Source organism: Alosa sapidissima, chromosome 17 (genome assembly GCF_018492685.1).
Source record: "Alosa sapidissima isolate fAloSap1 chromosome 17, fAloSap1.pri, whole genome shotgun sequence".
NCBI classification, from domain to species: domain Eukaryota; kingdom Metazoa; phylum Chordata; class Actinopteri; order Clupeiformes; family Clupeidae; genus Alosa; species Alosa sapidissima.
In genome coordinates this window covers 2,816,282-2,888,370 of record NC_055973.1, presented here as the reverse complement: position 1 = coordinate 2,888,370, position 72,089 = coordinate 2,816,282, and the positions used below count along the sequence as shown (strand labels likewise).

At 40.8% G+C, this 72,089-nt stretch overlaps 3 protein-coding genes and 1 long non-coding RNA gene across 12 annotated transcripts; 2 read left to right on the top strand and 2 right to left on the bottom strand.

Annotated features, from left to right (window-relative positions):
* The first annotated feature begins 12,808 nt into the window (after positions 1–12,808).
* Positions 12,809–31,783, top strand: elovl2 (ELOVL fatty acid elongase 2). Its single transcript, XM_042068090.1, has 8 exons — positions 12,809–12,948; positions 23,120–23,183; positions 25,206–25,393; positions 28,643–28,720; positions 29,098–29,269; positions 29,552–29,676; positions 30,284–30,418; positions 31,022–31,783. Exons 1-8 carry the CDS (start codon positions 12,946–12,948, stop codon positions 31,139–31,141), a joined length of 885 nt encoding a protein of 294 aa, XP_041924024.1. The 5' UTR covers positions 12,809–12,945; the 3' UTR covers positions 31,142–31,783.
* On the bottom strand, positions 15,710–17,332 carry LOC121688462. Its single transcript, XR_006024581.1, has 3 exons — positions 17,251–17,332; positions 16,436–16,495; positions 15,710–15,860 (listed from the first exon to the last, which is right to left on the bottom strand). It is a non-coding gene; the product is annotated as an uncharacterized LOC121688462 (long non-coding RNA).
* A 353-nt stretch (positions 31,784–32,136) lies between the features above and the next one.
* Positions 32,137–63,967, bottom strand: sycp2l (synaptonemal complex protein 2-like). 9 transcript variants are annotated; one of them, XM_042068021.1, is made up of 35 exons: positions 63,786–63,967; positions 63,501–63,677; positions 63,038–63,091; positions 61,846–61,965; positions 61,327–61,707; positions 61,059–61,083; positions 60,859–60,944; positions 60,295–60,383; positions 59,226–59,260; positions 58,987–59,129; positions 58,840–58,892; positions 58,671–58,716; positions 58,503–58,595; positions 58,109–58,169; positions 57,836–57,990; positions 57,431–57,491; positions 57,292–57,325; positions 54,740–54,767; positions 54,603–54,631; positions 54,406–54,466; positions 53,967–54,071; positions 53,628–53,677; positions 53,231–53,282; positions 52,869–53,004; positions 48,985–49,031; positions 47,579–47,678; positions 47,411–47,478; positions 47,231–47,291; positions 47,023–47,112; positions 45,886–45,989; positions 45,024–45,118; positions 44,471–44,570; positions 35,318–35,376; positions 33,506–33,563; positions 32,137–32,221 (listed from the first exon to the last, which is right to left on the bottom strand). In XM_042068021.1, the coding sequence occupies exons 5-35, from the start codon at positions 61,510–61,512 to the stop codon at positions 32,192–32,194; spliced, it is 2,340 nt and encodes a 779-aa protein (XP_041923955.1). In that variant the 5' UTR covers positions 61,513–61,707; positions 61,846–61,965; positions 63,038–63,091; positions 63,501–63,677; positions 63,786–63,967; the 3' UTR covers positions 32,137–32,191. The 9 variants fall into 9 exon arrangements, with proteins under 9 accessions (XP_041923955.1, XP_041923956.1, XP_041923957.1 ...); XM_042068022.1 differs by lacking the exon at positions 63,038–63,091 and having other exon boundaries at positions 61,327–61,428; positions 61,591–61,707; positions 63,501–63,967; XM_042068023.1 differs by lacking the exon at positions 63,038–63,091 and having other exon boundaries at positions 61,327–61,428; positions 61,591–61,707; positions 63,520–63,967.
* Positions 63,968–63,984: 17 nt separating this feature from the next.
* Positions 63,985–69,098, top strand: gcm2 (glial cells missing transcription factor 2). The gene is made up of 5 exons (XM_042068043.1): positions 63,985–64,354; positions 64,675–64,927; positions 65,978–66,090; positions 66,662–66,787; positions 67,661–69,098. The coding sequence occupies exons 1-5, from the start codon at positions 64,256–64,258 to the stop codon at positions 68,552–68,554; spliced, it is 1,485 nt and encodes a 494-aa protein (XP_041923977.1). The 5' UTR covers positions 63,985–64,255; the 3' UTR covers positions 68,555–69,098.
* The last annotated feature ends 2,991 nt before the right edge of the window (positions 69,099–72,089 follow it).

Genomic DNA, 72,089 nt, shown 5'->3' with positions numbered 1-72,089 from the left:
CTGGGTCCTTGTTTCGGTCGGTCATTCTGTCAGGGTTGCAGTATGGAGAGCTGGACCGAGGCGCAGGGCAAGTTGAGAACGAGGCACACTTAAACTTGAAACCAGGAATCTTTAATGCAAATGCACACTACAACCACAAAACAACATCATTGACCGACAGGGGACTGAGGGAGACAGAGGGTTTAAATATACAGGGGTTAAACAAGGCTAACAAGGCACAAGTGGACAAGAACCAAGAGACAGGTGAACACAGGGCTGGAAATTATAATTAAACTAGCAGACTAATAATGAGGAACAGGTGAGGGGCGGAGACACAGGGAACTGAGACATGGCAAGACAAACAAAGGAGCACATGGCTGACAGGAACTAAAACACAGGGACAGGAAGTAAACACAGGAGCACATGGCACAGGAGGTAAACAAAGGAGGGACAGGGAACACAGGATCGTTAACGGCCACTGAGCATATTTTGTCCCGTGGCTGCGAGCGCATCTAATGTTGGTAAACGGAAAACCGTCTATAACCCTTTTAATTCTTGTAGTTGTAATGGTTTGTAATTCTTATGATTCTGACGTAAATCGCTATAAAATTGCATTGAGCTGACGTCAGACAAGCCAAGGCAGTCCTAGCGTTCATGGGCTTCGGAAAAACCTTTCTCTGAGTGAAAACATCATCATTCTGCGTCATTCACGTCACTTGTGACTGCCTTGGCTTGTCTGACGTCAGCTCCATGCTATTTTATAGCGATTTAACGCCGGAATCATAAGAATGTTACAACCCATACACCAAAAGACACACAGTAAGATCAGAGTTCAAAAATGCTGAATTTTTTTCTCAGCGTGCAAATAGGGAACAACTCTACAGAGTTTAGTAGCCCTAAAAATCTATTTTTGTCCTCAGGCCCAACTTTCAAGAACCCAACTTGACAACAATTTGTTGTTATCTTGTCCTTGAGTATGCGCTTGGAGAAAGCTCCCCCTCTCACCACTCCTTGGTTACACAATGGACAGTGAAAAAAAAAACTAGTTGACAGAATGTTCAATATCAATATCGATCAATATCGCCACTGACTAAAGTTCAACCGCAAGTCAAGCAATCTTCTCTTATCATGAACTGGAGCTGTCAAATTTGTAATAACTTTGTATTGTACAGGTTGTCACAATCGCACGCCAATGCTACCAGAGCCAACATATCATAAAATAACTGGGGAACAAACCCTACAGTGAACTTGGAGCTTCAGTTACATGCTCCAAACTGATAGGAGGAGGTGTGTTACATCATGTACTGACTGAGCATGTTGTTGCCAGACAGCTCTGCTATGCCTGAAAAGCTGACTAAATGTTTGACTAAATCCCATTACCCATCCTCTATAAAGGACCTGGTTAACTGACTACCAAATTATGTTACTACATTTGAAGGGTGTAAAGGCATATGTGTTCCACAAAGAAAAACGTCAATTTAGTGTTTAAATCTATCTGCAATCTTCAATAAATGAATCATAGAGTCATTAAGATAGCTGCCTGTATGTTTAGACACTAAATGTCGTGAGAGGAAGAGAGGTGATTGGGACTCCCTTCTTTTTACACTGGATGAACTCGGACCACTGAACTTGGAAGTCCACAAAATAGTTTGCCTCTTTAAACCCATTAACAAGCATTCACTCCTTGTCACCTTCCGAATTTTGTTCTGCACATTAAAGTGGTGCTTAGATGACCTCTCTGCTCTATCTGAAATGCTCTCATTTTCGAGGCTATGCAATTATTTACTCAACCAAAGCTCTTTAATGCTGTTAGTAGGCCTAACTTTTTTTTTCCCTCACCAGTCAACTGCAACCATGGGCGTACAGTAGATTTGTGTGGGGACTTAACCCTCCTATTGTGTTCATTTTATGTTTACTAGTTTTGTGTTCCCAGTCAAAAATGTATATTTATATTTATAAATATTATTTATAAATGTATAACTTGTTATAAATCCATAATAACACACATATTATCATGTAATGTTGTGATAGACCTTTGTATCAACTTGTGTTCTATTGGATATAACTAGTTTTGTACTTCCATGCTATTTATGGCCTGCAGGCCTCACTGACCTGGGCTCATGCAAGTCAGAAAGGGGAAGATTCTATTGGGGAAAGGTTCCAGTGGGGGCTGGCATAGAAGCAAAGGGAGTGGGGGTGTGTTTGTGTATTAATGTACAGAAGCACATATACAGTCCATCTGATCAATAAGTATTTGCCTGGACTCAATTTTATACATTGACCATTTTCTCACCCATTCATTTCTAATGGCCGGTCATTTTTGACCGGAAATACACATGGGTGTTCTAAAGTTAAATAAAACACTCAAATTGTTATAAAATCACTGACCTCTTCCTGAGCTGATATAATTCCAAAGGGGACAGATAGGCTACTACACTTAAAACTTAAAAAGAATAAACAAACCTTCCCTAACTTTGAATCTGCGATCTGCGAATCTGCTATTAAAAACTATTTGCGTACCTCCATGTCATAGGAGAGATGGGCTCGCCCTATTCTATTAATTGAAAAAGACGTTACCTGCAAGATGGCCTATGATTTGCTGAGTTTGTGGCAAAGAAAGCAAGAAAGCTTTCTGAGTCAGGATAGATATGGTGAGTCAATGTTATTTATTTGTCCAATGTTACAGACCAGTATCCGTATAGGCCTAGTGCACATCTTAGTTTAAATGTCGTGTGTGTTTCTGCTCATTGACAAAGTGTTTTCCCTATATGTGTGTCTATCTATTTAACCAACAGCAGGAAATAACAGAATATCCAAACGTTTTCAGTAGGCTAGCCTACCATTGTTGCAGAAATCACTTATAAATTGGTATCCCTTCGATTTCTGTTTATTTTCGCATATTCCAACATAAGGAAGCAGCATTAGACTCCCGTCAAAATCGTCATGAGGACATTCCTCCCAAATGGCCCTATCACGTCTTTGAACTGACGTCATGAGGGCGTGTTTTAGCTTGGGCAGCTCGTGGAAGGCAACTGCAAGATCTGTCTGCAGGCTAAGACTCCCGCGATATTTTAAGGTCATGTGACATGGTGTCACGGTGGTAAGTCCCTCCCCGGCTGACAGAAGTCGGACAGAATTTCTAAGTATGCATTGCGTCCATCCCAGTATGCATTGTGTTCAACCCAGCATGCATCACATCAAGTCAGATGTGCACAGATCTGCCTCAAGTCGATCACGCCTAATGTCTAATAAGGGGAGAACTGCCACTCTCGGAAAACGTCCAGTTTCTGAACTGGTTGCAGTTCCTTCTGTGGTTCCACATGAGGGCGCTCGTCCACGAGTGCAGAACGCATGGAGGTCTATGGAGCTGTACCCCTCAAAATCCACTTCTCTCGGGATATAATTATGACCGCCGCGCAGCGAAGCGGCGGTCATATAGGTTTAGTCAGATTTTTTTTTTTTTTTTTTTTTCTTTTTCGCATGCCCAAATTTCCGTCAATGATTCCCGGGACACTGAAAGACCGGGGTACACGAAACTTGGTGGGCATGTAACCCCACATGGATAGCATGGAACCATCGTTTTTTGTTTTGATCTGTAGCCCCCCCGCTGGACTGGACCCCCCAAAAGGAGGGTAGGGCAAACACAGTTTTCTGTGAATATCTCGAAAACTGTAGGGTTTAGGAGGACCATTTTTTTTTTGTATGTTGATCTCAAGGGGCCATGTCAACCCATTCCATAACCACTCATTTCATGTATAGCGCCACCTAGTTAAACACAAAAAAGTAAAAATGAGGTGTTGTAATTGAAGGTATCTGTGACCTAACATAGTCAAAACTGCACGAAATTGGAATTGTAGGATCATTATGACACCCTCTGTATGCACGCCAAGTTTTGTGGAATTCCGTTCATGGGGGGCCACACAATAAATTAATTTATGTTACTATACACCAACTGGCCTGTAGGTGGCCGGAGACAGTTTTCTGTGAATATCTCGATAACCGTAGGGCCTAGGAGGTCCACCTTTTTTATGTATGTTGGTCTTAAGGGGGCATGTCAACCCATCCCATTACCACTTATTTCATGTATAGCGCCACCTAGTTAAAAATTAAAAAGCAAAAAATTAGGTGTTTTCATCACAATATCTCTGGCTGACAAGGTCAAAACTGCACGAAATTAAAAGTGTAGGATCATTATGACACCCTCCGAATGCATGCCAAGTTTTGTGTACTTTCGTTCATGGGGGGCCTTACAATAAAATAATTTATGTGTACATTTAGTGACGTACACCAACAAGGATTCCCGGGACACTGAAAGACCGGGGTACACAAAACTTGGTGGGCATGTACCCCCACATGGATAGCATGGAACCGTCATTCTTCGTTTTGATCTGTAGACCCCCCGCTGGACTGGACCCCCCGAAAGGAGGGTAGGGCAGACACAGTTCTCTGTGAATATCTTGAGAACTGTAGGGCCTAGGATGACCAATTTTTTCCGTATGTTTGCCTCCAGGGGTCATGTTAACCCATTCCATGTGCACACATGTGCATAAACAGATACACACGCACACACATACATTTACAGTAATCATACGTATGACACATACTCACACAGTAGACATATGTACGCATGCATGCACATGCACAAACACACATACGCAGGCAAACACACAAGCACGCACATACACACACACACACACACCCACACCCACACACATAAACATACATTTGTACACGCACACATGCACACAATTCAAGAATTTTTCCCGTCATCTACTCCCTGAATTTTTGGTCATTGATACCCGGGACACCGAACCACCGGGGTACATGAAATTTGGTGGGTATGTAGCCCCACTAGACTTTACGGAAAAATTTAATTTCGTCCCCGGGGTTCAGTAGGATTAAAAGAAAGCCAAAATAAATATTCATCATCATCATCATGGCTGCATTTTCAGTATTGGCGAGAAGTAGTCGTTTGTCCACTAGATGGCGCATCGTTGCAGTGAGACGTAATTTTGTTGGACGTTAAAAGTGGGTTGGAAAAAAACAATGGACGCTTCATACAAGGACTGTAATTTACCGCAGCGAACATCTAATAAGGATAGGACGATGTTCACATGAAGTGTAATTCCCATTTCTTCTTGAAGCCGAAATAAATCTCAGGATGTTTATCGGACATGCTTGGTTTTTACTGCAGGTACGTTAATCTTGTAATATCAATAAGGACCTAGGTAATGTTACCGTTAGCGTTGGTTGAGTGATGGAGGCATTTGATTTATTGCATTTGTAGAAAACTATAAATGCGGTTATACCAAGCAAATGTATAGCAGCACTGTTTGTATCTTTCGACTGTCATTAATTGCACGTGCTACAAAATCATTCTGTGCAATGGAAGATTTACCAACGTTACACCGGTCTGATACAGTTTTGCCTATACATGCGTGAGACTGAGACGCCTGTTTATTTTGTTTTAAGTGCGTGCAGGGTGTGAGAGGGGAATCGATGTGCTTTGATTCCAGCTTGGTAGTTGTAGTCTGTGAAATTAAAAAGCACGTGTGTGTGAAGTATCCAAACAATGACACCTTCATTTCATTATGGCTGCTTTAGCAACACACCTTAAGCTACTGTGTAGTGGGTCCCATTTAGAAGTGGCTACTTCATTCGCGCTTTCCTTGACTCATGGAGCTGCTTGAATGTTATTACAATTTTTCGCCACGATATGACAGTTTAAGTCCGCTTGATACTGTAAGGCGTAAGCCATTGGTTTCCAAAGGAGATTTTATTTGTGTCGCCAGCATAGCCTATTGGCAATTTATGTTGTAAATAGGCCTACCTTATAATCCTACCTGTAGTTTAGGGAAGCTAGCTTTCTATTAGGATCTAGTTTGTTATTTACCGTTTTGTCATAACTCCCTGATGCATTTTTGCATTTAGAATAACCAGAGCGTGTATATCTCAATCGGAAAATTAAACAATATCGGGTGCCTATGGACTAGGCTGGGTGAACCCAGCCTGATCTGCCCGCTATTTATTTTTTGATTTCTTAAAAGATTGAGCTTGGTCTGATGAAAGCCAGACTAGCCATGGACCTCAGTTAAACAATGCAAGGGAACATGAATCAGCCTATATTTTCACTAACAATAACGGACAAAAGCTCTTCAACTTTGGCCCGTTAAAGTGTGTATGAACAGTCTAGCGACGCATTTCATCAAGGCCCATTTGGACATGTCAGTTATTTGCACCACTGGTTAGATGTAAAACAGCATTTCGTTTCAGACTAGGCTACTGTTACTTAATTTGTGCATTAACAATAACGTTTCAGACTAGGCCTACTGTTACTTAATTTGTGCATTGACAATAAAGTATTACATGAACTAAAGATGACTAAAATCTTATGTAGAAGAAGAAACATTCACAAAAAATCCATCCATCCAAAAATGACCTTTGTTTTTGATAGCTGCTGAAAACGGCATGGAACTGACAGAGATGTTTTTGTTTAAAAATAAATAAATAAATAAATAAATAAATAACATTATGCTGATACCTTTTGCTTTTCCCAAATACAATGTAGCCTACAGGTGTAAGTGACCTTTCATCAATCCAGTTGCAATGGATGAACTGTGATGAACTGCCCTACTTGTGATTGTTTAGAGATTTTAAAGGTTTTATAACAATGCTACATCTTCTTTGGCTATTCTACAATCTATTCACCTTTTCAGCACCAGTAGGCTACTTTCTGTGCAGCCGCACACACACACTCAGGCATGCCAAACAAGCATACACAAAAGTTTCAAGAGTGGGGGATGGAGTAAAATATGGAGACAAATTGAAGTGTGATTTATTTTCGCGGAACGGCTGTACAGGACTGAGCGGCGGTCATATTTTGTACCGCTATGCGGTACATCTAGTTTTTTTTCAAGTAATTTGAATATTGTACTCGAAAGGGGAGGCAAAGAAAATACACTTGGTTGAGTATTATATTTTTTAAAGTCACTTAATTGTTCTAAAACAGACATGTCAAAGTCAAGGATCCGGCCCGCGAATGAATTATCTACGGCCCCCGGGATGATATTTGATTAGTATTAGACTAATACTAATCAAATTACATTACATTTAGCAGACACTTCTTGACCAAAGTGACTTACATATGTCAGCTATATTACAAGGGATCACATTGTCCCCAGAGCAACTTGGGGTTAAGTGCCTTGCTCAAGGGCACAACGGTGGAAGCCGGGAATTGAACCAACAACTTTCAGGCTACTGCACGCTAGCCCAGCTCCTTAACCACTACACTACCACTGCCCCAAATAGGCTGCTGTTTTGCACGCACCAATACTCCATTCCCCACAATGCAACGGTAGCCCGCACGAACTCACTGCGGCGCCGCAAGTGGGCCTCGGCTTCATTATTATGACCGCCGCGCAGCGAAGCGGCGGTCATATAGGTTTAGTCAGAATTTTTTTTTTTTTTTTTTTTTTTTTCTTTTTCGCATGCCCAAATTTCCGTCAATGATTCCCGGGACACTGAAAGACCGGGGTACACGAAACTTGGTGGGCAAACTTTTTCGAATGCCCAAATTTCCGTCAATGATTCCCGGGACACTGAAAGACCGGGGTACACGAAACTTGGTGGACATGTAACCCCACATGGATAGCATGGAACCATCGTTTTTCGTTTTGATCTGTAGCCCCCCCGCTGGACTGGACCCCCCGAAAGGAGGGTAGGGCAGACACAGTTTTCTGTGAATATCTCGAAAACCGTAGGGTTTAGGAGGACCATTTTTTTTTTGTGTGTTGATCTCAAGGGGCCATGTCAACCCATTCCATAACCACTCATTTCATGTATAGCGCCACCTAGTTAAACACAAAAAAGTAAAAATGAAGTGTTGTAATTGAAGGTATCTGTGACCTAACATAGTCCAAACTGCACGAAATTGGAAGTGTAGGATCATTATGACACCCTCTGTATGCACGCCAAGTTTTGTGGAATTCCGTTCATGGGGGGCCACACAATAAATTCATTTATGTTACTATACACCAACTGGCCTGTAGGTGGCCGGAGACAGTTTTCTGTGAATATCTCGAGAACCGTAGGGCCTAGGAGGTCCACCTTTTTTATGTATGTTGGTCTTAAGGTGGCATGTCAACCCATCCCATTACCACTTATTACATGTATAGCGCCACCTAGTTAAAAATTAAAAAGCAAAAAATTAGGTGTTTTCATCACAATATCTCTGGCTGACAAGGTCAAAACTGCACGAAATTAAAAGTGTAGGATCATTATGACACCCTCCGAATGCATGCCAAGTTTTGTGTACTTTTGTTCATGGGGGGGCCTTACAATAAAATAATTTATGTGTACATTTAGTGACGTACACCAACAAGGATTCCCGGGACACTGAAAGACCGGGGTACACAAAACTTGGTGGGCATGTACCCCCACATGGATAGCATGGAACCGTCATTTTTCGTTTTGATCTGTAGCCCCCCCGCTGGACTGGACCCCCCGAAAGGAGGGTAGGGCAGACACAGTTTTTATTATTCTGCTTTAATCGCCCCTATCTTCAGTTAAGATGTTCAGAACTGCACCAAATTTTATGTGTATGATTGACCTGGCATTCTCTGGGGGTATGCCAAGTTTCGAAGTATTTCATCCATGGGGGGGTCTAAAAAAATTAGGTTATGTGTACATTTAGTGACTGTACACTCATTGGCCTGTAAATGGTGGTGCACACATATACACATGCACACACACAGGCACCCACATACTATCGGTATTAGAACGGCCGATACATAATTACAAATTCAGTAGGATTAAAAGAAAGCCAAAATATTCATCATCATCAACATGGCTGCATTTTCAGTATTGGCGATAAGTAGTCGTTTGTCCACTAGATGGCGCATCGTTGCAGTGAGACGTAATTTTGTTGGAAGTTAAAAGTGGGTTGGAATGGAAAACAATGGACACTTACTACAAGGACTGTAATTTACCGCAGCGAACATCTAATAAGGATAGGATGATGTTCACATGAAGTGTAATTCCCATTTCTTCTTGAAGCCGAAATAAATCTGAGGATGTTTATCGGACATGCTTGGTTTTTACTGCAGGTACGTTAATCTTGTAATATCAATAAGGACCTAGGTAATGTTACCGTTAGCGTTAGTTGAGTGATGGAGGCCCATTTGATTGATTGCATTTGTAGAAAACTATAAATGCGGTTATACCAAGCAAATTGATAGCAGCACTGTTTGTATCTTTCGACTGTCATTTATTGCACGTGCTACAAAATCATTCTGTGCAATGGAAGATTTACCAACGTTACACCGGTCTGATACAGTTTTGCCTAAACATGCGTGAGACTGAGACGCCTGTTTATTTTGTTTTAAGTGCGTGCAGGGTGTGAGAGGGGAATCGATGTGCTTTGATTCCAGCTTGGTAGTTGTAGTCTGTGAAATTAAAAAGCACGTGTGTGTGAAGTATCCAAACAATAACACCTTCATTTCATTATGGCTGCTTTAGCAACACACCTTAAGCTACTGTGTAGTGGGTCCCATTTAGAAGTGGCTACTTCATTCGCGCTTTCCTTGACTCATGGAGCTGCGTGAATGTTATTACAACTTTTCGCCACGAAATGGCAGTTTAAGTCCGCTTGATACTGTAAGGCGTGAGCCATTGGTTTCCAAAGGAGATTTTATTTGTGTCGCCAGCATAGCCTATTGACAATTTATGTTGTAAATAGGCCTACCTTATAATCCTACCTGTAGCTTAGGGAAGCTAACAGCTTTCTATTAGGATCTAGTTTGTTAGCTACCGTTTTGTCATAACTCCCTGATTCATTTTTGCATTTAGAATAGCCAGAGCGTGTATATCTCAATCGGAAAATTGAACCCAGCCTGATCTGCCCGCTATTTATTTTTTGATTTCTTAAAAGATTGAGCTTGGTCTGATGAAAGCCAGACTAGCCATGGACCTCAGTTACACAATGCAAGGGAACATGAATCAGCCTATATTTTCACGAACAATAACGGACAAAAGCTCTTCAACTTTGGCCCGTTAAAATGTGTATGAACAGTCTAGCGACGCATTTCATCAAGGCCCATTTGGACATGTCATTTGCACCACTGGTTAGATGTAAAACAGCATTTCGTTTCAGACTACTGTTACTTAATTTGTGCATTAACAATAACGTTTCAGACTACTGTTACTTAATTTGTGCATTGACAATAAAGTATTACATTAACTAAAGATGACTAAAAATCTTATGTAGAAGAAGAAACATTCACAAAAAATCCATCCATCCAAAAATGACCTTTGTTTTTGATAGCTGTTGAAAACGGCATGGAACTGACAGAGATGTTTTTGTTTATAAATACATAAAAAATAAATAAATAAATAACATTATGCTGATACCTTTTGCTTTTCCCAAATACAATGTAGCCTACAGGTTTAAGTGACCTTTCATCAATCCAGTTGCAATGGATGAACTGTGATGAACTGCCCTACTTGTGATTGTTTAGAGATTTTAGGTTTTATAACAATGCTACATCTTCTTTGGCTATTCTACAATCTATTCACCTTTTCAGCACCAGTAGGCTACTTTCTGTGCAGCCGCACACACACACTCAGGCATGCCAAACAAGCATACACAAAAGTTTCAAGAGTGGGGGATGGAGTAAAATATGGAGACAAATTGAAGTGTGATTTATTTTCGCGGAACGGATGTACAGGACTGAGCGGCGGTCATATTTTGTACCGCTATACGGTACATCTAGTTTATCAGTATTCAGTCAGGGCAGATGTCAACTTTCAGCTACCCCCCTCCCCAGTGTTGTGCCTGAACGCGTTCATTGAACGAAAGTTCATGAACTCGTTCATATTTTGAGCGAACCTGAACTGAACGTACTGTATTGCCTGATGAAAGTTACTGTGAACTCGTTCATTCTGGTGTCTGTCAACGGCACGCTCTTTCAGTTTAACTTCGTTGGATAGGGTGCCAGATTTCTACAGAGCCTTCCACACGAAAACCCGGCTAAAATACACCGTAAAAAGGCCTTAATATGGCAGCATGCAGGTCACCATTTGTCAAAGTATGGGCCGCGGTCCGCAATGTGGACAATGGTCTGCATAGTGAAATTATTCCCGGGCCATCGTCTGATAATTTGCTGCGCAATTAATCATAGAGCCGCGCGCGGACAGAAAAAGAAAACAAACATTTCTGCAATTAGGAAATACTTGTTTGGTGTCATCAAACATAGAGGCATAGAATTAAGTCGTGGTATGAGCGTTTATTCAATGCATGCGTGTGCACGTTGGTAGCAAAGCTAAGCTTCAACCTATTGGAAGGCTATTTAATTATGAAACGACATTTAATAGAACGACGTGGATTTATGCAACTTCCATAAAAAACAGAGCACAGGCTATATAAAACACTGTTTAGCATTAAGTATTAAAGTCAGCGAAAAGCTATTAATTAGTCTTAGTTAAAGACAGTTAAAGATCTCCAGATCAGTGATTTACGCATGATCTGATCCGCCATTTACCATTCACAAAAGCTGGTATTGTGTTTCCTGAATCCTTACATTCAGGCATTCAAATGTAATTAAATAGCATATATATATATATATATATATATATATATATATATATATGTATGTATGTGTATGTATGTATGATGCTTTTATGAGGGAAACATCCCAAAACAACGGCACCCATATAATTGCTGTTGTCTGTTGTTTTGAGAAGTATTTCTCATGCAAGCATCATGCAACAATGCAAAAACAATGAAACTATTGTAGGCCTAATTATATTTTACATTAGTAAAGCAGTACTCTGATGTGCATGTTTTCACAAACTTTTGACTGATTTGAAGTGCATTTATAGCAATATAGTATAGCCTAAAAATAATAATAATTGTGATATCATTATGATAATTTGATGGGGGGTGGGAGGAGCGGGTGGGTTCATGTAGGTGGGCCCTCTGACCCCAAAGTATGCCTTGACTGGGCCTCAGGTCAAAGACGTTTGAGAAAGGCTGATGTAGACGACAAAGCAGCAAGGAGGCATGTATCATCGTTTAAAAAAGTTTTATGACAAGGTCGGTGAGGATGGGAAAAATCGTACATTTCTGTGCAAACTTTGCCCGCACTTCAGTCACAGTCATTATTCATTTAATCATTAAATAAAATACAGTACACATATTGGTTCAATAGCTTACGTGCAGTCATTTTAATGTTTTAATAAATATTAAACAAGTCCGGCCCTCGGCTTGTAGCAAATTTGTTTTTTTGGCCCTCTAATGTATTTGACTTTGACATCCCTGTTCTAAAAAGTCTTTCAAACGTGTCAATCACGTCATTCATTAGCACAATGCTAGCGTGTTATGGGCAACAACGACCCAACCTGTAAGAAATCAAAAGGACATAAGTACTCGTTCATTCAACTTTTGACCTATAACCCATGTTGAAGTTATACAAACTACAATCAAATCTGAGATTTGTCAACGACAATCAGGTGAAAGAGACAAATTTAGCCGTCTAGCTCCATTGACTCCCATTCATTCTGCACTCATGGCGATCGCCCCCAGTGGAACTCAGGTGGAACTGCAACCAACATTCGGTACAATGGGACTTAATACGGAGTGGCCAGGCTGTCCGTTGACGGGCTCTGGGTTTCTCCGAATCCATGAACGCTAGGTCATGAACGCTAGGTGCACCGCCCTATCGGATGGTCTGAGAGACCCCTCTTATTGGCCACGCAACCTGTCGTGTTCTTACGTCCCACAGCATCGCTTCATCAGCCTTCTCGCCGATCCGATGGCTATGTGATGGTTGAGAGTATATATCGAGCTTTTGGGCGGATACTCAAAGAAACAAACAAGGTGGACAAACTGAAGAGGTCCCCGTCTACTACTCTCTGGATCGTCTGTCTCTCTGCATCTCACGGCGATATAAAAACAAGCTGGTGGTAAAAATGGTAAGCGGGCTGGTCTTCTCACATTCTAACTGTCCCAGGATTTAAAAGGTAGCCTACATGTCTGAATCACACAGAATGTATCTGTATTAGTGCTCTCAAGTGTGAACATTCTACTGGCAATAAAAATAGCCATTCCGTAATTACATTTGTGGAGTGCTCAGAGCCTCCTTTGATTCCCGTCATATGCTCTAGTTTCTGATTTAAGGCCCGTACACACCAGATACCATACGAAATAACAGTGCGAAAATGCGAAAAAATTCGTGTGCGAAATTTTCGCACTCAAAGTGTACACAGCAGGTCCGATGCGATTATTTTAATATTTCGCATTCTATTTCGCACTCACGTCACGCAGGTTCACACAGCGACTTTCAGTAAGCAGGGAGAACTATAAGATTCATCAAGATTTGAAACAGATTATAGCCTTGATCATTCATGGAACCGTGTAGGCCTATTGGCTTGAGAGGTGCTGGGGAAATTAAAGCTTACAGCCATCCTTCCCATCCCTTGTCTATTCTACTTGTGCTATTGTGATAATTGTGCAGTCGAACCACTGACGGAACACATAAGGTGGTTGGCCTCATTAGTGCACCCTACACCCACCCCACTACACAACACACACGCAACCAGATTCTAACGCTAGGCGGGAAGGGACGTGATTAACGTTAGCAGTAGTTTCAGGAGGATATACGCTTTTATAGAGTTAAGCATTCTTCCTTGAGAAAAACTCAGAGTCCGGGTAAATAGACGGACACAGAGAGGTCAGCAGGGAATGACGAGCTGATTTTGGGCTAACGTTGCGCTCTGCCCCACATTGAGCCAGCCCCGATCTGCAAGCTGCAGCCAGGGGTGCCCGCATATTGGACTCATTCATTCTTTTTGGTTGAGTGTAAAATGGGACGGTGGTAAAAAGTGGGGAAAGATGCCTGTACACACCGAGTCCGGTTTTTTGGACGAAATATTCGCACGAAATTACGCAGCCTATTAAACATATGCATTCGTATTAGTCTGTACACACCGAGGACGAAATTCGTTGTGATTAAAAACATTTTCGCAACGGTCTCATTTCATGTGAAAAAGAGCTGTTGACCAATCAAATAATGATTTTGCAGGGTTCCATTGATGTCACAATAGAACGACGAGCAGAAAAAAAGCTGATAGATTGGGTGATCCCACTGTTCACGATGACTAGTCTCCTTAATATGCCTATATGCCAAAGTTACAAAGAGTTTACGTTACAGTAGACTCTCAGGTGTTCAAGAGTAGGCTACTCCTGACGAACTTCTTACGTAGTGCGAACAGACAGCTTTCCCCACTTCTTACCACCGTCCCATTTTACACTCAACCAAAAAGAATGAAATCTCACTACAGCAGTGAAAGTAGGGCTTCTCACTGCACATATTTGCAATGAAAATTTAATACAACATGCATTCATGGAAATGGAAGTTTTAAGAATAGGTCATGATAGGCTATGCTGCTGACAACACCATTATGTCCAGGGTTCCCAGGTAAAAAAAAACTATTAAAAGTATACTTTTTGAAAGTGTACTAAGTACAGTTTGTAGTTTTATTCGTCAAATCCAAGTGTAATTAAGTGTATTGAATTGTGCATTAAGTTCAACTTAATACCAACTTGACTATACTTTGAGTGTAATTAGTGTGCAAAGGAACAACTTCTTTCAAACTTTAAGTGTTTTTAAGTACATTATACAAAAAGAGATTTTATGAGCATTCGGAACACAGTCGCAGTACAATTTTGTAACATCCCAAGTGTATTGGAAATGTACTTTTCATTACAGTATAACTAATAATAGTGTAGTAGTGTATTTTGAATACACTCTTATCATCCTCATTTCTATTCATTTGGCATGCTTCTGTAATATTTTAAATTAACTTCAAATGTACTTCCTGACTTCAATAAGTGCCTTGAAAGTTTGCAGTTATGTTAATAAAAGTATAGTCTTAAGATACTTTAAGCATTATAAAGGCATGCAACTTAAGTATAATATTAGTGTGATTTAAAATTTTACTCTCCTACTTATTCTGTTACATGACAAATTACACTTTGATTATGAGAAAAACATTTTATTGACATGAATGAAAACAAAACATAATATTCATCCATAACAAAAGTAAAAAAAAAATTCTGAAAGTTATGGATCTCTTGAGCATATCTTTTCAAGTTGGATGTGGTAATGCGATAAAACATGCATTTGGGCGTATTATATTATTTCACATGCATAGATTTTTTGAGTGGCTGTTTGGAGCGCTGGTCAGATTCCTCCTCACTCGCAGCATTTTCTTCCATGCTTGGGGAGCAGTTTCCTCTGAGTGCGCACACACAGAGAGAATTTGCGCGCACGCATTTAATATATACGTGTGTGAAATAATATATAATATAATACACCCGAATGCATGTTTTATCGCGCAAGTGCTTTTTGCCACTATTGTGTCGCGATACTCTACAGCCTCATTGGTAGACCATCAATTCAAAATGCAGATTTCATGAAAAACAAAAGTTGTTTTACCCTCCTAGGTGAGAGAATTTGCCCTCTAAGCTTGAAATTGTTTACTGGACACCCAGCCTACAAGCCAACAACTTAACAGTCTAACATGGCTAAATTTGTAATGCATGATCATTTATTGCCTATTTGTTTGCAAAGTCTTCTGGCCCAGAAAGAAAACCCTGGTGGTTACGGATAATGGCTGAGGAGGAAAGGTACAGCTGGTAGAGTTGTGCAGTGAGTGAACTTCCCTTCCCAACACTGAGATGTGGTGGCAAAAGCTGTGGTAGCTAGCTTCCTTACTAGCACACCATCTTCCAGTCCAAGATGCATAAAGTTTTCGGTGGCAACCCGGGGCTGGACAGCAGTCAAATGCATTGACCTTGGTATTAGAGAATTTGTCTCTGTTGTCTGTGAACAGAAAGAAGATGGACAACATTTTACAAGATAAACAATATTTTACACAGAAATCCATTGGCAATGATGAGATTATCTGTACCTATTTGACATTTACTTTTTATGGGTCAAATTGGTATTGACACCATCTGTTTGCCATCCTGGTATGGGTAGACCTGGCCAGGTAGTCTTTCCTTAAAGCGTTGTGCACCTTGGCACTGATATGAGTGCAACCACCCTGTTTTCTGCATTTGATTACCTTAGATTCCTTTGTTTCCAATACAACCCTATTATCGTTTTCGGGTCAAATGGCATTTTAAATGGGGAGTCGTAGGGGCACTAACCTACTATTTTGATGCATGAATCAAAATCATGTATCAAAATAGTTCTGCCCCTACGACTCCCATTCAAAATGGCATTTGACCCAGAAACAACAATACAGTCAAGCTTAATGGTGGCGCTTCTGACTTAATTATGCTTTCAAACAAAAGTTTGACTCAGGTACATTCACAAAAAGACCCTAGGTTGCATTTTGGCTTGAGTTATGCTTTAAGAGTAATGGGGCAAGGTCCTGGATGAAGAATATTTACCTTTACTGCTGATTATTTGAGGCGTTCAGACATCTCGGTTTCAAAACTGTCCAGGAACACCTGTAAAACATAGTTAGGCTACAGATTAAAACTAGGTAAATTACAAACACTACCATGAAATGCTTGTCACTAACTTGAATGCTCTGTCAAACACGAATAATTAAAAAAATCTAAATCTATCGCATAAACCAAGGCATAATATCAATCATGTAGCCTAAGCTTCATAGCACTAACTTAGTAGAACACCAGGTTTAATTCCCCCTCTAATATCAATGGTGGAAAAAAAACGTTCTACTTCATAAAATGCATGTAATTTGTCCTGTAGACTCATTTTAAAAGATATCTCCACGATTAAAGAAAAAAACAGCTACAATGTCATTAGCATGCCTAATGAATGTGAAGTGTGACTAGCCTAGCACCATCCTCCTTTCTGTGAGGTAGCCTACACCACACATAATATTAAAGAACATTGGCGAACTTTAGGCAAACGTTATGTGTACGTTAAATGTAAAGAACACACTTTCTTCCATCATAGTTTGTCTAACGTTAGTGCTAGCCAACGCTTGTCAATAATCCCACAAACACAAAGCAGGCTAATGTAGTTTTCTTCTTGATAGGGATCTGGGTCGACGTGTATGGCGTTAACGTTAGCTAAATTAGCTAACGTGATCTGGCATTGCTAGCTTGTACTAGCAAGGATAAAAACAAACTCTTGAAAGATTGCTAAGCCATCAATTTAACTTCTCCAAAGACTACAGAAGGTCATAAAGAGTAAGCTACATCAGAATCATTTAACAATATGCTTTGCGACTCACCTGATAACGAATAACTTGGCACTTTAGATCCAACTGGCTTCAGCCCTTGTTATCTCATATGACGAGTCCTTCTGGCTCTGTATTCACGCATACAAATTTTTCGCATTTTCGCACTGTTATTTCGTATCGTATCTGGTGTGGACGGGCCTTAATACTGTAACGTCGGCGCTAGGGTTGCCAACTTTCTGATATGAAAATAAGGAACGGGGTTAGTGGGGGGGGGGGGGGGTTCGATAATACACTTCAGTACACCGGCATCCACTTCAGTTAGTGGGGGGGGGGGGGGGGGGTTGAAATGATGTATGTATTATTGTACTAAATAGTGCATCATTTTACAAAATTGTGAGCTATTATTTACTAAAATGCGCACATAATGTACTACATTCTATAGCCACTAGCCTACTCATTTTCTATCTGGTGCAAAACAAGAATCATTTCGATGCAAAAACACTTGATAAAGAAATAACTGTTTGTAGCCTATTATACTCAAACCAAATAACTCTGAAAACTGCTGGTGGATATGCTGTCATAGAAAAAAATATATTGAACATAGCAAGCTGCTCCAAAAGCTCTGAATTTGGTGAAGCCTTATTTTATTTCTGGCTTTTTTCTGTCTCTGCAGCAAGTAGGCTAGCCTATTTGTTTATCTTGCACAGATGCACTGTAAAATTCATGACAAGACATGTCATCTCACGCTACGCTATCAGCGTAATATACGTGACTCGCAGTGGCTCAAATGAAAAGTGCATTCTCTGTTGGGATAGTGATGACAGACAAACTGAGAGGTTTGTTATTTCATACAAATCGTGTATTTTTCGTTCATAGTTTAAATTATAATACTGATCTGTCATGGATTTGCACGAGTTGATTCTCAATAATACGGAACAAAATGCGTTCCGTATCAGTTCAATACGGAACACATATTTTTCCTTGCAAATACGGGACGATTCCGTATTTTACGGAACGGTTGGCAACCCTAGTCGGCGCACAAGACATTGTTAGCGTTCTCCCACGCAGGGCATGCTGGGATACGGGAGCGAACATTTGGGGGTTTATGTCTGTATTTCTCTTAAGTTATGAGTGTAATGTTAGCGTCTTTATTGTAACATGTTTCCCTTTTAGTTCTCCCTCGTGTGTGATCCTTTTTGTGTGGGGGGCTGCGTCCTCCCCTGTATGTGTAGTGTGTGTGTACTTGACCTGCTCCGTGTGTATTGTGTTCTGTGTCTGTGTCCCTGCTCTCGTTCTCAGCTAATAAACCTTTTGATTGGACAACTGTGTGTGTCGCTATCAAATCGTTACATTGGTGTCAGAAGTGACTTTCGAACATGGCCTCCGCTCAGCGAGAGAAGCTGGGAGCGGGAGACCTCACCACTGGGTGGAGGCCCACGCAAGAGGATCCGGAGAGAGCCCTTGTAAGGGCTGCTAAAAAGCTCGGGTCCTTCTATCGCTACTGCCGACGGAGGAGAGGTGCTGTCGTCTGGACTTGCCTGCTGCCATGGGAGGAGATCTTGCCGGAAGAGGGGCCTGAAGAAGCGTTCGCGGAGAAGACGACGCTGGCCTGGGCAGTGACTCTGCGCCGGGCGGTTCGAGGCTGGAGCTGGCGGTGGGCGCAACGCGTGAGCAGAGCCGAGGGAGAGTGGCGAGGAAGAGGTTCCTGGACGACGGACGGTTGGCAGAGGCGCTGGGGGCAGCGAACTCACAACGGTGGGGCAGCATCGACGGAAAGGCTCTCTGAACTTTAAAACGTTTGGGTGCGTGTGAGAGGCACCGTGCTGTGTGGGCGCCCGTTCTACTTGGCCTGTTGGCCGGCGCCTTTAAAAAAAAAAAAGAAAAAAAAAAGTTTGTTGTGTGGAGTTCGATAGCATGGCCATCTCGGGGGTCGTCCCTCGCTGAGGCCGCGAGGGAGTGGAACGGGCCAGGAGCAAAGCAGGTCGGCTCTGCGAGGAGGCAACACGAGGAGGGACGCCGAAGACGGTAGCTGCAGGAGAGCTCAGCGTGGTCCGGTTGCTGCGGAGTCGGTGCCTCAGAGGAGGAGTGCCGCGGTGACACGCCGCGAAAAAGTGCAGCCTGAGGGCGGCTGCTGAGAGGGAGCTGGTGACGAGCGTGCACCCCACGTGAGTTGGCGGTACTGTCACACTGAACTGAGTGGCGGGCGACGCGCGCCAACGTTAGCATGTGGCTACCTCGTGGTCATTGCCGAGAACGGCAATGGCTTGTTGGGGGAGCTATGTAACGTCGGCGCACAAGACATTGTTAGCGTTCTCCCATGCAGGGCATGCTGGGATACGGGAGCGAACATTTGGGGGTTTATGTCTGTATTTCTCCTAAGTTATGAGTGTAATGTTAGCGTCTTTATTGTAACATGTTTCCCTTTTAGTTCTCCCTCGTGTGTGATCCTTTTTGTGTGGGGGGCTGCGTCCTCCCCTGTATGTGTAGTGTGTGTGTGTATTTGACCTGCTCCGTGTGTATTGTGTTCTGTGTCTGTGTCCCTGCTCTCATTCTCAGCTAATAAACCTTTTGATTGGACAACTGTGTGTGTTGCTATCAAATCGTTACAATACGAATGCATGTGTTTAATAGGCTGCGTAATTTCGTGCGAATATTTCGTCCGAAAAAAATCGGACTCGGTGTGTACGGGCCTAAAAGTAGGCTATTGGGTTGCCATGGGATAGAGTGAGACTATTCAGGAAAGCTTCTTTTACGCTGTCATTTTCACTATTTTGTAGTGACTCAGATCCATGTTATGGCAACTGCATGGTGATCTTTATAATATGGTTTAATTCAATTTACAGACATATTACGTTTGCGATGCAAGAGTTCTGAAGTGTCTGTTTTGCAGACATCTTCCACGCTCCTGTGGAGGATATGATGGTTCATTTTACACTAAACAACACCAGTGTTGGCAGGAGAAGCTCATCAATGTCAATGTCTTCAATGTCTTATCATTTGGTTGTAAAATCAGCCCCACAATAGCAGTCTGACTTGACTTTTTACTAAGCGCTGAAGGAAAAAAGCAACCTCTTCAAGCTCTTCCAGAATAAGTCATAGGTCTACTGAGAATTCAAGAATCCCACCCTTTCTTCATTCGGACACTGTCAGAGTGCCTGCTGATAACACTGGGGATTGTGTGGAGTGCAGAGTAGAGTGCAGAAATTTGATGCCCAAGGGTAACAACCCCAGGGGCCTTACCCCCCCCCCCCCCCCCCCCCACACACACACACACACACACAGATGGAGAACATGGGACTGAAATTTCAGCATCACGCCTTGGTCTCTGCTCCGGTGTCTCAGGTCACCCTCCGGACTGTTGACACTGTACACCACCACGGGCCCGATCGGATCGATGGTCACTGAAGTTCTTGGAAGTGAGCGGGGCACAGAGAGTCTCGAAAAAGGCCGACCTCAGCGAAAACGTCTTTTACCCCTCCCGAGTCCCGCCCGTGAAGGGAGGATAGGAAATTTGTGTTTTTTCTTCTTCTTCATGTGGCATCACTGGATATGGTTAATCCTCCACACAGGGGGGGGGGGGTAACAAATATTGAATCCCATCCAGATATTGGTCATTTATCCCAACACAATTGTATCTCTACATCAGGGATGTCAAAGTCAAATACATTAGAGGGCCAAAAAAACAAATTTGCTACAAGCCGAGGGCCGGACTGGTTTAATATTTATTAAAACATTAAAATGACTGCACGTAACCTATTGAACCAAGACGTGTACTGTATTTTATTTAATGATTAAATGAATAATGACTGTGACTGAAGTGCGGGCAAAGTTTGCACAGAAATGTACGATTTTTCCCATCCTCACCGACCTTGTCATAAAACTTTTTTAAACGATCATACGATGCCTCCTTGCTGCTTTGTCGTCTACATCAGCCTTTCTCAAACTTCTTTGACCTGAGGCCCAGTCAAGGCATACTTTGGGGTCAGAGGGCCCACCTACATGAACCCACCCCCTCCTCCCACCCCCCATTAAATTATCATAAAGATATCACAATTATTATTATTTTTAGGCTATACTATATTGCTATAAATGCACTTCAAATCAGTCAAAAGTTTGTGAAAACATGCACATCAGAGTACTGCTTTACTAATGTAAAATATAATTAGGCCTACAATAGTTTCATTGTTTTTGCATTGTTGCATGATGCTTGCATGAGAAATACTTCTCAAAACAACAGACAACAGCAATTATATGGGTGCCGTTGTTTTGGGATGTTTCCCTCATAAAAATCATACACTGATAGAATATATATATATATATATATATATATATATATATATATATATGCTATTTAATTACATTTAATTTGAATGTTTGAATGCCTGAATGTAAGGATTCAGGAAACACAATACCAGCTTTTGTGAATGGTAAATCACTGATCTGGAGATCTTTAACTATCTTTAACTAAGACTAATTAATAGCTTTTCGCTGACTTTAATACTTAATGCCAAACAGTGTTTTATATAGCCTGTGCTCTGTTTTTTATAGAAGTTGCATAAATCCACGTCGTTCTATTAAATGTCGTTTCATAATTAAATAGCCTTCTAATAGGTTGAAGCTTAGCTTTGCTACCAACGTGCACACGCATGCATTGAATAAACGCTCATACCACGACTTAATTCTATGCCTCTATGTTTGATGACACCAAACAAGTATTTCCTAATTGCAGAAATGTTTGTTTTCTTTTTCTGTCCGCGCGCGGCTCTTTGATCAATTGCGCAGCAAATTATCAGACGATGGCCCGGGAATCATTTCACTATGCAGACCATTGTCCACATTGCGGACCGCGGCCCATAGTTTGACAAAATTTGTCAATTTAATGGTGACCTGCGTGCTGCCATATTAAGGCATTTTTACGGTGTGTTTAGCCGGGTTTTCGCGTGGAAGGCTCTGTAGAAATCTGGCACCCTATCCAACGAAGTTAAACTGAAAGAGCGTGCCGTTCACAGACACCAGAATGAACGAGTTCACAGTAACTTTCATCAGGCAATACAGTACGTTCACTTCACGTTCGCTCAAAATATGAACGAGTTCATGAACTTTCGTTCAATGAACGCGTTCAGGCACAACACTGGGGAGGGGGGTAGCTGAAAGTTGACATCTGCCCTGACTGAATACTGATAAATAATGAAGCCGAGGCCCACTTGCGGCGCCGCAGTGAGTTCGTGCGGGCTACCGTTGCATTGTGGGGAATGGAGTATTGGTGCGTGCAAAACAGCAGCCTATTTGATTAGTATTAGTCTAATACTAATCAAATATCATCCCGGGGCCGTAGATAATTCATTCGCGGGCCGATCCTTGACTTTGACATGTCTGCTCTACATGAAGCATCAGAATCTAGATATCTAGCGGATATGAGTCGGATCATTTGCTCTGTGGGTAACCTGATGATATTGGTCACCATGGATTGGGCTGTAGATCAATATTGAACTGAAGGTCAGTGAAGCGTAGTGCTCAGCCCCTACAGCCATTGTATACATATATACAACAACACGCCATGCAGTATGTCAATGATGCCCTCCTCCGGAGCGGAACTCAAACTGAAATGCAGCTCTTGAAAAAAACCCGTCCCAGCTTGAAAAGGGAGGCCTTTCTGATCAGGGTGACCCATCTGCACTAGACATAACTAAGTGGCGTATAACATAGTCCGTGTATATTTGTGCATGGTGGTGGTAGTACAGTACATCATGCCATACAGAACATGAGAGCCAAGATGGCTGGGTGTTTCCATGGAATTGAACTCATACCCTTCACCAGCACCTAAGTCTCACATGCTGTGTGTGTGTGTGTGTGTGTGTTTCATCTGCATATTCACACCCTATTCAAATGTCCTGTTTTTTTTCTTTCTTGTGTTTTTCAGAGTTACTTCAGCACGCTAGACAGACAGCTAAATTCAGCTGTGGACAGCCTGTTTGGAGAGAGAGGTAAGTCCCACAGCTGTGGCACGACTCTCTCATTACTGTGTCACACCTGACCTGACTGTGTGACAAGATAAAGGAGTTAGTAAAGAATTGGTTGTGAAAAGCACTGATTGAACAATGGCCCATCTAAGCATCTTAGTTGTAGCTCATCTCTCAGTACAATCAAAACCAGGTCAGAGACTTTAATCCCCTTTACCTAATATAAATAATACAAATCCGTCCTCCACCACGTCAACTTTAGACAGACATGGAGAAGCCTCCGGGGGAATCTGAAAACGTGAAACAAGAAAAAGAATGTTGCAATAATGGCATGAAACATTGATTCCTATACGATGAATTAGCTTTAAATTTCTTTCAGTTTTACTTTCATACTATACTGGTACTTGGGTTAGGAACAGACAACTTTAACTTCAATCTGATTCACACACACAGTCTGGTAACTCAGGTGAAAAAGGCAGTCGGGATACTGGAGAGCCTGAGTGACTGTGACCAGCCTCACCAGAGTCAAAGGGTGAATAAACGTCTGTCATACTCAGCTGGACGCAGGGTCCATTTTGATGCTGAGAGAAACTCTTGGATCAGCCACAGATTTCACTGCCATTCTCTGCTCTGACCTCGGAAAGCCTTTTGCTGTCTAAGAGCTGTCTTGCCAAAACTTTCCTCTGTCACAGTGCACCCACAAGAATATCAATGCACTACCACCGTGGCCTGAAACCGCAGGACATCAGTCTTCCCCAGCTCAGGCCTCCAAATGCCTCTAAAACAGGAGTCTCAAACTCAAATTTCCTACGGCCACCAAATGCCTCTAAAACAGGGTTCTCGAACTCAAATAGCCTATGGTTCCTAAGGCATTTCCGGTGGCACAGAAAACAACATCTAGCTAATGGTAACTTAGGGACAACAACACCACCACTTCACCATCTTTTCCTGCTCGTGGTTCTACTGAAAGACCTGTCTCTGAAGTTACTGTATGCTGCTTTTCTCTCCTTCTCATAGGCTACTCATCAAGTCAAGTCAAGTCGGCTTTATTGTCAATTTCTTTACATGCACTGGTCATACAAAGAATTGAAATTTCGTTTCTTACTTTCCCATGCAGACATAGACATACTTTAGACATAGACATAGCCATAGACAATAAAAAATAAAAATATACAGACATACCACACACAGACATTAAAGGAGAATTCCGAAATAATTCAGTAGAAATGCATGGATTCCAGTTGCTGCTACTGGAAGAAACTGGAATCCATGCATTTCCACTGAATTATTTTTGGAATCTGATCCCTTATCATACCTGTTCATTCTTACTTGTTGCTCGACTTATCGTGACTAAATTCAAGATGGCTGCAAACGTTAAACTTCGTGAAGATACTGTCTGTATAAATCGTCTTGTAAGTAAACTACCAGTGCTTTTTCAAAGTTCTCAATGTCTCGTTTTAAATGTCAGGGCCCTAGGAAGTCTACCAATGAAGTGTGGAGATACATTGAGCCTCGTAAATGGGTGTAAAACAGTGATTTATTTGCATGGCTAGCCCGATGCCGAAGCACCACTACTGAAAAAGTTGTTGGTAGCATCGGCTAACTAGCGCCAGATTTTGGAGTGCAGGGGACAAGTCGAGATGGGCTATGAGACATACGTTCACACTCGGTATCATGTTTCAATACACTTTAGGTCAATATCACACCGGAATTCTCCTTTAAAGTGTGAGACTGAAATATAGAACATATATCAAAATATAGAAATATAGAACATATATAAAAAAAATAGAGGTAGTTGTGTTGTATCATTTACATGTTTGGTGGTAATGGCACTTTATTTATTTATTTATTTATTTTTCTTGCTCAAAAGAGAGGTTGTTGCCTCATTATTGAATGAAGGAAGGATGAGTCACATTGTCTACTTTTCTTGAAACTGGCTAGGCTTCTGGTCAACACTTCCTTTTTGCGTAATCGTGCACACAGAAGTATAACGCTGACACCTGACCATTACTATGTGTCTGTAAGTACCAAACACTTTTGTTTCAGATCCCAGAGTGCGAGGATGGCTCCTACTGGACTCCTATCTGCCCACAGTCCTGTTCACGCTCCTCTATCTGCTCATAGTGCTGCTAGGCCCCCTCTACATGAGGCACAGACCAGCCTACTCCCTCAAAAGGGTCTTAGTGGCCTACAACTTCTTAGTCACAATGTTGTCCTTCTACATGTTAGTTGAGGTAAGCCTGTTGAAGCTTTGTGCTCTGTGTATGTGTCTCTCTATGTGTATGTGTATGTGTATGTGTATGTGTGTGTACGTGTGTGTGTGTGTGTGTGTGTGTGTGTGTGTGTGTGTGTGTGCATTGGATAATATATAGGCTACGTGGACTGTGAAATAAAAAAAGCAAGAGATTGCTTCATACAATTGTCATGCCATAAAAACAGAACTGAATGTGATGGTGGGGTCAAGGACAATCTGATGAGGCTATTTGCCTTGTGCCTTGTGTGTGTGTGTGTGTGTGTGTGTATCTCTTCTCCATGCAATTTCACACTGTAGGGAAGGCTTGTGTGTTTGCCTGTTTGTATTGAGACTAGTTCATTGGAGTGTTAGTGAACACTGCATGTGCCTACTGTATCTTCTTGTCTTTATCATGACACCATTGCCACTGCACCTGGCAAAGTATTGGCTAGTATGTACAGTAGGCTGCATGGACTGTAAAACCAAAACACAAGAGATACTGTAGATTGCTTCATAGACTGCCATGCCATAAAAACAGAACTGAATGTTATGGTAGGGTCAAGACAATGTAACCACTGACCAGGTTACTTACCTTGAAAGAATGTTTGTGTTATGTATGCGTGTGCATGTGTGTGTGTGTGTGTGTAATCTCTTCTCTGAGTAATAGGCTTGTGTGTTTGAGACTAGTTCATTTGCGGGTCATCCCCAGCAGTGTAAAAGGTGTAGGAAAGAGAACACTGCTTGTACCTATTGTGTCTTTATTATGACACCATTGCCACTGCACCTGGCCAAACTGCCATAAGTAGAGGCACGTCAGCAAAAGAAGTAAAAAGAAAAAACACACCTGAATAAAATATCTCGGAACAAAACACAGGCGCTCTAGAGGGCTGTTAAAGCGTGTTTAATATTTTATTAACTTTTCAGAGTTCTTGCGGGTTGAATGAAGGAGTACTAGAGCTTAGTAGTGATATGTGTGTGTGTGTGTGTGTGTGTGTGTGTGTGCTTGGACACTGCAGTCTACCACAGAGAGAAAGATAGAGAAGTTGAAGCGTGACAGTCAGATAGAACTCTCTCTGTCTCACGCTAGATGGAGAAAGAGACTTGTAGAGAGTGGTAGAGAGTCACTATGAGCTTCCACTCCCTAACCCTCATACTATTCCCTCTTTATTCCCCATCTGCTTCTCTCTGGGTGTCTGTCAGTGTTCATCTCTCTCTGTCCATCTGTCCATATCACTCCATCTTATCTTCTTCTCTCCCTCTTTCTCACTCCCCCGTGTGTCACTCCGTCGGTTCCCTCGGCAACTCTCACTTACCCTCTCTCCTCCTTTCCTGTTACACTTTTTGTCAGGAGCGAACTGGCCGCATAAAGCAGCCCGGCCTGGGACATTCCTGTCAAGTGGCCCCCAATTGATAAGCCAATTTTGACTTGGACATCCTGGAACAATCATGAGTTGAACTACATGAGCGCTTCCCTGCATGTCACAGATGTACGTTTGCATGGCCTTGCTTCACTGATATAGGTATATATAGTGCATCGTAGTGAGTTATAGCATAGAATAGCCAAAAGACTAAAATCGGTCATCTTTCCTTTCCTTTAATGTTTTTGCATGATTGAGTTAGTTAGCTGCATCTCCCCTGTGCTAGACTGCTTGTGTAATTCACTCTACCACCATCCAGTCTAGCATTAAGTAAATTATACCCCATCATCAGCAGTGAAGTATTACTGTTATGTAATGGAGATTGTGTTAAACCCTCACACAACTATAAAGGATGTAATTCAATCGTAGGGATTCGGCACTGCCAAGGAGAGATCCTAATGGCAATGGCCCATGTCTTTTCCATATTACACAGGGTCGGCCAGACATGCAGGAGCATGGAGTGTTAGTTGGGCAGACATGTCGCGAGGGTCTTGGGTGTTCCACTAGGTGGAAAAAGGGGACAGTCACGTAGGTTCAGTCCCTCTTCATGAGAGATTATGTCATTCAACCCTCACCCCACTCAGCACTCAATCCAATTAGACCCACCTGATCTGATGATGATTGCTGCGCATTTCTCTCTCGCTCTCTTTCTCTCTCTCTCTCTCTCTGTGTGTGTGTGTGTGTGTGCTTCAGAGAGAGAGAGAGAGTGAGTATGGGAGAGTTAAGAGTCAAACACACAGTGGGTGTATCTGTGTGTGGTAGACAGACAGAGAGAAATGTGTGTGTGTGTGTGTGTGTGTGTGTGAGGAAGAGAGATAGAGAGATGAAACAAGATGAGATGAGGAACAGGATATTTGCAGAGTCGTAGATAGATATGTAGATGCCTGCCATAGAGGAGAGTCAATCCATCAGTAAAACACTTGTACACCCATACACACAGACACACAGACACACACACACACACACACACACAATCATGCACACACACACTTTGGCTAAAAATGCGTCTGCCAAAATGTAATGTAATGATATTACACTGTGTCGCTTTTGATCAGGAAGGATGACCCTTTTAGTTGTTTTTTAACTGGGTACCGTGTATGCACTAAATGGTGTTATTGATTGAAGAGTGAGCTATGCTGCAGGGCAACCACATAACCAGTTCCATGTGTTCTGATTGAATGATTAAAGTTCTCAAGAAACTCTCAAGATGGTGTGAGAGGTAGTGTATTGTGTGTGTGAGAAACCAACTCATCTGCCACTGGATCATCTTTCTAAATCTCATTTTTTTGATCACCACAACTCTGGGAAAATGACAGTCAGCACCAGTCAGAGGCTACATTCATTGTTTTGCATTTTTATGATGTCATCACATCACCAAAAGTATTGGTTTTACCAAACATATTTGCCATTATTTTTAAACAACAAAAATACACACCTAAAATATCATGACACAAAATACAAAGCCATTTTCTTCAACCCAACCCAATACAATGCAAATGACAAAATACTATTTTGCATTTGAAATACATATTTCAAATACATGTATTATAAATACTGTCCATCCATGTATATATACATACACACATATATATTTGTATGAATGTAGTAATGTTTCAATACAAATTTGAGTTTTTTCTGTCATGCCAGTTGTCTTTGAATTAAAGAAAACAAAAAGAGAATGAATAATGTGTAAGAGTCTGCCTGTGGCCTGTGTGTACAAGTGTGTGTGAGTCAGCAACACTGAGAAAGACTGTGCGTAAGTGAGAAGGACACCTTCATTAGCGGCAGGGGATCAGGGAAGCCCATCGATTGACCTGTCTCCTGGTCCTCAGCTCATCTCAGCGACCTGGGCGGCTGGCTATCGACTCCAGTGCCAGGGTCTGAGCGAAGTAGGAGATGCAGACGTCAGGGTGAGCTCCAGGGCAACACACCCTTCGTCTTTCATCACCAGCTTTACACATGTCTTCACACACTGACCAACATGTTGACTGAGTACACTGACCGATTACCGGTATTTCTTAGTTTCCTTTGAAATTCTATGTCATGTGCATTTCAATATTCATGTTTTTAACCCTTCGAAATGTAGGAGTGGAGTAGACAATGTTGTGCTTCTAGTTTCATTGGTCAGTTTTCATGTGATCTTCAACCTGAAATCAGTGTAGCAGAGGGAAGCTGACTGGCTTTCTTTGCTCCGTTGTTGAACTAGTTTCAGACACATCATGATATTGTAAACGGTTGAAAACTGCTTGACAACTAAAGTCCATTGACCGTGCCTCGTCTCTAACAGGTGGCCAGAGTGCTTTGGTGGTACTACTTCTCGAAGCTCATCGAGTTTATGGACACCATCTTTTTCGTGCTGAGGAAGAAGAACAGTCAGATCACCTTCCTGCATGTGTACCACCATGCCTCCATGTTCAACATCTGGTGGTGTGTACTCAACTGGATCCCCTGTGGGCAGAGTAAGCAAGCATTTTACTGTAAAAGCAAACGGCTGTTGTCGATTAGATGCTCCACATATTTTGTGGTTGTATGACATTCACAGTTTGTATGTGACAAACATCTTTAACATTCTCACTTTAAGATACTTTCAATTTCAATGTTCATATCAAACGGGATTTAAACATTCATGTTTTGCACTGCACAATGCGAATGTCAACAAACACCCATGAATAAGTTAAACCAAAACTATAATGCTTCCACATGAACAGTATCAACACTTACTGTGTCTAATCTGTCTGAAGGTTTCTTTGGGCCAACCTTGAACAGTTTCATCCACGTGATGATGTACTCGTACTACGGCCTGTCCACTTTCCCCTCCATGCACAAATACCTGTGGTGGAAACGCTACCTGACGCAGGCCCAGCTGGTCAGTACGCCATTTGGTCTCAGTCTTTACAGTTGCTCTGGCTTTGTGTTGTGAGATGTTGTAATCTTTTATTTCCATCGTTTGTCCCACCATTGTTTGTTGGGGCAGCCGTGGCCCACTGGTTAGCACTCAGGACTTGTAACCGGAGGGTTGCCGGTTCGAGCCCCGACCAGTGGGCCGCGGCTGAAGTGCCCTTGAGCAAGGCACCTAACCCCTCACTGCTCCCCGAGCGCCGCCGTTGAAGCAGGCAGCTCACTGCGCCGGGATTAGTGTGTGCTTCACCTCACTGTGTGCCATTTGTGTTTCACTAATTCACCGATTGGGTTAAATGCAGAGACCAAATTTCCCTCACGGGATCAAAAAAGTATATATACTTATACCAGTAGGTTATGTTCACCACTGTTCTTTTATATGTTGTTTCATTTATTCATTGTATGATTGTTTCATTGAACACATTGCTAATGCAGTTGTTTTCTTTTGATCACACTTCTAAGGCCACACTGAACGTGCGGTTTGTGTTTTGTTGTGTAGCTTGTGTTTAGTAATCTTGCCCATTTATATTCTAATGTCACTGAGTAAGCATGTGTCTGTCTGATTCCCATTTCAGATTCAGTTCTTCCTGACCATCAGTCACACACTGAGTGCGGTCATCGTGCCATGTGGCTTCCCCATTGGCTGCTTACTCTTCCAGACGAGCTACATGTTCACTCTTGTTATTCTCTTCATCAACTTCTACATCCAGGTAAAGGATCATTTCAACCATTAGGCTAAAAAAAATATTCATATTATAGAATATATCACATTGCAATTATGCCATAAGAGTGTAACATATGACATTCTGTAAATTCTTACATTGTAAATATAATCCTGAAGTATTAAATTTTAATATGTACAAAATACAACATGCTACACAGGTTTCTTCAATATGATGTGCAGTACCTTGCTAATGTCATTATAATGTCAAAAGAACATTGCAATAGAACATGATGAAATAAGCTGAAGGCATTTGTCATGGCTCTGAGGAGCTGTGAGGATTCCAGTTGCCTTGACCACAGCCACACGACACTCCTTTCACTTGCATTGCATAATACAATGGCCACAAGTGGTACGATGACATATTACAAAAGAGAACCATCCCAGCACTATGGTTGGTTGTTAAAAAGACATAAGCTACAAGGGTGACTTAGTGGTTCATGTCCTGAGTCAGAATGTAGTGCCATGTAGTCTTGTAACCAGTAGGCCACTTACTCACTTAGCCACATTGGTCAGGGGGAAGAGGAGAGTGCTCTGTCCCTTATTCAGCAGTCCCGTGGGGTTCATTTTCAAATGAGCTGTTTTATTCCAGACATACAGGAAAAGGACACCCAGGGATGCGGGAAATCGGACTGATGCTGACGTCAGCTCTCATCTAAATGGCCATTTTGCCTACGTCAATGGGACCACGACAAAGCAAAAGGTCAAGTGACCTGCCTCGGGGCCAGATGATTGTATCAAACCTAAATATGCTGAGAAAGTAGAACAAAAGCAGGGATTATCATTTTTTGATTGTTTGTTTTTGCCATTTTGATCTTGATTTCTGCCATTTTGATCTTGATTTCTTTCTTTCTTTTATAACTTTTAATTCTTTCAAGGTTTTTATTAATTAAAGTGACTCATATTGAATGCATGGGAAGGTGCTTTCCCTTCCTTCAGGACAGAAGTTGGAGATAAATCCCATTGACATTGTGAGACATTTAATGGCAGAATATTACTACTATATCCACTGCTGTACATCTTGTTAGTGTAGACACTTAGTCATGGAGGAAGCAGAAATACTATTTTTTATGAATAAAGTGATACTACTGATTACATACAAGGAATATTAGCCAAGCCATGTATTAACTCCTCATAGAACATGAATGAAGTATAACATTACAACAATACACATTTAGCTATCATTCAACTAAAGTTGCCTTAGACACACAACAAGATCCCTCCATCTGATTATGGCAGATGATTTTACAATGTTTTTTGAATGTCTTAGTTTTCAGCTGTGACAATATGAATATATCTTGTAACAAGAATTATTTTAACATTTTACAGAATCTCTTCACTGTGTTTTGTAGATTTTTATTATGAATCAATAAATCGAATATAAAGAACAACAAATGTTCTCACTAAGACACAAAATAAAGTTAGTTGAGCAAAAAACATTAAATCAGACTACTGTTTATATCAGAATGTATTTCCCTGCAATGTTTTATTCCTACACTTGATATTTATTTCAACAAATATCTCCACACTATAGGCCACTTACTTTCCATACCATTTATGGGCAGTGTGCCAATTTGCATACTGCACTAAGTACAAAATGATACACTTCAACCAAATGAACTAATAAAAGTGGTGTTTAATCCTAACATGAGCATCCAGCTAACACACACACACACACACACACAAACAAAAAGCTTACCAAGGTTATTAACATCTTATGTTTTAATGTACATGGTATAGGCCATTGTAGCAGACAAGTGTGCTACTCCATGCTGGCATCCTCCTCCTCAGCCTGAAGGGAAACAGACAAGCTTTAAATGTCAGCGGTCAAGCGGTGTTCCACTGTACCTGAGCACAGTCACACAAGCACACTGTGCATCATGATATTGTCAAAGTGGACGCTGCTGGATTATTGGGCATGTGGCGGGTCACAGAATAGATATGTGCCATCATCTTTATTTTTGCATGTTTGTGTGGTAACGTTACAGCCCCTTTCCTTCAGTCTTCTGGCTAGAGCCTTTAGTCTGTCAATATCATTGATCGAAGGTCCATAATTTCAAGCACTTGCCCAAGAGAAGCTGTTTTGTTGCCATAGCAGCAGGCCAAGGCTCACAGTAAGTCATTATGTTTTGAGAAATCATGTCTTTTTACAGTATTTGGGGTATCCTCCCCCTATCAGTTCTGGAACAGCTTCTGGGTCATTCTGAGGACCCAGCTGACTTGGGCAAGTCGTATGAGAAGCTCGCACTTTCCTGTAGACCCCATTCCAGAGAACACATAGTGAAATGCCTCTCATGATATAAAAGTAACTCAGTAGTTAACAGTTGAGTGTTTGTGCATGATGTGATTGTACGGACAATGTTACATACATCTTTGGAAATTCTGAAACATCGTTCTCTCACTGCATCTTGCTTGTTCTACTAAACTGCTTTGCATTGCTGAGCTGGCTGGTATGTGTGTCCTTGTGTCCACTGTGCGCCAGTGCCCTGAACAGTACATTTTGGGCAGCCTAATGCTAGTGGCGATGTCTGGAATTGATTTCAGCTCATTTTTCAGCATGGGCTTGGCCAGCTTCACTCGTGTTGACACTTCTTTGGTCTGTGTATTGTCAGACACCAGTATTGGATTTCAAGGACAAACGCAAAGCCAACCGTAAGGAACTGGAAAACCAGATCTAGTTTGTCCTGACAGAGATAAGTGCCGACAAACTGGTAGTTGGGCCGACAAACAAACAAACTGGTAGTTGGGCATATTCTGACCAAATTGCTCCAAGGGTAGGCTATGCTTTTTTCCTCAGTTCTATTAAGTTACATTTATGACATATGTATAACGAAAATTCAACAAAATTCTTATGTATATTCTTACTTATAAAGGTCCTTTTCAAAGGCAAGATTCAACATAACCTCTAAAAGCATGAGTGTTTGACTACGTGTCTGTGAAATATACAAATAATATCCAAACACTCTTTAATAGTAATCTACTTTCAAAGTAAGTGGTAGACAAGTTAAATATTCCCCATAGTTGAGTATTTGAATAGGAGATTTAGTTTCAGTTTGAGGGAGATTACACAACATACCTGTGGAGCCGGGGCGTGCTGAGTGGTGTTACCTCTGCAGATCTCTAAGGAGTCCAGTCTAGCGCGGTGGAGGAGAGAGCCAAACAGAGCATTAGTGTTTGCAGTCGCAGATATTTGCAATAGTCAACAGACTAGCAACAGTCGGCTGAAGAGGGACAAGCACCACCTGTGTTGCAGCCACTAACTGAGCTGCCTCTATACATTTAGGGCTTCTTAGGGCAGCCGTGGCCCACTGGTTAGCACTCTGGACTTGTAACCGGAGGGTTGCCGGTTCGAGCCCCGACCAGTAGGCACGGCTGAAGTGCCCTTGAGCAAGGCACCTAACCCCTCACTGCTCCCCGAGCACCGCCGTTGAAGCAGGCAGCTCACTGCGCCGGGATTAGTGTGTGCTTCACCTCACTGTGTGTTCACTGTGTGCTGTTTGTGTTTCACTAATTCACCGATTGGGTTAAATGCAGAGACCAAATTTCCCTCACGGGATCAAAAAATTATATATACTTATATACATGGGCGTAGATTTAGGGTGGGACGCTAAGGACTAGTCCTAATCAAAATTTTAAGATGACAAAATTGTCCCCACCAATATTTTAGCGAACTTATTTGTGCTGCTGTTTATTCCAACAGCCAGCACAACAGTACAAGAAACATTGTCATTTGATTGGCTAAAAAATGAGGGGGAAGGGTTATCCGACACGCCCGCTACACACACGGAGAGTGTCAAAACACAGGCTACTTTGCACTGGCAGTCAAGCGAGTGGGTGCGTCAACGACAACGGTAAGTTTAGGGCTGTCTGCCAATACATAAAAGGCCAGCGTAAAACATTTTGATATTCCCTTTGCCCCTCAGCATGTACATGTTTGCCCCTTTTTGTGGTTTGTAGATCAGTTATGCCACCCAAGACATTTTCCTGTTCCTATATTCTGTTTATGTAGGGTAATGTATTTGTGAATGTAGCCTGCACAATGCAAAGAAATAAAAGATAAACTATGGTGCATTATACTCATATGAACATTGCGAGGCACCAGATATCTCTTCTGTGATCTCATCCCAGAAAGATTTTCTTTGACTTGTTAGTTTTTTGAACATTTATTTTATCTAATGGCATAGCAAACATGATGAATTGAATCCACATATCCTTGCACTTGCAAAAACTATTTCTCACTAGCCTAAAACCGTGAGACTGAAAGCTAATTGCGTTCACTCTAGGCTACTTAAAGTGACAGACACTCAATTAGTTTTTTAGCCTACACACCACAAATGTGATATTAAAGACAAGTGTAGCCTAATAGTTTAAATATCAATGTGATTTATTCAAATTACTAAATATGTTTAACTATTAGTTATCATGCAGATCATAAAATACTATAAATAATTAACAATATAAAGTTTATATGAATTCCAAAATATGAAATAGAAACCTATGACAACCATCACTTTCTATGTGTGTGTGTGGAGGGTCAATCCAATTTTATGATTGCCACTGATGTGAATGATCTCACAAATCACACAAACCAAATCAAATTTTAAAAAATTGCAAAAGTATCAAAATCGAGATTCTTCACCTAGTATTGAAACAATAATGTTGGTATCGTGACAACAGAATTTGGGGATGTGTCCCCACCAAAGCTGAGACCAAACCTACGCCCATGCTTATATACTTATACAGTCACTTATTGTATAGATAAGCCATCAAACAGAAAAACAATTTGAACACCTGAGACACACACACACACACGGGTGGCATTACACAGTGTACCATGAAAACATGCCATTTCTCTTTTGACACTCCAATAATGAGGTAAAGACAAGACCTGCTTTGTTGACGTTCACAAAAGGATCTCACGGCCTGGTACTCTGTCTTCCAGAATGTCTGCAATAAGAATTCACCAAGTATTGGATTTAGTCTGTTTAGACAAGAGCAGCATCTGATCAGTGTACATGGAGAGTGTGTGCATACATCAGCATCAACATTATTCCCCATTTCTTTACAGAACCATTACCTTACCTGAGCATGCATTTAATCTGCCGTATCAGAATTCCATTAACCCTTAAAAGGTGCGATTTGTAGGATTGTTACCGAACGTTCTGTAGGCCAAAATCAAAACACTGGTGAACGTTCTCAAGACTACCAGACGCAAGCCTCTTCTGGGTTGCCAGATGTAGGCTAATTAAGGCTTAGCTAACATTAGTTGACCTGCAGCTACTTTAACGTTTCTCCAACCATGACCCAGCTTAGAGCTATACATTACGGAAACAGTGAAAACAAAAAATACCTCTCTAACCAACGTAACATATATTTAGCTGAAGTTAGCGATGCAGATGAAGTTTAGCCTAGGCTAGGCTACCTGTTGTGGAGAAATATGGCCAGCTCTGCGTCAGATCTCAGGAAGCTCCTCCGATGTCCACTTAATTTGTTTCTTGTTTTAATTTGGGAAATGTGCCTGCCTCTTGTAGGCGTTCATGACTACAACTGACAGCTGTTGACAGTTGGCCTTTGCTAATTTGGCAACCCAAATAGGAAGACGCACTAGCGCAGGGGTCGGCAACCTTTTTTTCCTGGAGAGCCACTTTAACCAATGTTTTTTTTTTTTTTTTTTTATCTCAGAAGAGCCACATAAAGACTGTTACAAAAAAGTTTGGATATTTAACGTATAGTTACTTTCATTCAACAGAGGATTTTTAAATACATTTTCTACTCGTTTTAAAAGTAGGCCTAATGTGCAAGTAACTTGAAATGTAAAGTGGAATGACAGAAGTATAGGCCTTAGGCTTCCCATGTAACCTACTGTAGGCTAAACACCACCCCCTATTTTTCCAATGTCCTTTGGCATGCAAAGTAACATCATAGTTAACAACACAACACTCAATTTTCGTTGACATGTCATTGGCGAAATTGAACATTAGGCATACCAGATATTAGATTTGGTGATGGCCTTGTCTGGCTGGCTCATATTCAGTGAGGTGAAGTTTCATGCAAGAATTGAGGCCGTCACCATTTAAGGGCAACTCCACTCAAAACGGTCATATCCATAACGGCAACTAAATACCATGGCATTGTGTTGGCGTTATGGATGTGACAGTTTTGCGCGAAATTGCCCTTAAACGTGAGCGCAGGTTTGTCTTTATATTTTTCATATGTGAGAGATTTCTCACATGCAAGTGGAACCGAACAGGGTTAACAGCAATACTAACTCGTTGCAGTGTGCGATATATAACGGGCAGTTCATTTCGCGTTTTCAGAATCAGTCTTCGGATGGAAACTTTCCCATTTCAGTCCGCTTGTGTTCGCGCTTGCAAGCTGTGGTCGCTGACGTTTCCTTTTCGACATTTCCTTATCTAGCCTACAGCAAGCGCACACATCAACAATAACAAAGTGTTCTTGTTGACTGAAATGGAGGGAAATCGGTGATTTTGTTTGATATTGACTTTGCAACAAACCGCGAATGTAACAATATTGTGCAGGCTAGGTTACGGAGTCAAGTGAGGTGGAAAGTTATATAGGCTAAATTACTCAAATAGACCTACAATATATGAAAATGAACTAAAATAAAATACATTTTAATTAAATACTCATTTTTTATTTTTAAAAGCTGAGCCGCATCAGAGGGATCAAAGAGCCGCATGCGTCTAGAGCCGCGGGTTGCCGACCTCTGCTGTACAGTACATCGACATAACCGTGAACTTCAGCGGTAGAGAACAGACATGGGATGGATCAAACTACGTGAACATATATTATATTTCGAACACTATTTCAACATTTTGATTTCAGTAGGTCCATTTTAATTTAATACAGTACCAAAATGATTCATGACTTATTGAGTACAAATGGCAGGTTTGTCCGATAGCCAGATGCAGTTCCCAAAAGAGCCACATGTGGCTTGCGAGCCATAGGTTCCCGACCCCTGCACTAGCCCATTATTAATACGCTATTCTAGAATGAATCGTTCAAAACATAAACGAAAATTCCAAGAGATTCCGCCCCCTAATTCATTTTTTTCATGGGTTTTACGGGTTAGAGTAATGTTGTCAAATAAGCCATTACTTCAATTCATCGTGTTTCCTTACTCTCTGACAACATATGGTGATAATGGAATGATTACAGTTTATGTTCCATTATTTCCTACATACCGGTCCTTTAAAGGTGCGGGTAAAATTCTATGATGAATTTAATAAACCCAGATACTCTTTAGAATGTTCATTTTCCAACATTCCCATCACACCGGTGTGATGGTACACCTTTAACCCTTAAAGGTGTAGGTTTTTGAACATTCTAAGTTCCGCAACAATTGAAGGTTCTAAAATTCTATGTTGAATTCAATGAACCCAGATATTCTTTAGAATGTTAATTTCTCAACATTCGGTACTGCTTTAAGGGTTAAGGGTCACAGTCTAGACTATTTTTGTCTGTGATTCCTCATTGGTGGAAATTACCTCGTGTTCTGTTTACCTGGCGCCTAATTAATGCTCTTTATAAAGACCTCATGGTTTGTTTATGTTTATGGTTTTTATGTTTGTGTTTATAATGTAATTTTTTTGATATTGTTGCAAGTCACTTTGGACAAAAGAGTCAGTCAAGAAACGTAAACATGCAATACCTTAAATACAACATGATGCGGCACTGAGTAGAACTAATGCACAAAAGGCTGCTGGTCCTGATGACATGGCTGAGCAGCTGACTGAGGTTTAGACTGACATATTCAATCTGTCTCTAGCCCAAGCAGCGGTCCCCACATGCTTTAAAGCCACCTCCATCGTACCGGTGCCTAAACATTCCACTGCAACGAGCCTTAATGACCTCCGTCCAGTTGCACTCACCCCCCATCATCATGAAGTGCTTGAGAGACTGGTCCACCTCAAGACCTGACCCCTTCCAATTCGCCTACCGCATATGCCATCTCTACGGCACTTCATTCCGCCCTGTCCCACCTTGACAATAGCAACAACTATGTAAGAATGCTGTTCATTGACTTCAGTTCACCATTCAACACAAGCATCCCCTCCTGCTCACTAAACTCACTGGACTGGGCTAGATAACCACACCTCCTCAACCCTCACCCTAAACACTGGCATGCCACAGGGGTATGTGCTAAGCCCTCTCCATTACTCCCTCTTTACCTATGACTGCACACCTGTACATAGCTCTAACACCATTGCCAAGTTTGCAGTCGACACTATCTTGATTGATCTCATCTGTAACAACGATGAGACGGCTTACAGGGAAGAGGTCCAGCTCCTAACATCATGGTGCACCAACAACAGCCTGGCTCCCAACACCAAGAAGCTCATTGCGGACTTCAGGAAGTCAAAAGCTAGTACATAAATCCCCTGAGATGGAGCGTGCCACCAGCTTCAAGTTTCTGGGTGTCCACATCTCTGAGGACCTCTTTTGGACCCTCAACACCTCTACCCTGGTCAAGAAGGCTCACCAACGTCTCTTCTTCCTCAGGAGATTAAAGAAGGAGATCTGTCTCCTCAGATCCTGGTGAACTTCTACCGCTGAACCATCGAGAGCATCCTCACTAACAGACTCACCCCACTCCCCTCCGGGGCGTTACAGGTCTCTCCATCCCTGAACCAGTAGGTTCAGAGGAAGTTTCTTCCCTGTGGCGGTCACCCTACTAAACTCTAGCTCTGCACCCCGGTGACAACCAACCAAATCCCCTGATGCCAAACACCCCCCCCCCCCCCGCCCCCCGCCCGTTGATGTGTCCACAACCATGGGACGACCAGGGACAACAATTTGTCAGGGACTTGAATTTCCCCTGGGGATCAATAAAGTATCTATCAATCTATCTATCTATCTATCTATCTATCTATCTATCTATCTATCTATCTATCTATCTAACAAGGAGGCAGACGATCAAGGCTGCCCCTCAACAGCACTCTCTCCCTGAATAATTGCACTACCCTATCTATAGTATTCTTTTTATATTTATAAAATGTACTATAATTACACTTAATATATACATAGCCATATTCTACTGCTCTTTATACTGTTCATACTGCACATACACATATATATAATGCACTGTTCTGTTCTCTGAAGTCGTCTTCTTCTTCTTCTTACCAAATTTCTGCATCTAATTCAGCTTTAACCGTTTAACGTAGAAACTTCATTCAAACTTTGTAACGTAGGTCTTGAAAAGGACACGTGGGGAATGTATTTTTCACTTTTGTAAACTTCATACTTTGAGATATTAATAAAAAACAAGCTTATTTTCCCCCATAGACTTTGCATTAGCACTATGACATCACAATGGACTAATTAACTTGATTTGCACCTGTATCAACTTCCAGCTGCTCACTATTTGGACCAGGGTAGGAATTTCACAGCGGCCACGACGGCCATGGCCGTTGTAGCCCCTTGCGTTAGCCGTGAAGCCCCTTTGAAAATCATAGGTTTACAGGCCACGGTGGCCTTGGTGCCCCCTTCTTTCAATATTCTGCTTTGTGTCCTACTAATAGAGATTTTTATTTAGCCTGTGGCCTGTCAAAATAATCTTAGCATTCACAGCGCAAATTAATTTTGTCTTTTACGCAGTAGATAAAGTGACAGCGCAAGAAAGTGCGTCCAAATTCACCCATTCTTCTCAGTTGAACTACTCGCGAACTAGCCTATTCATCACACAGACATCACATGTATCACATGAAAGAGCTTTTTCTCAGCTTTTAAACGATGTTAGCCGATAATTGCTGTGTTGAACGGTTCGCGAGAAAAGTAAATAATATAATTTAATTTAATAATACATTCTACTGAAGGTTTTGCGTCCATGATCTCCCTACCCATTCATCTCGGTAGAATGCTTCACGAACCCTTCTTTTAACACATGACAAACCACATATCAGAATAAACAGCAGACCTTACCGAACACAAAAGTGTAAAGCAGTCCCCTGTACAGTTAGACGTTCCAGAGTAATCCAGTTTTGAATTTGCAGTAAATTTCGACATGCATGGATGTCTCCAAATTTGGGCTTTAAGTTTTACAATGTGTTTAAATTGTTCCACATGATTTCATAACGGGCCAAATACAAAATAAATGTTACAAATATCGCCTAGATATTGGTAAATCAGAGGACAACTGACTAAGAGTTTGTGAAAGTAGCCTTAATGATCACAAAATGCTAAGCATGCATCTAGGCTATTTGAGTTTCTTAAAGCTGAGCTGTGCTTAAATTTAAATTGTTCAATACATGATTTCATAGCAGGCCAAATATAAAATAAATTTTATATATAGCCTAGATATCTGTTTTTATTAGATGATCAGATTATTTACAGTTATATGTAATATGTCATGTTTCATGTTTTTGTAATGTTTCATACAGTGATGCAGGTCTACTGCAGTGAATAGGCTAAATACAACTTTGATCATTTTTATAGCCTACTACTGTATAGTTAACTTTGGCCTTGGTACCCTGACATGTGGCCTTTGTGCCCCCCACCAAATATGCCCAACTGAAGGCCAAGTGGCCTTGTCCCCAGAATGGTGAAATTCCAAGCCTGATTAGGACCCATCAAAGCAGCGGCGCCGGAACGAGTTTGAAAGTGGGGGTGCAAAAAAAAAAATAAACTTGTTTCGGCCTGGGTTTCCCGAGACAATTTTGAAAATTCCAGAGGCCAACTATTCACGCACGTTTTCACGTGGGATATTACGATATAAGATCTAGCAAAAAAGTCTAACAAAAATTGTCATTATGTTAGGTACTGTGTAGTGATTTCGAGTGGTTTCATTCAAGCTGATTGGACTGCAAGTAGCGTTTTTTTACGCACAGAGTGATTTAGTCTAGGCTACAAGTTCTAAATGAATAATCTGCTTAAAAAACTGCGCCTGATATTGACAGACACAGACACACCAGCATAACCGGAATTTCCATTCAAGGAATAAAGGAGGTAGTCTATAGCCTACAATAATAATGATCACAATCTCCATTTTCTGTCCTGTGCACGCAGCCAAGCCTTGTCAATGACTGTGATGAAAAGATCTGCACGTAACCTACTTGCTACATTTTGAAGGTTATCATAAAAGGTCACCCGGTAACCTGTCACTGTTTATCCCCATAGGAAAACGACACTAGAATTAGTTACCCAACTGTGCCTGTTCCCTTTGTGTTTGGCTGTAATCATGTTATACATTAATTAGTGATTAAAAATGACCTTTCTGCGCTCCATATCTGTAACACGAACTGATCTGACCTGACTTGACCCGAGTTTACTTGTAAGCCTGTGTGTGCCTGTCTGCACTCATGATTCTCTACAACGTTTTACTGCATTGCCATTAACAAAGTAAAGGGAAAAAAGGTGTTTCTTTGTCGAACAAATTGGAATGCAATGTGAGGCTTGAATTGAATGCCATGCAGGAATTTGCTAGGATCTCAAAACCGGATTATGAACATTCTGAGAAACACACAATAGCGTTGGATTATAAACATGCTTTGCCACAAAAAAAAAAACGTGAGGTAAGTCGAGCTATATGAAGTTATTATTTTGCCGTCACTTCGTCTGTTTTATAACCCAGAAGGATGTACTTGGTATCAAATGATGGCTCGGTGTCTCCTCTTTCATCTGACATGCGTGCCATATCTATGCGTTCACGGGTTTGCGAGTAATTCAAACGAGAGTAATGGGTGCGCAGGTGAACGCAGAGACTGTAAATATGATGCAATTTGATTTAATTTCATGATTTTTTTCATCTTCATACTTTAACGTACAGACAAGTGCGTGATCTCGTTGGAAAGCCCCACTTCTGCTGTCACGCAATAAAGGCTTCTCGCTGCTATGAACAGTTGCGGAGCAATGTAACAGAGAAGAAAGGGTGTGTTTTTTGACACACTTTGCGTCAATCAGCTTCGAAGGGTTAAAATCTCACGTATCCCCTGGAGTGCCTTCACGTACCCCCATTTGGGAACCACTGCGCGATGCCGTGTCGGTGTTGTGGTCAACAACTGCCCTTTTTTTTTTACCCCCGAAAAGTGGGGATGCGTTCGCACCCTCTGCACCGGTGCTTCCGGCGCGCTTGCATCAAAGGGCCAGTTAAACTGATTGCACCTGTATCAACTGCTTTCTGCTTAACTAGGCCAACTCTCTCTGTGTCTCTCCATTCTACAAGGATATAAGGCCCATTCCATCCAACTTTCTATCCATTCATCCTCTTCAAACCATTCACTCATCCACCCATTAAACTATCCATCAACATCCATTAAAACAATCTGCCTATCAACATCCATTTAACTTTCTGTCTATCAACATCCATTACACTATCTACATTCAACTTTTAAACTATATACTCTGTCTCAGGCTTTAAGCATACAATCTGGCTCTCTTAAGACTACTATTTCCTCTGCCCACAACTGTTTCAAAATAAATGTCCTCACTACAATAATTCACTATTAAATAATTTAACTATTTAAACTACTCAACTATTTAACTGTTCAGCCATTTCAACGGTCAGTTGTTATCAACTATGACTCCTGCCAACTGTTTCCAAATAAAAGTTTGTTTGGCATTTTATGTTAATATACAGTATGTTTATATTTTCATGCACTGGTAATTTCCTCGAAATTACATTTTCTAGTTTTTACTACTGTTAGTGTTACTGCACTGCACATATCTGTACATGATGTTCATACATTGTTCAACCTGCATATCCATATCTATTCTGCTCTTATAAGGTTACTGCTAATACATGCAGATATTTATATTTATTTCTCTTTTTTGCACTTTTGGTTAGACGCAAACTGCATTTCGTTATCTCTGTACATAATACTCTGCACAATGACAATCAAGTGATCTAATCAATCTAATCACCATCTTCCAAAAAGTTGTAAGACGTGAATCACTAAATGTCTAACCTAGCCTAACGAGCTTCTTGTCCAAGTCAAATCATTATTGAAGAGTAGGAAATCTTATTAGATTCCACAGAAGGAAGAACATATTTTACTTAATTTTGAAAAGGACTGTGTTCTCTTTTTCTATTCTTGGAGTTACTGTCTCCAAGTGCAGGAGACTATCACGCATTTTCCTGTGGCTTTGAGGAGGCCTAGCAATTAGATAAGCAAAATGTCAAGCTGTTGGCCTTAGATACTGCATTTTCATATCACTGACCACAGTGGCACCATCCAGTCCTGTCCTAATCACCAGATTGTCCTACCAGGCAGGAGAATCAGACCACATTCAGTCCTCCAGAAAAGGCATACCGGTAGAGAAATCATAAGATGTCTTCTATTGTAGTTTGCTGGTGTGCCAACTCATTAAGGATGCAACAGTACACAGCATATTATGAAACCAAATGATGCACCCCCTACAGTTCAATGCACAGACGTGAACCGCGATAACTCGGTACATCTTATCATTTATAATTTACAACAAGTTTATCATTGCACCGCAAACTGCATGCACGTTAGATATTCACAACAGACCTCCAGAGAACCAGTGCATGTAGCAAAGCACTGGCAGGTTGATGCACTCTGTATGCAAAAGAGTTTGAGAAACATCAGAACACAGCTGACTCATATACTCAAGTCCAACAAAGCTAGGTTTCAATTTCAACATCAGACAGCAGAAAACTGTTTGAATTATTGCACCATCGATGCCTCGCCCCACCCCACCCTACCCTACCACACCATACCACAACCAGCTAATGTAGTGCACCAAGCAAAGGCTGTGTGCAACCCATCCAGGGGCGTAGCACAAGATCCTGGGCCCTATGCATAGGCAGTCCTGATGGGCCCCCATAATAAATATAATAAAATATATTCCAGACTTATCAAGGGCCCTCCCTCCTCTTGGGGTATAGGAATCAGTACTGGTTTCATCCTCAGTCCAACGCCCCTGAACCCATCTGATCTGAGAGGGCAGAGGAATATCCTCCACAAGCAGATACTGTACAGCTGTGTTGGACAAAGTAAAGCAAAGAAGAGAATCATGTGAATACAGTAAACAGCTCTGTGCCTGTGGTGGTGATACAGACCATGGTCTCCTGCTCGATGTTCCTGAGTGAACGACAATCCTGCTCCAGACGCCCAAGCTGCTCCACAACCACTTCCTCAAACCTCTCCAGCAGCTGCAGCCTGGACACAAACGGTGTCACACACACACACACATTTCAACAATAACTAATATATAAATAATTTCTAGTATGTGGACATGAATACGACAAAATGTTTCAGCAGTAGTTGATAGAATGTTTGCATTAAGGCACTATATGGATTACCTTTTCCTAGAATTGCTAATGTTTTGCATAGATTCAAAGTGCAGAAAGGTAAACAAAGAAGTGTCATCAGACCTCAATGCCCTTGCTGTGTAAGAAACTGCATTAACTGCATTGTCCAAAATGCTGGATCACATATTCTGGATAAAAACCTTGAGTGGGCCTAATTTAATGCTACGGTGACTCATCATTTCAACACATTGTCATATGGGTCAGGCCACGTTTGGCCGAATGTGCAATACTAATAATGGTGTTTATTGTTCTTCAGGAACTTGCATAGTTGGATAACATATTGCACAGGGTTTGTTCTCACCGCTGAGTTTGCACAGTTTTCAGAAGCGTCACCACCTGGTTCTGGCAATCAGACAGTGACTGTAGAGATCTTGTCTCTATTTTCTGATATTTTGCCTGTGGCAGAGGAAAACAAATGTGTGATGCACAGTGATTGAAAATGAATTAAGAATAATTCTACCCACTATATGAGGACATTTCAATTGACACAATGACGAGCTGACACAAAACAGGGTAGTTCTATCCAAACTTTAAAAAAGACCTGAAAACATACCTGTATATGAGAGATTTTAGTTAACACACTTTTATCTTGTAGCCTATTTCTTCACATTATTTTACATCCTACTGCTGTTATTTACAGGGTTTTCCTATTTTCACTGCATTAATTGTATTGTAGGCCTATGCCTTATTGTATCTATCTATCTCCTTACCATCTTGCAAATTCTCATTCTCTCTCATTTTTACTTAAATAAAACATCAGTGATTTAGAATTATCATTTTGTTTGTCTGTATTATTATTATTATTATTATTATTATTATGTTAAATGATCCAAATGTGAAGCACTCTGAGCTGCATTCTGTGTATGAAAGGTGCTATGCAAATAAAGCTTATTATAATACAATATTTACACTAAAGGGGTATATGTTTGGCAAGCAGTAGTACAAATATACCAGATAATTCCATCTCTACCAGAGAATCATAGAAATGAAAGTGAATGAATTTTGAGGCCATTAGTCACAGTTTATGAACTCAAAGCTCCAAGGCCCCATTAGTCTCACTTATAAACCATGCTTTCAGAACCACAGTCCTTTGGGAGCGTGCATATTCAATGCACAGTGTGCACAGTACAGAGTGTGTGGGTTGGTTTGGGACAAAACATTACAAAGACGTGGTCCAGCAGCTGAGACTTGAAGCTCCGGAAAGCGGAGATCACATCAGGACCCATGATATCTGCCTCAGAGTCCTCCTCATCTGCCATTACAGGGTCTGCACAATGAGTAATTTAAAAAGACAATTACAAAAGTGTCAAATCAAAGAGAGATTCATTTTAATGTGTTTCATGAAACATTTCTCTTGAGAACAGTCTCTAAATACTATGCACAAATACTATAACAACTATATATGACCTGCAGCATCACCCCTTCTAACTTGTTTCTAAATTATTTAACAAAATGTCTTCCTGCAACTTCTACTACTTGGTCAGTGATGAGCATAACAAACAGGCATCTCAGGATGTTGTTCCAGAGTGAACCTGTGTACCCAGTAGGTGCTAGCGAGTGTTCCACCAGTTGCTCTGTTTGGAGCCGCATAATAAAAGGAGAGTGGGTCTGGCAAACGCGTATGCCAGCCTGGCACCATGCCCAGGTGGCAAGGATGTTGGGAAACTCAAAAGGGAACGGTGGGGTGATCCTCTCTCAAGACAAAGCCACGCTTAGGCCATTCAGCCGATTGCTGGCTGGGGTTAACGGAACCCAGGCCATGTCACATTCTCTGGCGTAGGACATGTGCACAACGCATGAATGACGTTTGCTCTTCATGTCATGAAAAAATGTCATGACAGGTTTGGATAAGGGAACATTGCAAAATTCCGCATTAATTAATATCTTGGTGCATTTATTCATCAGCAAAGAGGGTAAATTTAGGTACATTTGACAATAATGGAGGACTGTTGAGACTTGATTCAGTTGAACTCATTTACAGAGCTGGAGTTGTTTATGAGCACCACACACAGGAACGTGACATGTTTCTGGATGTGACTGAAATGTGTCAGCTTAGAATGGTTTATTTCCTAACTGAATTAATATAAAATACAAAAGAGATTATCAGATGTCAGATTATCAGTATGCTTATCAGTATGTTCCTGAGGTTTCTCACTATGCAGACCTGGTCATGATTTTGTCACATACACACACACAAACACATATTACAGGTAGAATGCAACTCTAATGTGATTTTCTCCCTGGCTCAGCACTCAGCATGCCTAGGACAGTTACAATGGTGTGCAAATTCCAGAACATACCTGCTGCCCCCTCTTGTGGATGGGAGTGGAATAGGCCTCTGGACTGCAGGCCTACTCCTGCCTGCTCTCTCCTCTGGATCACAGAAGGCTCTGGAAATAGAGAATATTTCGGCATTAAATGTCCCATATAGCTTGTGGATTTCAGAAAACACTTCCCAATAGCTGCTGGCCCCAACTTTACTGACTTTAAACTTCACCCAAAACAAACCTGGACTCTTGAGGGGCCTTTTTCTTGATTGAAATGATGATTCTTGAGCAAGTGCACTTTCCTAAGGACATCAAAGTTAAATTATTTTTATGCAACTTTAAACTAGACAAAGGTTCAAGCCACTTAGCACCAGATAACTTAATTTGTTCATACACTAAAATTTTCTTCACAAAAGAGCACCTTATCAGCCAGGTCACAGGGTAGAGTTTCAGGTATGGTGCTGTCAAGGACCGACAGCTCAAGGAATCCTAAAGAGGACCACAATAGTTGATGCATGAACATATAAACAGTTAATTTTATTCCTGTACTCATACGTACTCAGACTTCTATCAGTTGGAGAAACTTTACCTGAGTCGGCCATCGCGTCTGTCTGGCCCTTCTCACATTCAGAGATTTCAGAAATGACCTGTAGATTAGCAGCTGATGTCTTTTGGATTGATGACAAAGTCTGTGAAAGAGCACCACAAGTGGAAATTTACAACCAGGGCTTTACTCTTCACATCATGAATATCACAGTAGGCTGAATAACTACCAAGATCATCTGATACATGGTTGGTTATTTTTCCTTGCATCATAATAGTCAAGACTGTGTCAGGGATTAATACAGACAATAACAGTATTAATCCCAAAATTACATTTAATCTGCTGCCAGTCTTGGTCTATAATAACCAAACAGTCAGATTGAAAGGTTGATAGACTGACTGATAAATACATATCTTATTGATCTCAAACTAAATATAGGCATAATCATGTTAAGCTGCAAGAAAAGATCACACCTGGGGGGTTGGGGTGGGGGGCTCTGGCGCAACTGATTACAGTGCTCATACCATATTAGGTCCAAGTGCCCATGAGGAGCCTGGTTTGAGTCTGAGCCGGGTCATTTCCCCATCCCACCCCATCTCTCTCTCCCACCCACTTCCTGTCTGCCTCTTCACTGTCCTATCAGAATGAAGGCAAAAAAGGCAAACAAATATATACTAAAAAAAGAAGAAAAAGATGATCACACCTGATGCACACTTCCCATGCTCTTCCCTCCTGCACCTCTTCTCTCCTCTACTTCCTCTCCATCTCCCCCTCTTCCTTCCTCTTCTTTACCCTTTTATCACTTTTTCCACCAACCACACTAACTATTAATGTCACCACTCCTATCCTCCAGTACTGGTATTGGCAGATGCAGTGGTAATTCATAGTTAAGCTCTCCTATGCACTGCAGCTTAAATCTTATTCTATTGTAAGATGCTTTGGATAAAAGCACCTAACCTGACTCTCGCCAGATGAATTTCGTTCCACATAGCTCCGCCTAGCTTCCCTCACATCCATCTGGGACCTCTTCCATTGAGAGTGATTTCTGCACCAGATTTTATGTTAGAGCCAATCAGGACGCAGGGCGGGAGTTTCATAAATGTGACATAGCGTAGAAGCGACTGTGAGACTGTTATCAGCGTCACGGGTTGGCTTTGATGTGAGTGGTTGAAGTAGCACGTCAATAGATGACGGACAAGTGGCTTATCCAATCATATGCAAGCAAATTTTGATTAGGCCCAGCCTTCTGAAGCAATACTTCAATGGATTGATCCCAGATGGATGAGTGGAGCTAGGCGGAACGAAATTCATCTGGCGAGAGTCAGGTTAAAAAGCACCTGCCAAATGAACAGATGTAAATGTAAGATGAATCTAAAACACATTGTCATTGTTCTAGCTATGTTTGAGATGCTTCATGGTCATGACAGAATGACAGCAGAGACGTCCATTACCTTAACATGGTCCTCCTCTCCACTACTGGGGGATGATAGAGGCAGGACTAGAGCGAGAAGAAAGCAAAATCACTTAAAGCAGGTACACCGCCGGCAAGGCAGGCTCTAGGCAGGGGCCCGAAAACAATTAGTGCTACCTAGTTCGAGTTGCTGTAGCCAACAGCTTCAACAGCCAGGCAGCTACAGTGCTATACTATGGGGACATTATCTTAAATATACCCCCAAAGTGTAGCACTGTAGCTGCCTGGCTGCTCTAGCTGTCGGTAGGGATGGGCAAAATTCAGCAAAATTACAAAACTACAAAATACACAGCCAAACCATGTATCAAAACAAAACACTGAATATGCATTTTGAAAGTACTAAACGTACCATTTAAAAGGAACATATCACTTTGCAAACCATCCATATCTATTTATTTAATGTATTCCTTCATCAGTAGGCCTACCACTGATTGATTGACATGTTGATTAAATGGACAATGTTTGAGAGCAATAGCTTTTCTCTGCCTATGTGACATGCCATAACCTGCAAACAGTCAACAGATCAATATGCTGACTTGTCTGTTAGATCTCATAGCCTAAATACTGTATCAGAGATGCACTCAAAAAGACACAGTTGAAATTGTCAAGCGGTACATAGTGGAGACAAGTCTCTGACATCGTCAGTGCATGCCCAGATTGAGCAATGTTGCAGGGAAACCACATAACCGGTTCCGATTGGATGATTAACCTTATACATTTCCACCCCTATTTTGGAGTTTTTCCTCGAAATTGCACACCGCCTACTTAAAATGGCCCTGTTGCCACATACTTTGACTTACAATCAAGTGCCTGACCTCTTTGGAAAGCTAAGGCCTTGTAGAATTTTTTGGTACCAATAGATTGACTGTGTGATGAACTATCAGAGAGTGGCAAAGGGTAGAATGATAGTTTTTTTTATAGGCGGTTATGCACATCTCTAGAAATGACCACATTCTGCCCTCTTGGTCACTTATTTTCTCTTGAAAACACCACTGAGGCCCACTACCAGGTCTTGTGAATCTGTATGTCAAAGTAGATCCTTATAGGATGAAGTATGACTGTGTGGGACCCATATTTGTGTGGGCATACACATGCGTTTTGCTAAGTGTCCATTTGGAGACTCCAAAAGGACCTTTGGTTACCCAAAACTAAAACTCTTCCTATACAAGAACCCCTTTATGCAGAACCATGATCTTGGTGTCAAATGAAAGGTTACAGTCTGTGTCTCATGATGGAGTGATCCCTGGAGAGCTTTGCAGTGGCTGTGCCATACATTTAGAGATGCATTATCTGACCTGGAACTCTTACTTTTGCTCCAACACCTTTGAGATTTCCATGAAAAAATGACAAACAAGGTAATGCAGCAAACATTTGTATTATAAAATGAAACAAAGGTAAAAATAGTAAATATTATTATCTCCCCCTTCCTCTGCCTCTCCCCCTGCTTCTTGCAGCACCCTTTCCTCTTTGTGTCCCACTGGTCTCAGCCACCGGCTCCTCTTCCTCAGACACAGGATCCTCAGCTCTTTATGTTTTGCTTGGTGGGACCCAGTCTTCATTGCTGTCACTGAAACAATTGTACAGATGGAAGTTAGACTCAGACCCACTAAAGTATATGAAAACCCTTCCCAACAACTTATACAAATTATATAAATGTGTGTACTCAGGTCACACCTCCCCTGCACTCTTTTTTACACAAACACACACACACTGCATTCTCACCTAACTCCCCTCCCCCAGATACCAGAACTATTCACACCTCCCCCTGCACTCTCTTTTACACACACACACACACACACACTGCATTCTCACCTAACACCTAAAAACTATGCACTAAACATTACAAAAGCAAACGAAACTGTATCTGTAACTGTATATGGATATAAGTAGTATACTCACAGCTCGAAATCAGGGTCCTTCCCAGCTAAAAAGTTGTGCTCCTCCTCGGAGTCGCATTCGGAGAAACTACTTTCGGCTCCTCCAGATCATCGATGTCCTCCGGTTCAACATGTTTCGTTTTTGCTTGTCTTTTTGGCATGTTTTTACAAACAAAAACCTTCAAAAACTGCCTCTTGCTTGTTCAGTAAAACACTTCCAAAACACTGCTTCGGTGACTATGTTTACGCATCTGTTTTACGCATTGAATTTAGCCGACAAGGAAGTAGAATGTGACGATGTGTCACATGTCTAAAGAAAGCTCTCCTCATTGGCTACACAGACATCTAGGTCCCATCTCATTGGCTCAATCAGACGCAGCGCTATTGCCATTCAAAGACTGGTTGTCAGATTCATCGCTTACGTGACTCATTGGCTTTGATGGCATCTATCTCGACTCTCATTGGTCCTACAGACATGTAATTGGTATCGATGGAATCAGAAGAGCCTCGTGAACACGCAGAGTACCGTGAATCCAGCGACAATAATGGAAGTAGAACCGAAATATATGGATTTCCGCGAAAAATAAGTTTTTACTTCGCTTCTTTTCGTATGCATCTGTTTTGTTTGTACTGGCGTGTACAACTACTCAATATATTGGCAATAAAACAATGTAGATATTTTACATCTATGGATTCTTACGAAAATTTCAAGACCAAGCATGCTGGGCTAACTTATTGGTACGGCCATACAGACAAGTGACAAAGTATGAACGCAGCAACTTTGGGGGGTGGTGGAGGGGGGTATTCTGATATGTTATATATCGGGATACACTTATATTTTACACACAAAATATATGTTAATTCATGGAAAGCTTTACATATATCGATTCTTGAGATTCTCAGCTTTAAAATGGTATATAGCATGACTATGGTAGTTCATGATAAGGTGCAAAAAAATGCATGGGGGTTGTTGGGGGGAGGTGGGGGGCACTGTATTTGTCCCGAATTCGGGTCACTATTAATGTACTGGGTTAAAGTTCAAGAAACTGATCATTAAAGTTCTCAAGAAACTTGAGGTTGGTATGAGGTATTGTGTGATATTGCAAAAGGGTTCTCAACTGTTGTAGAAAGAAATGGCTGATCTTTAATGCAATATCTACATTACCCATTATCAGCAACCATTCATCCAATGTTCCAAAGGCACATTCTGTTTACTAATCATTTTAAAAGGCTAATTGAGAAAACACTGTAGAACCCTTTTGCAATTATGTAAGCACATAATGTAATGCAAATGATCTCAGCTGATATTATGTCTATAATGGAGTAGAATGGAAATTTCTAAGTGACCCCCAACTTTTGATGGGTAGTGCATCTCAAGGCAAGGCAAGTTTATTTATATAGTGCATTTTATACACAAAAGGTAATTCAATGTGCTTTACACAATGAGAGAATAGCAAGCAGTATTAAATAAAAGCATAGTGGCCAAAGATAAAAGAAAAAGAAGGAGAATAGGTTAAAGATTAAAAGATAAAGTTATAAAACAGATAAGTCATAAAAAGAAAACAATTGTTAAAATCCATAAAGCACAAGGTGGAGTCAGTTAAAAATGGTTTAAAAAGGTGAAGGAAATCAAATAAAATATAAAAACACAACAATAAAATCTAAAAAGACAGAAGAAAACAATTAAAATAGTGAATGGAGTGAATTTAGATAGAGAACAGAACAGAACAGAGTGTAGGCTGTGTAGAGGACTTGACATTATGAATTTGGGTAAACAGTACTGTTCAAAGTGCCAAATAAGTCCATGATGACATGCCTGAAGCCTTTGAGAGTGGAATAATTCACTCAAACAAACTCTATTCATGAACTAGTGCTTTGACTGGTGAACCTGGTGAGACATATTCAAGGACTGGTGGTCTTTAAATAAAATCCTTACGTCACAGGAGGATGCGCCATAACTGAAGCAGAAAAGACTGACTGTAGTTACCCCTCAGTCGACCTTTGACCTTTGGTTTCTTCCTGGTGTAGGTGCATGTGGGTGTGCTAGTGTGGCAGGGGCTGAGCTTGTCTGTGGCAATGCTGTTCCCCTCAAGGTCAGCCCAGTTGGACCCTTCCCCTCTGGTCTACATAAGGAAACACATTTTACATAATCTTACTTGATTAAACAAGTGAAGACATGACATGGAACACAGGTATTTGTTTTCGAAACATAACACTGAATACAATACTTGTATTTAGTCTCGGGAAAATTTGCATATTTTGTAGATGAAACAAACATAACATAACACAGCAAACATCACAGCGGCTGCAATTCACAATGGTTTAGTCGCATGGAGAAATTGTGTTTACCTTCTGTGGAACTTTCTTCTCAGTTGTGCTGGCCGAGACAGTCGGATGAGACCTGCAAATAATAGGACGACTTTTATCCAATGATTACTGCCTACCATTGACACAGCTGTTTCCATAATTTATGTGGGGTCACTTCACAAGACTGTTTGCATGTAGTGTGAGGCAGGATGCCGGCTCAGTCTTGGGTTGAGCAGGCATGAAAACAGGCCATCCTCAAACAACAGAAAATATCTAGCTGTATGCTATCTGGCATAATGTCTAAATATTTAAGAGAGCTTAGAGATTAATATGAGAAATGGTAAATAAGAACCCCCCCTCCCCCACCACCTCCCAAGTTGAGTTGGAATGTCCTCTAAAAACATTTAGTTATAAACCATGTAGTGAAATGTGGTCATACACATTTGTGGAGGCGGGCTTGCTGAGAAATCTTGTTCTTGCCCTCATTACCTGGATAACAAATAAACAAACACACAAAAAGAAAAAAAACAGACAGCAATTTTAACAAAAATGCTTTTTGACAACAGAAATGCTTAACTGGGTATTGGGCTTATTGAAATTTGCCACTAAAAAGGACAAATTAGCTAGAGTTTGGGGTGATATTTCAATGTCTTGATTCCCTCTCCCACTCAAAACTCCAACAAATTGGGAAAACAACCCCACTGATAAAGGACAACTTTATGATCATATAAATTTGAACAGCTAGTGCCAAAACCCCCAGCTCTATGAAGACACTGACCTTATAAATCTTCAAAGCAGTCCAGAATGACACATTGTCTGGCTTTGTGACTTGTGAGCGCTTTGATAAGCGTCTTGTGGGTTCAAGATTGTGTTTTACTTCAACCTAAGATAGTTTGGTTAATGTGTTAAGGACACATCTAGCGAGCAAGCTGAATTGTTCTCCACAAGAACAGAAGTATAACACTTATCTTATGTTAAGTTTGTTCCCTGTTACTGAAAGAGAAAAACTTAGAAAGAAGAGAAAAGACAGACTGGGGACAGTGACAAAGATTGAAATACACAAACTGACAGAGTGAGTGGAGAAAGAAGCCCCAGAGGTACTGTCTTGATATGTGAGAGAGAGAGAGAGACAGAGAAAAAGATAAAACATATGACAGAAAAAAAAGAAAGACAGAAGGAAGAGGTGACATTATGAAGTATATACACATCAATTCAACCTCTGTGTCAGAGTCATTGCGCATCAGGAAGACATCTTGTGTGGGGGTGCTTTCTTCCTCTCTGGACAATGGAAATAAAATGACAGAACAACACATCAATCTGCAGCACACACATGCATGACAACATACTGGGGAGCAGCCTACTGTAAAGCTTCTCCTCAGTGTTTCTACTGTGGAGATGCCAATCAGTCACTCACTGCTGTACGGACACCTCCGCCTGGCTCATCTACTCAGAGAGAAGTGACACACAAACAGAAAGATTCTTAGTAGTAAAATGATGCAATTCATTAACCTGTGTGTAAAGACGGTGTGAAAATAATGAAATGTTCTCTACCTCTGTGTCTTCGTTCGTAATCTGTGGACTATGCAAAACAGGGCGAATGATTAGTTCTCATGGTTTATCAATGGAGGTCTATGTCTGTCTATGTAAATCCATAGATAATTACAACATGGCATTTGAACATACCCTCCAGAATTATTGGCATCTCTGCTAAAGTTAAATAAGAACAGGTATACGAAAATAACCTGTTGGTAATTTCTTCACAATGAAAACAATGAGGAAAAATCTAACATTGAAGGGACACTAATTTATTACTGTCTCACAAAAACACTCCATTTACAATAACTGGCGCACCTGCTTGTAATACCTTACTGAGCCTCCCTTTGCCAATAAAACAGCTTGTAATATTATCCTAGGACACCCCATAAAGTTGGAGAATACAAAGCAAGGGATTTAAGACTAATCGTCTTTACAAAATCTTCAGATTCCAGATTCCTACTGTAGGTCCACACTTGTATATTGTCCTCTTTGACTCACCCCACAGTTATTCTATGGAGATTAGATCAGAGGACTGAGATGGCAAAGGCTGAAGCTTGATTTTGTGTTCAGTAAATCATTTTTATTTTGATCTAGATTTTGCTTTGGTTCATTGGTTCATTGACCTCATTAATGATCCAGTAATGACCCACTTGTCATGTCCTGTCATGACCCACTTGTTGTGGTGTCTTGGCAGAGATTGACACCATACACCTTAATAAGTTTCCCAAGGCCTTTGGGAATACAAACAGCGCCACAATATCACAGCCCCTCCACCATAATTCCCTTTAGCCATGGGGTTCTTTTCAGTATAGTCATTCTTCTATGTACGCCAAAGGCACCTAAGGTGTTTCTTGCCAAAGAGGGCAATTTTCATTTAATCTGCCAATAAACCACACTTCCAGACAAAATCACTGTATCATTCAGTAACCCCGGTCATTTACTTTTGTAATTAAATGACTGGAACGGCTTTTACCTGGCATGCTCTCTAAATAGCAGTGAGGTCTCTTTTGAAGATTTTTTGAGGGACATGGTGACACCAAGATGATACCTTTTTCTGTAACTCTCCAACAGTGGTTCTTATGGACATTTTTGCATATCTTACCATCCTCCATACTGTGTGTGGGGACAAGATAGCCATGGGTCTTTGTGCAAGCATATTGTCACATTTCCAGTTGATCAGAACCTTTTAATTGTTGTTTTAACTGTAAATATAGGCATTTTCAACAAAGTACCTAGTTTTTATAGCCATTCTCTGCATTACAAATGGCAACACACATGGCCAGATGTACTAACGCTTTTGCGCCCATTTCAGGCGTATTTGTTTCGCAATGTGCGTGTAAAATCATTGCGAGGTATGTAGCCTACAAACAGGCCGCAATGATGTAAAAGCGCAAACTGCCTGTCGCGGGAGCTGAAAGTGGCAGATTGCGACTGTCATGTCATGCATTATGCATTCATGGGAGGATCCAGGGGAAAGTGGGAGTTTAGCGTAAAAAGATGGGAGGGGAAGAGTAAAGAGCGCCTAGTTATGTATTCCGCGGTATGTACAAAGACTGCTCCTGAAAGCGTCTATTCTCCGCCTAAATACTTCCGCCTTGTAAAAGCAGGTGTTAATCCAAATTGCAGTTCAATGCGTTAATAAGAGAACCTTTCAAAGACAACAGAATCGCTATTTAGAGCACCAGTTTTTGTGGTGAAAGTATTTGTACTACCAAAAGCAACCTTAACTTTCGTTGGCCTTTCGAATGTCTTAGTCTACTTTCACTTTCACGTCATTAACTTAAACTTTCCTACTTGCTAGATTTGACCAATCTTCCATAGCCTACGTGCACAAGTAGTTTGAGTAGAACTACTGATCTTCATTATCTCCCTGCTTGTTTACATCTTATCATGTATGGTATTATTTCATGATCGCTAAACGTTTGATTCTAAAAAGATGTTGTCATCAGTTAACTTAATTCAACTGCGCTTGTATGTAGGCGCTGCCATTCAGTTGTGGACGTTCGTAAATTGTGTTTATGGGCGGAGAAAGGCAGAGAAAGGCGCAGTGTACACTAAGGATTGAACGATTGATAAATACGACGGAAACTTGGGTCTGACAGCGTTCGCAATCTGCTGTGTGTCCATGACGCTGATAACGCTACGTTCGCAAATGTACGTACATCTGGCCCACAATGTCAACTTTTTATTTAAATTAAGTGTATCTTCTTGCGAAAATGACTAACCTCTGTCACTTTATTTTCATACCTTAGTGAAAAAGAAAGTCATGAACTACTTCTGAAATTTCCGACGCTCTGATTAAAGTTTAAATTAGATAAGAAATGCTTCTGTTCTATTTTGTGTCTGTTTTCTAGTGGTTGCCAATAATTGGGGGCAATTTGTTCTTGTTGAACATATTTATTTATTTATGAGTTTTTCCTTTTTCTCAGTATAAATTTGCTTCCCTTCGAGGTTTGATTTTTTTCTTTTTGTTTTCATTGTAAACCAGCAAAAGATTATTTTCTATACCTGTTTTTAGTCAACTTTACCTAAGGTGCCAATAATTCTGGAGGGTAATGTATGCTTACCTTGGAGAATCCTCTGTTACTGCACCAGGAGGTTCTGGATATGACACATATATAAATACATATAAATAGTTATGTTAAAGTTATGGGCATCGAGAACACAGATAACACCATGAAGCTGATTGGGCAGAAATCTACACACCTGAGGAGGAGTCTTCAATGTAGGAGGCCAGAGGGGCTGTTTGTCTTTCTGGTACTGAGCCCTTAATCATTTAATGATGTTGCATTAGCTCCTTATACAGTCCATAGAAATACATATTATATACCTTATATTTATTCAGTCGTTTTGATGCATTAACAGTGTTTTAGATACATCATATAGAATGCATCTACCTATGAGGCACATATTTGTGAATAACATATTTGGGTGCATTCAGATTTAATTTTTTGCAATACGATGTATTAACTTATTATGAAACCAAGCAATAATGCAATTCCTTTTGTCTACAAAATACGAAGAGAATGCAGAAAAGCATTTGTGCACAAAGGATGCATTTTGTTGCAGTGCATTCTATATATAATGTCACACTTAGCACGTTTTACACACCTTGGGTTGTGGTATATCCCCAAAGACTTTCTGTAAAGCAGATGCAATATCAAGGCATGGCGAGAAGTACATATACACCGTCTGGCCTGAAAGTTTTCCATAGGGGACAACAGGACTGGTGGTCCAGATAGTCAGGAGTAGTTGGTCAGTCACTGCTTTGAGTGAGAGTATGAGAGAGTGAGAAAGAGTGAGAGAGTGTGAAAATACAAAATGGCAACCCTAGTGGCATTTTATTGATCAGGACCAAGAAAGCACACACAGTAAGGCACTCACTTGACAGTTCATAGAATCGAACAGATGTCTTCACCAAGCAGATAGACCCCCAGAGAGAGTTCTGGAACACACAGACAGAGCATACAGTACAGCACATGTTAAGCTGTTCTCATGTACCTGCAGCACTACATTTCTCAATGCCAAGACAACCAGTCACAGAGTAGACCCAAGACATCTGCTGGAGTTAACAAAGTGCTCTTAGAGTTGGGGCTTTAATAAGACAAGAGTGTGACATTCAAATGTCAAGGGCTACACAAGGGAAAAAACAGAGATAACCAATTATAAATAAAAAGACTTAATCAATTATAAGAGACAGTGATTTCATTAAACATCCATCACTGTATGTTCAGAGCACACAAAAAAAAAACGAAGATGACCTTCAAAAAGACCTTACCTCTGGATCATCCACAGAGAAGGTGATGCAGGATGAACCAACGTTGAAATCCACCCAGAACTCCTTGAGGTGTACATCATCAGGCTTGTAAAGCTGATCAGAATATAGACATTAGGGGGACAATGCAGATAAAGTAGGACCATAAACACACTGCTCTTCAACACTCACCTCAGTAGGGCCAAGAAACACTCTTGAGCAGGGAAATGTGAAAACTCTGGAAAAGATAACAGGTTTGGGTCAGCCCTGCAGGAACAGTCCTTAAATGAGTTCAGATAAAAGAAAATCAATATTATTAATGATAATTAAATGGTATTACTGCACAAATATTGTGACATACCTTCTTTCATCTCCAAATGAGAGATTTACTTCATTTAGAAATATCCGGCAATCCTTTAATAATAACAAACAGGTCACTACAAGCTAGAGCAAGTCATGACCACTTTAATTAAAAAATAATCTTTGGTTAAAGAACATAGGAACCTACTGTTTCGAACTCTCCGTATTTAATACCAATAAAAGAGGATGCCAGTCCTTTGTCACCAAACCACTTGTGGGCAATGTCCTCTCTTGTCCTCTTTACGGTCATGCGTGACAGTGCCTCAGTCACAGCAACCTGAAACTCATAATCTGTAGGAGTGTGAATACAGCTGTAGGACATTAATTTAAAAGATGCGCTCCAGGTTTTAGGTCAACTGAAAAATACATATTAAAAAGACAGCTTACCTCCACCTTTCAACAAAGCATTGGCAAAGTCTTCCCTGGAATAAAGATAAAGTATAATTCATGAAATCATGCATAGTTACACACAGCTGCGCAAGTTTTAGAATGACCTTTTTGCTTACCATGAATGTGTCTACAGATATAGATTTGTTTGCATGTGCCATTAAATATTTTTGATTAATATGCAAAAACTTTTGCATAGGTCAAGACTGAACAATGTGGGGACACAACAGCAACATGAAAGTATTTTAACTCAGATTTTTACCAAGATAAATAGAATCAAATATTATTAATGTGATATGTTTTCACTAGGCCGACATCAGTATTCAATTCTTCTGATTATTCTTCTGATACTGAAATGTACAGAGTATACTGTACATTATGCAATAATTTAACACCATGACCACTTCAATGCATTTGTCAGTGTGCAACAGTCTGTGCACTTTTGAAGCATGTTTTTTTTAAAGACCATTAGCACTGGTAACATCAATTTACTTTCCATCGTACAGTATGCAAAACCATGAACCCACACTATAGGCGATGCACTCTGCAGTTATGTGGCGAGTTGGACCAAACAAATGCAAAAAAGGCTTTTACAACACAACATTGCCAAAATTCTTATATAAATCAGGCTAGCAAGTCATTTATCAAAGCCAGCTGCATTTTTGTTGGTGTTTGTAAGGCTTTTCACAACTCAATACTGCTGCTGGGTGAGTAAGCTGAACTGGGCAAGCATTTGTCGATCTGAAAGTGCAGCAACCCTGACTGCCCACAAGAGGGCAATGTTCTGCCACTACATTTGGAATTGAGGGGGTTTGAGAGGACAAACTTTCCCCTCCTTATTTGTCCATCACAGTACAGAGATGGGCTAGGTGGCGGGTCTTTCTAGATTCTTGTCTTATAGCAAACCCACAACTAGGTACAAGGTACCACTTGGTGAAATTTAAACTTAAAAACTTTTCTTTCCATAATTACAGCGGGATTTAGTTCCACAACATATTTACAACAGTATGTTTTGGGGAAAAAAAAATGAAACAAGTGGATTTAGTAGGCATTACAAAAATAAACTTACAGGAGCTGAGAAAGAGAAGAGCATTGACAAATATCTCGCCGGTCATCCTTGGAAATCCCATCCACCATGGAGTTAATTGTCTGAATGGCCTAGAAAGACGGCAAAAGAAAGCCTTTTACAAACGATGGAACCATCCCTCTAAGTTTATGTGCAGCATTACATTATTAGCACCAAAGCTTTACATCCCTTGCGTGCTGTGGTCCTCCATCAAATGTACTGCATTTGTATAGTATCAAGGGAAAATGATAGTCCTTTGTTTCCACGGACATCTTTTCTGACCGATCAATCAGAATTGATTGTTCAATAGATAAATTCGAGAATAGATTGTGAGTGTTCTGCACGATATCAATCACAAAGCATCTCTGGATAACAGTCTGGGCTATGAAAAATCTTCATAGGTCAAAAATAGATAATAATAATAATAATAATAATAATAATAAAATCAGCCTTGGCATGTAAGATACAGAAAATGTAAAAGTTCTTCTATGTGAAAACTGAAAAAAACATTCTTTCTTGTTATAGCTATGACATTATCAGTCAAGTATCTATGGTCTTTGATCCTACATCAAGGCGAAGTTTGTAGTTTGCCCTCTCATCTGCCACAAGAGCCCCAAAGCGCAGAATAAGAAGAGTCCTGATTGTAGCTTTGCCTGCAGAAGTCACAAACAGATCAATTGTGTTGCATTTACCGGAGTAGTAAATGAGTGAAATTAATAAACAAATAGATAGATATATAGATAGATAGATAGATAAAGGCATACAACCTTCAATAATGCCATGAGAAAGTTTCTGGGAAAAGTAAATAGTGGTTAATTCACTAAATTACTCAAAAAGAAACATTACTACTAACCTTAAATCCTCAACAGAATCACAATACCTCATATTTATTATTCTATCATTATTTGTGTAGTGTAGTGTCTACATATAAGTGGATTTGCCACCATTTCAATCAATGGATGATCTTATTTAGTATTTGGCCAGGTGAACACAGAACAGCTTTTTCAATGGACTGCAAGAGCTGTAACTACCTACCACAGCAATATCATAGAAAGCCTCTAGGAAAGTCATCTGCTCTGGAGTTGCTTCTTCACTCAGGATTATTTGCTCCATTGTCCTCTCATACCAAGTGAGCATGTAGGTAAACGCAGACAACAGATAGGGAATGTTTAAGAAACTGTTGTAGGCTAGTCTAGAAGCCAGGGGAGGCAAGAGCAACATTCATTCAAGCACCATTAATTCAGAACAAAACTGAGAAGTAATGGTTTGAAAATGATCACAAGTTGACAGGATACTCATCATTACAACAAGGCCTTGTTGAACAAGTGTGTGAAAGCAATCCGGGTCTTGCTCCATTGCTTTTTCAATGGCTTTGAGAATCAGGATGACGTTTTTAAATAGATTTTTATCCAGTTCCTGAAATCGAGTTTAGCAGCACATTAGCCTACATTGACAGATAACTTGGCCTAGTCTTTTGTGATTCAAATGATGTAAAGTTAATATGTGGGTAGGCTAACTTTACTGACATAATTAATGTGTAGCGTATAGGCCTACCTTGATGACGATTTTCTCCAGTCGATCTGCGAATGATTTGAAAAGTTTTTCCGTGGCAAATACTTCAATGACTGTTTGGACATTATTTTTGGCAAAAGCCTGTTGGAGATTGTTCTCGAACTGTGAGAGAAACATGATAGAAGTCACGCCGGCATTTTGGTCACATCAAAATAACTTAAACTTAATTTAATTAAGGTTATGGTTAAGTTGCTATCCTTTGTTCAATAGTATTTTCTAACATTTAACATTACATTGATTTGAAAATAATTAAAATAGACCATAGCCTACGCTCATTTTTACTGAACAGTAGTGGAATGTCTCGCGGCGTTCCTAATTAGCTCTACCAGGTGACAGGTGTAGATTCTCATTAGGCTAGTTCAGTGAACTAGGGATACCTGGTCACTTCCTCACATATTATTAGTTTTTCACAACAGAAAGTTGTGAAAGTTCATGGCAAACGTTATTTCCCGGGTATCCTGTAGGTTTTTTTATAGCATATTGTGCTTAAAATATTTAAAAGCAATGGTCAAAATTTTGGCAAAAGTGAATTATTATTAGTTTATTTTAAGCCTGCCACCATACCATGAATTTGTCCATTCAGATTTTGGCATCACTCGCGACACCTATCGACATCACCATTAGTTTTGCACACATTTTTCTTTGAATGTTCTTCCAAATTAGCAAATGTTTTAGAACTTCTGATATTCCAATTCTGTGATTGACATGACTACAGGAATTACACAGACTAAAAATCACTCCCAATATCAATGTAGTCTAATTTATCATCAATCAGACGGTATAGCCTAATTAGCGTGTGATAACGTATGCCTACATATAGCCTACTACAAATTTTACTTGATTGAATTAGGCTCCATGAAAAAAACGGAGTTTTATTGGCTAGACCTAGACTATTTCACATGATGTTCCTTTTATGCGCAATTTAACGTGAGAACACTATTTTGGTCTTGTTTATGGTTACACCCAGGGTGTTTGTATATTAAATGCGTCAGCAATCGTGTCCTTTACCAAATGAAAGGCTGACACACTTAGGCGTTTATTGTATAAACACTTGTGTAGCTAGATACAATCTGCATTTCTAATAAGACATGATATTTATAGGCTACAACTAGAATCAATCATATTAATAAAACGGAATTGGAATTGTGAATGGTTGGTAATATTTTTTCTTTACCAGTCACTTCTCGCAAGGTCTGCCTTGTCAGTTCTTTTGGTAACGTAAGGCCTTCTGATGGTCAATTCAGATGAGAAAGAAACATGAAAGACGTTAAGAAGATATTGTAAACGACATTATTAAATTTGTAAGTTAGACCAAGACCTATTGTTTGATTATTGTTATTTTGTATTATATAACTTAAGAGGTAAGCTACGACTATGAATGACTTTTAAAACAAATAACCATATGGAAAATAATTAATGTGCGTAAATGTTTGCCTGCAGTTTCTGATACTCTCATATCAAAAAATGTTACATCGATTTTTTTAATCCTATTTCCAAATAGTAAAGCAAAATTGTTTCGAACTGGAGAGAATAGTTTTGCATGATAGGCTAAGTCTGGTTTGTTTTGTTCACGAGAAATGGCGTTTTCATGTCAGCAGTCCGTCGAGGCTTTGCGTTTACATATAACAAGTACTGACCTCAAATGGATCACCTTACATAGGCTATAGTCTGGCGATTTGACAGTCGGTCTCTCTGCCGTTAAGATCTAGACATCTTTCTTTCATCGAGAGGTTGCAAAAATTTCGCTGACGCATAAAGAATAAGACTCGAAATTCCAAACCGTCAGGTTTGGATATCACTGTACATGATATTCCCTTAGTGAAATTGTACAGCACACGGAAAAACATCAATATGAAAATAGGTCTATGTAGCCTAATTACCACTTTGGGCTGCCGATTTACACTACTTAGCAATAGATATACCTGTTCAAATGTTTATTTGTTTAATTTGTCGTTAGACCAATTGTAGTCAACAGAGAAAATCGTTTTCCAGACAATAGATGCGGTTTGGAGAGGTCACGGCTAAGGATCAGGTACAGAATACACGGCACTAGGCATCAGCAATTCTGAGGTGAGCGGTTAGCCCAGCCTCCTTCTTTACATATGCCAGACAGTCCTCACCTGTAGTCATTGCCTGCCGCCCCTCTCTTAACGCGCACCTTCACTGACGTACTGGAATTCTGGGCTTACTTTTTTGGATACACGAGCGAATTATAGCAGACTATGTGCTATGAAAGTGTGTTGTTATATAACACTGAAACTTTTACAAGTTAAGTATCCTCTGTGAACATTTCTTTATGGTACGGAACATTCAAAGGTCCGGAATTGAATGTTGGCACGGATACATCTGAAGACGACTTAAAAGTTGAAAACATTTGTCAGACTCTCACATTATGTCAAAGACGAGTGATCAGTTTGACGGTGGTTCGGACTGTGTTTGCTCTTTCGGAATGAAGTTGACATGGGACATCAACGATCCCAAGCTTCCCCAGGTGAGTTTCGCTAGTTATACAGGCTACGACTGTGGATGCACTTACAAGGACAGCTACTGCACCCATAGTTTTTTGACATGGTGACCAGAGGTCACAGCTTTCATTATTTCAAATAGCTGAAGACTGCTGGGCTGGTTTCATTTTGAAATGGAAAACGGTAGCCTATCACTAGCCTAGTCATGTTAGGCTGTTACAAACATGTGGTTTTAAATTTGCATCGGTGTAGCCTACATAGTTCGATAGGACACAGAAGCTCAATACTGAAATTGTATTGGTACCTCTCCTTATGTTATCAGTTACACTAAAGCCTGTCTCCATAGGACACGAAGCAGTTTGACGCCTTTCAAGAATGGACGGACGGGTATGTTCGTTACATCTACAGCGCCGAGGACAAGAACGCACAACGTCACCTGAGCGGATGGGCGATGCGGAACACCAACAATCACAACTGCCAGATCTTAAAGAAGTCCTGTTTGGGAGTCGTGGTGTGCGGCAGGAATTGTACGCTCAGTGATGGAAGCAAATTGCAGCTTAGGCCTGCGATTTGCGACAAAGCAAGACAAAAGCAGCAAAGTAAGTGTGGGCCTCTGTCATTTTAAATGAAAATGTTTCGAACACATGAATGATGCATGTAAAGAATATCACTTTTACGCACAGGGACAAAGGCCTCACAAACGTTCTAAATCCGGGTTCTGATCAGGGGCCCTATGACTTAGTCCTAGGCCTGTCATTGGCATTATCCACTCGAACTCGTTATTCTCTATCTCTCTTTGTGTTATTGTGTCGGCCTATATGAAGTTAGAATAGGGTCAACGACACTTACATCTTCCTAACTAAATCTTCCTCAGAAAAATAAACGGTAGGCTAGTCTACAACAAGGTCCCTTGTATGAACAAGGCAATGGTCCAGTTCTCACGCGTGTAATAACGGATTCCTTTTTCTTGTTGTCTTGTCAACAAAATTAGTTTTTTATCGGCTTGGATTTAGTTTGAGCCAATAAACTACTTCCCCATAGGCTGGCGATTCGATTGCTCGAAGTCTGCCCATGTGGACTACCGATATGTTTAATTAAGAAGAATAGTGTACGATTGTTTTCCAATTAATTCCAACTAAATAAAGAAAGGATTTACAATTTCATTTGAGACTAGGTTGAGACTTTCTTGTAGTTTGTCAAATTTGTGTGCAGAACTATGTGCTTGTATCAGCTTGGCGTGATATGTAGCCTACACTGTTTTAGAATGTTTATGTAGCATGCATGTTAAATTATACATTTTGGACAGCAAGATAAGTAGAAATTTAGTCATGAAGAATGGACAAAATAAAGAGTTTGTTGTCGCCAGAGGAGTTTTGTTTTTCATTAGCCTACTACAGAATACAGTATGAACAAAGAAATAGAGGATTATTACGCTGCTATTGCAGAGCCATCATCAAATCTAGCCCTATAGATTGATAGGTAAAGAAGTCAGGTGCGAAAAATATGTACAGTAAATATACGCCTTATGCTGTATGTCTATAACAAGTTCTCAAACTCGCATCCTGTCGTTTAAAGGCCACCGCCTAATAATAATGTCTCTCTCTAGCTTGCGTGAATGAGACTAACCTCTCTTGCATGTTGATTTCCAGAGAAACTTTGCCCGAACTGCAGCTCAGCTTTGGAGCTAGTTCCATGTAGAGGGCACAGTGGTTATCCGGTCACAAACTTCTGGAGGGTAGATGGAAAAGCCATTTTTTTCCAGGTGAGACATGAATGAAGAAGAATTTATAAGATAAAATAGTTGTATTTTAACAAATAAGAATGTGAGATAAAAGTAATGTAACAAACCAATAAATAAAAAGCATTTGTAGGTGTACAAATGTTATTTTTGAATTACAATTGATCAGACAAAATGAATTTAAGATATACATGCTTAATTTAATTTCATATTTAAAATAAAACAGCTTTGCAGTTTGATATCCATTTTGGCATCAGTCATAATGTGAACTGTGTTATGTATTTTTTCCAATGTCTTTATGTCAATAATTGTAATTACATTCATAATTAATAGTAGTTATACTGTTAGTATAAGTATATATACTCTTTTGATCCCGTGAGGGAAATTTGGTCTCTGCATTCATTCCAATCCGTGAATGAGTGAAACATACTCAGCACACAGTGAACACACAGTGAGGTGAAGCACACACTAATCCCGGCGCAGTGAGCTGCCTGCTACAGCGGCGCTCGGGAGCTGTGAGGGGTTAGGTGGCTTGCTCAAGGGCACTTCAGCCGTTCCTACTGATCAGGGTTCGAACCTTTTTGCTCTGTATCAGGCTAAAGGAGTCCATGATCACCCACGACCAGAGAGCAAGTCCGAGACAGAGGCGCGCAGGAGCGCAGTCAAGAGGAGGATGTCATCTCCACACTTCTCTCAGAAACGCAGGCTGGTGGAGTCCGAGGTTAGTGTGTGTCTGCTCTCTCTCTCTCTCTCTCTCTCTCTCTCTCTCTCTTTCTCTCTCTCTCTCTCTCACACACACACACACACACACACACACACACACACACACACACACACACACACACAAGGTGTACTCAAATGCCACTTTCAAATGCCCATTAACAGATAGGGAGAGGTAGAGAGAGGTTTCAGTTTATGCACACATAAATACATAAGTAATCATGCATTCATATGCATGCAGACTTCACAAACTCCTCCACAAATTAATTCACACTATTATAAACTTGCCGTACATTCAGATATATGAACATATATTTTCTTTCCATGATTTAATACACACTATGTAGAATTCACAACTATCTATGTGAGTATGAAGTTCAATGCAACATGATGTAAGCAATGAGCTGCCATACTGAAATGAATCCACAGTGTCTACTTTTTTGCTAAAATACATAGGCCTACATATAGTTTTATCAATTCTTAAATTGTATTCTTATTTTCCATGATACACATAATACTGATCTACAAAATGTCATGCCTGTTTTTACCCTTGAGACAGGTCAGTTGAAAATAAAACCCAGTATGGTCATCTTTGTTGTTCAGGGATAATGTCTCCTTCCACAATCACTTGTCTACGACTAATAAGAATCTAATCATTTAAGATCTATCTGTGAGTGGAGGCAGTGCATATTACATAAGTGATATTCATGTTTATACAGTTTTTATCAATCATACACATTGAGGTCCCTAAAATATATATGAACCCAGCTTCATAAGGCATTAACATAGTTCAATTGTTTTATTAATATGAAATCAGACAGATATGTGACCTTCCTAGCTGTGTCCCTTACTGTCCTCATCTATGTGATTCCAGACGGGTCGTTACCATGACATCCCCTTCAGCAACCTGCACCAGCTGCCCTGTGTGGATGCAGACCGCTTCAACCTCCTGGAGCCCAGTTTCCCCCTACAGAGCCAGCACTACCCCCCCTTCCAGAACTCGGAGCCCTACAAGTTTGCCTACGACTCCATGGCCGAGGCCCCCTCCTCCTTGCAGAAGGCAGCCAACCCTCGGCTCTACATGGCACGCCCGCACTACGACTTCCCCATGCCGGGCTACCTGACCACCCCCAGCTCCTACACCGCCCTCTACAAGGACCCGGCCAGCCCGCCGTCGGAAGCCGACCCCGGCAAGTCCGGCCCCGGCCTCGCCGGGTCGACCCACAGCGGCAGCACCGTGAGTGGTCACGAGCGCGGCTACGACGGCTCTGCCACTGCCAAGCTGGGCGGCTGGAAGCAGATTCTGGGCAAGGGGGCGTACGGGGAGCGTGGCGAGTACACGCAGCTGCCCAGTGCCAACTCTGCCAACCACCACTACTACAACGGCGAATACCCGTGCCGGTACACGGGGCCAGCACCGGCCACGCCCGCCGCCCTGCAGACCATCATCACCACCACCACCAAGGTCTCCTACCAGCCCTGCCCCAAGCCCTCTGTGGTCAAGTATGGCGACAACCTCTACGATGTAAAGGGCATCCCCAACTGCAACGTCCTGCTGGAGGAGGCCTCGCCCACCGCCTCCTATTCTGACCTGAAGCTGGCCGAGGATTCAGGTGTCATCAAGTCGGCCCTCTCCTACCAGGAGACGTTGCCCGCCAAAATTGAACGCACAGAAAACTTGGACTCCTTCCGCTACAGCGGGTACCCCTCCAACAGCTACCCGGAGAGGGTGAGCCATCCATTCAGGTACGACGGAGGGGAGTATTGACATTTGTGAGCCATGGAGCAAAAGAACAACAAATAGAGGAAGAGACAGAGAGATAGAAAAAGAGAGAGAACAATAGAGTGAGATATGTGTAGAAACAAAGACTGATGATGTAGCTGAATCAACGAGCCAAAAGAACACTTTGACATGACCAAGTTTGGCCGTCCTTAAACAGGTCTGTAAATACTTTTTTGTTATTTATAAACAGTGTTGCAGTAATATAGTGAGATGTCATTATTATTAGTTTTAAAAAATACATAGAACTCTAGATTATACTGATGTTAAAAAATACAAATGCCGATGTTCAATACATTTCTTTAATTTGGAAGTTTAGCTTCTTGAAAGCCAAAGCAACTCTTGTGTTGGTACAGGAACACAGTCTATGAACAAATATTTCAAACTTAAGTGTTTGTAAAAATAAAAACTTGATGACTATATTTTGTGAGGTGTGTATTTGACAAAATTATTTGAAAAGTGATCAGCTGATATGTCTGACTGTACACATTAAACCAAATATATGTGTAATATTAAAATCTTTAATCTGAAATCATGATATATTTTTTCCAATGAATACTACAATACCTGATAGTCTATCTGTCTATTCAGATTTGTTTTTGTGACTGCAATTCAATTTGCACAGATAAAACTTCAATTTACTGTGTAAGTAAAGTCTATGCTTATGACAAAAAAGGTATTGATAATAAGGTCAACAGCCAATCAAATTTGAGTGCACAAACTGAAGTGAGAACTTTGAGGAGAAATTCACTGAATTTAACAAAATATATATTAAACTGGAATTGTTGGCTACCTTTAAAAAATCTTTAGTATGTGTGCATCATAAGTACACATGGTTCTATTACCCACTTTGGTTAAAGAGGAACATCCAAGGTGTGAGTAAACATATTCGCTCACCCATCTCACTTAGGGGGGTCAGGGGGAAGAAGGTTAATCTTGGACGATTAATCGTCCGGTTTGTCATCAGGATGCTTTTAATCTGGCTGTTGACATACAGCTTGACAGGCACATCTGTCCATTCCACTGGCAGGGTGGGTAGAGACTCACAGGGAGAACAAGAGAATGAGAGTGTGAAAGGAAGTCAGAGAGTGCAGTTGGGCGAGAGAGAGAGAAAGAAAGTGAAGGAGAGAGAGAGAGTGTCAGTAATACCTGTCGCTGACAGTATCTCTCTTCACAACGACTTTGGAGGCGCAGAGGCGCCATTGCCCTCCTAAAGCTGAGTATTCACACCCATGTGTACACACACGCATAAGGTCACACACACATACATACACGCACACACACACACACACACACACACACACACACACACACACACACACACACACACGCACACACACACAAACACACATAATATACATGCACCTACATGCATGGCGGTGCACACACACAAATACACATACACAGAGGCAGATACACACACACACACACAGACGCACGCATGCATGCGCACACACACGTCTACTTAAGTTTTACAGTTACATATCTCTTGCTATGCTTGAAATGCCCACATTTACACTAGCCTATAGAAAGATTAGAATTAACATTAACTGATGTACAGCTTAGCCATGCACTGACACATCTCATCTTATTGTTTATCTTACTTACACAACTTTCACACTCCCTTCCCCACAAATATACACTGCCCTCTACATGTATTGGCACCTTTGGTAATAATGGGTAAAAAGTATTCTTCCATTTTATTCGTTTCATAATGAAATCAATGAGGAAAAATCCAGTTTTGAAAAATCCTCGTAAAGAAAGAAATATTTTAACAAAACACACGTGCCACAATTATTGTCACAAAATATAACTGAAATTTATTTAATTTATATTCAACTTAAGTGAAGTAGGGATTCCATGACTTCCTGTTTTATTAAGATACAAAAAAAGGGCAAACAAACTTTTTTAATATGGGAAATACAAGAGGTTGGTAAATTGCTTGGTAAATCGGGAAATTATAAAAAAAAAACATGTACAGTACTTGCCTGAAAATGCCCATATTTACAGTTAAAACATTAATATGTTCCAATCAAGTGGTTACAGTCTGTTACAGTCTTGCATAAAAAAGGACCCATATTTGTCTTGCCCCTACGCACAATGAGGAGGGTGGCAAGAGAAGCAAAAAAATCCCTAAGGATATTGATACAGAGATACAGACAAAAGTAGCAGATTGAGGTCACCAAGTCTAACAGAAACACCAGAAGTGACCTCCATACTAGCAGGTTATTGAAAATGCATGCCAGGAAAGCCTTGTCATTTTACTACAAATGTTGAGCACTTTGCCAACAGAAAACCCCATGCCTAAGTATAAGTATGGTGGAAGCTGAGGGGCTAGTCTTGGGCTTAATCCAAAGGCCCTGCGAACCATTAGGTACCACATGGTATCATGAACTCCATTAAATATCTGGGCATTTTAAATCAAATCATACTTAAAAATGGGTCATGATTGGATCATGCATCTGATCAATGATCCAAACTGTATGTCCAGGTCAACACAATAATGGTTTACTGGACACAAGACCTGAACTCCATTGAAAACAAGTGGGGTGAGCTTAAGAGAAAAATGCACAAGCAATCTGGAAAAGCTGAAGATATTATGTAAAGAGAAATGCTCTCAAATCCCCTGATTTGTGTTCTCCAACATTATGAGATCTAATACAGTAGGTTAAGCCTAAAGAACTCTTTTATTGGCAAGGGGAGGCTTACAAAAAATGAAACCCTGGGCTAATAATCTTTGTTAAGAATATTTCTTTATGAGATTTATTTTTTTATTGAGAATAAACTTGCTTCCCCTAAAGGTTGAATTTTTCCTCATTACTTTCATGGTGAAAATAGCTTTCATGGTGAAAATAAGGTAAAATGCCAAATGATTTTTTAAATGTGGTGGGTGTATACTGTATATAGTTGGACACACATTCTCTTTTCTTCACATCATACATCACACACACACACACACACACACACACACAGAATGAGTCAGTTGTAGCCCCGAGAGGAGCCACACCAGTGGTCTGAAGGCTGACAGCAGATAAATACCTCGTCTGTCAGACGGCGCTGTGATCACAGACGTCTGGTTAGTCATCCACTCACAGTATGCACAGCCATTCACTCCGGTTCAAATGCAGGTGATGGGTGACACACACACACACACACACACACACACACACACACACACACACACACACACACACACACACACACACACACACACACACACAGATACAGGGGCTTAGCCCACCTTAAAGTAGAGTAATAGACATAATTACACAGCAAGTAATCCAAAAGTAAGTCCCTCTCAATGTGTGGATCACATAGGAAGCTCACGGGGCACTCAAAGGAAGGTTAGGATAAGATTTGGAACCTGTATTTACAGAGGAGTGTGTCAACACGCTGACAGTATTTACACTGTCACTGACAATTAAAAGACAAAACCATAAAGAAAACTGTACACTGTATTGATCAACCTCAAAGTCACCTCACTAGTATAGCAAAAAATTTGGCTTCATTCAAAACATTCTAA

Coding starts and splice junctions, on each gene's coding strand:
- gcm2 (XM_042068043.1), top strand. CDS start 64,256: ATGTCAAAGACGAGTGATCAGTTTGACGGTGGTTCGGACTGTGTTTGC. Junction 64,355..64,674: donor ACGATCCCAAGCTTCCCCAG/GTGAGTTTCGCT, acceptor CTGTCTCCATAG/GACACGAAGCAGTTTGACGC. Junction 66,788..67,660: donor GCAGGCTGGTGGAGTCCGAG/GTTAGTGTGTGT, acceptor ATGTGATTCCAG/ACGGGTCGTTACCATGACAT.
- elovl2 (XM_042068090.1), top strand. Junction 23,184..25,205: donor CAGCCTGTTTGGAGAGAGAG/GTAAGTCCCACA, acceptor CTTTTGTTTCAG/ATCCCAGAGTGCGAGGATGG. Junction 25,394..28,642: donor CCTTCTACATGTTAGTTGAG/GTAAGCCTGTTG, acceptor CCTGGTCCTCAG/CTCATCTCAGCGACCTGGGC.
- sycp2l (XM_042068018.1), bottom strand. Junction 54,632..54,739: donor TTACGAACGAAGACACAGAG/GTAGAGAACATT, acceptor CTCTCTGAGTAG/ATGAGCCAGGCGGAGGTGTC. Junction 47,113..47,230: donor AAGGCCCCTCAAGAGTCCAG/GTTTGTTTTGGG, acceptor CTCTATTTCCAG/AGCCTTCTGTGATCCAGAGG.